General features: G+C 33.9%; 5 protein-coding genes across 6 annotated transcripts; 3 read left to right on the top strand and 2 right to left on the bottom strand.

Moving 5' to 3' along the window:
* The first annotated feature begins 10,771 nt into the window (after positions 1-10,771).
* LOC110942404 (transport inhibitor response 1-like protein) lies at positions 10,772-14,274 on the top strand. The gene is made up of 3 exons (XM_022184157.2): positions 10,772-11,631; positions 11,760-12,270; positions 12,971-14,274. Exons 1-3 carry the CDS (start codon positions 11,102-11,104, stop codon positions 13,733-13,735), a joined length of 1,806 nt encoding a protein of 601 aa, XP_022039849.1. The 5' UTR covers positions 10,772-11,101; the 3' UTR covers positions 13,736-14,274.
* Positions 14,275-24,724: 10,450 nt separating this feature from the next.
* LOC110944233 lies at positions 24,725-25,417 on the top strand. Its single transcript, XM_022185946.2, has 3 exons — positions 24,725-24,841; positions 25,063-25,152; positions 25,265-25,417. Exons 1-3 carry the CDS (start codon positions 24,779-24,781, stop codon positions 25,415-25,417), a joined length of 306 nt encoding a protein of 101 aa, XP_022041638.1. The 5' UTR covers positions 24,725-24,778.
* A 4,107-nt stretch (positions 25,418-29,524) lies between these two features.
* On the bottom strand, positions 29,525-34,100 carry LOC110944232 (basic proline-rich protein-like). Its single transcript, XM_022185945.1, has 2 exons — positions 33,980-34,100; positions 29,525-30,153 (listed from the first exon to the last, which is right to left on the bottom strand). Exons 1-2 carry the CDS (start codon positions 34,098-34,100, stop codon positions 29,525-29,527), a joined length of 750 nt encoding a protein of 249 aa, XP_022041637.1.
* Positions 34,101-46,303: 12,203 nt separating this feature from the next.
* LOC110942403 (protein DETOXIFICATION 27) lies at positions 46,304-49,971 on the top strand. Of its 2 annotated transcripts, XM_022184156.2 has the most exons (8): positions 46,304-46,667; positions 47,504-48,045; positions 48,363-48,449; positions 48,522-48,578; positions 48,745-48,983; positions 49,059-49,177; positions 49,271-49,357; positions 49,690-49,971. In XM_022184156.2, the coding sequence occupies exons 1-8, from the start codon at positions 46,398-46,400 to the stop codon at positions 49,735-49,737; spliced, it is 1,449 nt and encodes a 482-aa protein (XP_022039848.1). In that variant the 5' UTR covers positions 46,304-46,397; the 3' UTR covers positions 49,738-49,971. The 2 variants fall into 2 exon arrangements, with proteins under 2 accessions (XP_022039848.1, XP_035846344.1); XM_035990451.1 differs by lacking the exon at positions 48,363-48,449 and having other exon boundaries at positions 46,313-46,667.
* Positions 49,972-52,023: 2,052 nt separating this feature from the next.
* On the bottom strand, positions 52,024-53,192 carry LOC110942402 (putative clathrin assembly protein At4g40080). The gene has a single exon (XM_022184155.2). It carries the CDS (start codon positions 53,186-53,188, stop codon positions 52,187-52,189), a length of 1,002 nt encoding a protein of 333 aa, XP_022039847.1. The 5' UTR covers positions 53,189-53,192; the 3' UTR covers positions 52,024-52,186.
* Between the last annotated feature and the right edge of the window lie 18,897 nt (positions 53,193-72,089).

Below are 72,089 nucleotides of genomic sequence, written 5' to 3'. Positions count from 1 at the left end.
TATAATGAAACTCATCCACCACACCGCACAAAGATGGGACTTCTAAAAAGTTTGAGAATATGTTGGGTATAAATATTCGTCTATGATTAAATACTTAAAGCCATTAGTAAGAAATTCGTTTATGGCTCATTAGTTTTCACTTTAGTGAATGAATGTTCCCAACATTAGGGGGAGATAACAAGCAGTTGGAAAGTGAAAAATAAAATGAATTATCATGTCATCATCTTGATCCTCAGACTATAAACTATGAACTAGAAGTTTAAAGTACAATTCATTTACCAATACTGAAGAACAAATTACCAGACAAGTTCACTGACCTAAATATAGTGACTAAGTAAGTCACATAATCAACTGCTTATGCTCCAGTTATATTTTTGTCCCAAGAGGACAACCACATATTTTTGTAATGAGTCTATTTGACGCCTAAAGCGTGGTAGACTAGTTGATTCCAATAATAAAATTCCTCGAAAATTGGAGCAAGTAATTAAGATGGTCAAGTCGAGGTTATAGTAATAGGATCTCCTGCAGAGACATTAGACATGACGGTTCAAGAAGAACCTCAGGTACCTGAAAATAAAGAGATCTCAATAAGTTGTATCATGTCTAAGATATGTATGGAATCAAAATAAAAATCGACGTCGTTATACTTTTGTATATAATGTAGCGCTTAAAATAATTAAATGACGAGGATCAAGATTTAAGATCTGCCTATGAATGAATATTAAGAAATGACTGGCCAAAATAGAAAGACGCAAGTAAGGCAGAGTTTAGTTCTCTAATGAAATGGAAAGTTTCTGGACCAACAGTCCATACAACTGAAGTTGTAAAATACGTTGAATACAAAAGTGTCTTTTACGTGAATCATGTGAAAATCAAATTAAGTGATATAAGTCAAAATTGGTGGCACAAGAATTTTCACAAAGACCTATGATTGATTATTCTCGAGTGGTGGATGCATTGACTTTCCAATATCTTATTAGTCTGATAATATATAAAAGAGAATTGACATGCGTCTTATGAAAGTTATGTGTCACTTGATAATAAATCATATAAAATAAGTTCTCGAGAATATTATGATTATTATATAAATTCAGATCTGAATACATATACATGTTGTATATGTTATTGAATTGAATACAATTTGAACTCCCCATGAGTATCCTAAAGCATTTAAGTGCTTATAAGGTTAGTTGAAACATCTTAATGATGTAATTCTTGTGCACCAATAACTATACATAGGAAACTTATGCCTGGTTATTATGGCATCTTAATGTAGAATGTATAAGCATGGTACAATATGGATTAAATATTCAAGAGATCCCTGCATATGATATAGAAATCAATGAGGAGGAATATGTAATAGAACTCCTAAATAGTGAATGCACAAACATTGTTTTCCAAGTTGAAAGAAGTATGTATATGATTGCCAATGCCTGAAACATTGATTTCAAGTCCCCAAGAATGTATCTTTATAAAGTTAAAGATAGTATGAACTAAAATAGTCAAGTTGAGTGTTGTACAACTCATGATATATTCTGATAAAGAGCAATATAAGTTTGATAATATTATCCATCTTTATCAAATGTTTTTTCTTAAAAGTTCAATATAATCGCAATTTACAGTGATGATGCTTGAGCATCATCAAGAGAAACTGGCGAGCTTTTAGAATGGGAATTTTTTTAATGACCCTAGCACAGTCTAATTATTACTCGACTTGCAGTTCGAATATATTTGTAATCATACTTTATTCATCTATCAAACTACATCTAGAAGATGTTGGTGGGACATTTTAGTATGTAGAGAGCTCAACCTTATAGTATGTTAAAGGTTGTTGAGACATTTTTTATAAGAAATGATTATTATCATCTCATACCAAAGTAGAGATTCTCATTTCAAAAGTACCATGGCTAAAGTGCAATTGTACATTAACTTAACTTTCGTGCTATGCATGATAATATATATTTTTATTTGAATTTATCAACATGATATAGCACATGTCCAATGAGGAGACATTTGAATGGTAAAGCAGATATGTCGATACCCTAAAGGTAAGAATGATACGTGTCTATATTTTACTAACCCATGAAAGCTAGTTTTGTTAGTCTTGTAGATATAAAGAATGTAACACAAATAGTCTTGGATCTTATGATATTTGTTCGCAAGAGGAAGAACTAGAAGTCTCACAAGAAGATTTTAAAACATTACTCAACATAAAGGATTGCACTTCAAGGCATCAAACGACAAATCATTCTACAAAAGTTTTGAGCAACTTTCGGGGATGATGGACACACTTTACTTAAAGGATACATATTATAATGAGGGGGAGATTTATTCAAGTTGCACTCTTTTTCCCTTAACTAAGTTTTATCCCAATGGGTTTTCTTAGTAAGGTTTTTAATGAGGCAACATACCTGATCCAGAAGTATCAGGGGGAGACAATACGCGCTGCACTCTTTTTCCCTTAGCTGAGGTTTTGTCCCACTGGGTTTTCCTGGCAATGTTTTTAACGAGGCATCATATCCAAGCATATTAAAAGGATAATGTACCCCTTGCTTTTATCATATGTGGATAGTCAAGGGGGAGTGTTATGAATATATTATTTATTAATGACCATCCACATTACCAACTCCCATATCATTTATGTATGTATTAATGTCATAGTGCCTATATATATTGGCATTTGTAAATGATGTACCTCTCAATGAATAATAGTTCTTTATTCTATCTTTCTCTATGTGTTTCTTTGATTATGTTTATATACTAGTCGCTAATAGGCCGTTATTTTACAACAGTAACTAATTAGACAAATGTCATAAATTTATACATTAATGTTTTTTTTTTTTTTGCTTTTCGTATTTCATCTCTTCATATTCTTATTCATATTATTAATTAAAAAACTAATTTCAATTATATATTATCTGAAAAATTGTTTTATAATTAATAAATCCTTTTTACTGACTATTTAATATTTTTTTTATTAAATTTGTGTAATACACCGTTTTCTAGTGAGAAAATGTTGCAACTAAGTGGAAAGCAATGCTCCAATAAAGAGTGATACATTGTTATAACTTTAAGGTAAATAAATATAAATATAAAAATATATGACAGTGGCTTATTGCTATAATATAAACCGAATCTAAAGGCACTCGTATTTAAAGGGCCCAAATATTTGTAGGAATTGACTATACACGATTCTCATTTGTTTTTTCTCTCTGATCACAACCCACTCAGCTCATCATATATGGATAAATATTTATGTTGGAATGGCCATTTGTTTTAGTGTTTTTTTTTCTTCATATATTGGATATGCTGATTTAGGTTTTAACTTGTTTAAATTTCGAGTTTTGACATGAAGAATAAAGAGTTAGCATACTTCAAAGGTTTATTTTTTAAAGCTAAAATCCACTCTTAATTTTAATCTGTGTGAATTGTGCCTCTTCTAAGACCATGTGTAGTGGTAGCAATTTATAATGCCCCCACCATAAGGCATTATATGACATGTGGCATCCTAGTCACACTTGGGCATTATAACAAAAGTGGTGTAGTGGGCATAATGCCCTATAATGCCCTACCAATCATTAAACCAAAAAAAAAAAAAAAAAAAAACTATTTTCTCATTGGCTAGTCAAACCCATTTAAACCTTCCACAATTCATTTAGGCGTTTTCATTAAAACGCCAAACCCATTTTTCTTTGCCCTATAATGCCCTATAATGCCCTATGTAATGGAGAAGGGGGCGTTTTTTTTGCCCTATAATGCCCCATAATGCCCCACTACACATGGTCTAAGAACGTATAAAAAGATACGTATTATTATATTGAGTTATAAAAAAGACCTTGTGATGTTATAATATGTTTTAGGCTCTGAAAAAGGTTGAGCCGACTTTTCAATATATGATTAATATAGCTTAATTTTTATTTGGGACGTAAAAACTAAAAAGGGAAATCGGCCAACATCAGTATTAAAATGATTGAGTTAATTACATAGTTAGTCCCTGTGGTTTGCACAAAATAACATACTTAGGTACTAATAGTTTAAAATCACCTTTTAGGGTATTAATTTTTCATTTTGTAACGTTTGGAGATATTAACTTCTTGGGTATTAACATAGTTAGTCCTTGTGGTTTGCACAAAAATAACATACTTAGATACTAATAGAATGTGATTTTAAACCTACAAATAACGTTAATACCTCCAAACGTTACAAAATGAAAAGTTAATACCCTAGAATGTGATTTTAAACTATTAGTATCTAAGTATATTATTTAGTCAAACCACAGGGACTAACTATGTAATTAACTCTAAAATGATTGGTTTAGGATGGTATTCCAGGTTATAGAAATAAAGAATATACAAATAGAAATTGGTATCTTTACTAGTTCTTTCAACATTAAATATTTAGACCTAAACATCATCTAACATTATTTTTGTGAGGATTTGAACTCACACTATATATATATATGAGAGACAACTACCATACTATTAAACCACTAGGTGTTTTAGATTATAAGTATATATGTACTAAACTACTAATTCAATACAAAGAAAAGAATATCTATTTTAAAGAACGTTCATAAAGAATCTAAATGTCACCAACCAATAAAATACAGTCACTTCATTTTTAATTAAATCCATAGAAAAGTACCCAAATTAATAGGGGTATTCACAGAGAAGTGCACTAATGGCACCAACCAATGAGGGACAACCACCTCCACATTCACAATCAGTTTCCACTAGCCGATATCTAAAACCGAACCACCTGCCACGGTGTTACCAAAGTACTCGAACAAACCGAATGAGATACCTGAGTACCCTAACAAATTACTAATAGTTACTGGTTTTTAAATGCATAATAAATCTGTAGTTAAATTTATTTATTAATTGGGTGGGGGATTTGGGTTGGTAGGTACCAAAAATCTCAGAAAGGCCGAAACAATAATTCAATATGGTACAATAGAACAATGTTTGGGTCAAGCCAGCCCTAGGCCCCTTGCCCTTGGCTGAAGAACTCCAGTCCTAAACGGTCTATAGTAGCCTAGTCTAATATAATACAAAGCCCTAACCTAAATATTCGGCCTTTTGGGCTAGAATGGTCCGGACCGGGGGCTGTATCTATATGGGTTTCTTCTTTATACTTTTTTCATCTTTGTGATTAGATCATTTAGTATATAATTTTTTGAATGAAAAGTATATCATATTAATATAAAAGAAATAGAATTCTTCTTTATATAATTTATAAACGCGTTTAAGTCTTTTTGAGTTAGGTAATCAATCTATACAACCCACCACTATTTATAGTTGATTATTAGGGCAAAAATCGTTTTTCACCACTAAATTTTTTTTTTTGAGTTGGGTAATCAACATATACAGCCTAATCAACCTATACAACCCACCACCATATAGCCATTCGGAACGGTTAGAATATGTTCATGCCTTTTTGCAACGGTAGGAACCGGGCATTATCCGGGTCGAGTAGGAACCGGGTAGGACTTGATTTTAAAAAAATATGTGAAACCAGCTACGACCTATCGGGTATAAAAAAGTAGGGACTGGTTCCTCCTACCGGGTAGAAATGAGAACCGGTTTCAAATCGGATACACCCTCTTGGATACGGAATCGGTTATTTTGTGCACCTCTACCAAAAAAGTGGACCACTACTCTTTATGGGTTTAAAAATTTTCATGTTTGGCCGCGCCTTTATGGAGTTCGATCTAGAACTGGGCTCATCTTTAGCCCCCGTAGCTTCTTTTTTATTTTTCATTATATTTAGAGGAAAAATGTGCTAACATTTACCAGTGAGGGCTTTTTACATAAAATCATGAAAGTTTTGAGTTTTAACATGTTATTTTTCATGTTATTCTTTTTATTTTACAGTTAAATATCTAATAATTTAAAGCTTAAGAAATTATATAAATAAAAGGTTTATATAAAAGCTTAGCATGCTACAAAGAGGGTTTGTTTTCATCTATATAATACTAGGTTATAACTCATTGTATACACGGGGTTGAATAAATAAATTTTATATACTAAATAATAAAACAATATATCTTTAAAACCTCATTTATTGTACGGGTTGAATAAATATAATTTTATATATTAAATAATAAAAAATTATATCTATAAGAACCATATTGTACAGGTTGAATAAATGTAATTTTATATACAAAATAAAAAAGTTATATCTTTAAAACCACGTGTATTACACGGGTTAAATAAATGTAATATTGTTTATCAAATAATAAAATAATACATTTTTAAAAAACCCCATTTATTACACGGGTTGAATAAATGTAATTTTATATACCGAACAATAAAAAAATCTACATCTTTAAAAATATGCGCATTACACGGTTTGAATAAATGTAATTTTCTGTACTAAATAATAAAAAATATATATCCTTAAAAAAACCTCGTGTATTGTACGAATTGAGTAAATCTAATTTTATATATCAAATAATAAAAAGATATATCTTAAAAAACCTCATGTGTTACATGGGACGAGTAAATGTAATTTTATACAGTGAAAATAAAAATATTTAATATATTAATACAAAGTTTGGTTTTCGTGATAAAAATAGATTATTCTGTTGTTGCAAAATTTGTTAACGAAGTCTCAATAAATATAACCCTTTATTAAAACTCCGTAAATGTATAAATGATAAATAATATTAGTTAATTTTATTTTAAATTTCGTAAGATTTATTTTATACCAAACTAAACAAAACGTTCAAATATAATTAATTCAAATAAATAATATTATAAATGAGAAGATTAAACTAAATAATAATTATTCATAAGATATTAAACTATTAATATTTAGTAGGAGAGTTATCTGTAATATAAGATATTAAATAAAATAATATTTTGTAAGAGAATTATCTATATTTAATAAGAAGAGATTAAATTAAAATAATAATTATCTATAAGAGATGCCCTAATATGATAACAAGTGTCCTTAAAGTGGTTTCTTTTATTATAGTAGTTAGATACTCATCAGCAACTATGTGAAACATTTAACCAACACCCATTAGACTAGAGGGTATGGGGGCCGGCTGAGGCCCGGCTTGGCCCGGCGCCGGTCCCCCACACCGCCCCCACTCCTCCCTAGGCAACTTCGGCTCCCACAAGACGGAGAGGACGGGCCTCTCTCCTCTCTCCTCACACACACAACTATACATACATACATACATATATATATATATATATATATATATATATATATATATATATATATATATATAAAGGGGTTCATCCCCCACCCCCTAGGTCCATCACCTTCAAGCCCCTCCTACGTGGCGGTGATGTGACGGCCCATCCCCTTGGGGATGAGGCTCTCCATACCCTCCAGTCTTAGAGAAGGATATTGGGTTAAGGTTTTGTTAGAAAAAGGCAAAACCCGAACCATAACCCATTTTGGTCTCTTGTGGCCATCACTCAAGAAAAGTACCGCATTGTATGGGTAGACGACGATATGTAACTCGTAGACTTTACTTTCTGCCATATATAACAACGAGGTTGGTGATGAGTAGCGGGCATCACATGAGAATAAATGATTGAATGAGAAATAGGAGTGTTTCAGTGGACTAATTTTGTTCCTTGTTAAGAAGAATTGTACAATTGTTTTAATTAATACTCATTTTAAGGGAGACGGAGAATAAACTTAACTAGTCAAATAGAAAAAGAAACATATTTAACATGTAACTTAAATTAAATAAATATTACATTATTAATAAAAAAAACTAGTGGGGAACAGGCACGGGAGCGACAATTTGCTTATTTTTTAGTTGAAATGATAGACAATTCCGATATTTACTACCAGTGTGGGACTTATATAAAACTAATAAGAAGTAAAAATATCATGAAAACTTTCAAAAAGATCAATCTATTCTAACAAATTTGTTGTTGTGACATGCGTGACAACATGATCTCAATTGATGCATCATCTGTGGCAGAGACATATTTTTCCTGGGTTTTACCCCTTTCAAACAAAACAAAACAAATGGAATTAAAAAGGGTGTGCAATTCGGATCCTTACCTTTTAGGATTTGGCCAATTTTCTTTTTTCAAGATAAGAAACGACAAATTGATTTTAAAGTTTGAAAGTCTCAAAAGACAAACCCCAAAGTCATTTTTAGTTTGTTGTTTGTTTTTTTGAGCAAATTCTAATCTAGTTCATGTAAACTAAAGAATTAGAAATGTCCATTTTAAACTAAACACAACCCAACCCAACCTAACCCAACCCGAATCCAAAGCCACCCAAACCCGACCAACCCGAACATTATATGCGTCGGTTCTGGGTCACTTTTCCTAGCCAAAACCCCAAACAACCTGCCCCGAATAACCCAAAACACGAAAAAAAAACCCGAACTTTTATTGTTTTTTATAGATGTGAATTACCATTGATTTGATAATACCATTCGATAGTAGATGAGATTCATTAAGACGACCCAAAACTATCTCCTTCTGCTGCAACCTATTAAAAAAGGTTCCCAGCATTTAATTTAATGTTCAAAGTATTTGGAATGCACAATCCATATTATGATAGGAAAAATTGCAAAGCCAGATTCCACATATCTACAAAAGTAAGAAGATAAGTTACTACAAGAAACAAATTTCTAAAATACCTAGGCCTACCGATGGCGTTTCAGAGTTGCATTGCATGACATTTGCTCGCAAAATCCATTCAATTATTCTTCATGGTTTTTATCCAAAACTCATTTTTATTTGTACTTAATTCCTCAAGAAATTCATAATCTTTATTTGTATTTAGTCTAGCAATTTCACTTTTCAATGACTTAAAGAGTAATGGTATCGCAAAAGCAACCAAAAACAAATAATTAACTCAATTTAATTATAGATCGAAGAGAATGACAAACCTCATAATATTGGGTGTAAACTTTAAGACTGTTTCTTTCCCAATTGGTAGCATAACTAGTTGCAAAAACTCTTGGTTTCCTACTTTCCTCTTGATATTAGGTAGCAAAACATCAGATGCCACGTCAGCAAAAACTAACTATGTTAGGGTTCAGTTAGTTAAGGAGTATTATCGGCCAATAAGTTGAAAGTTGGGAGTGCTGGTGTACAAATCGAAAGTTGGGAGTGTTATCGGCCAATTGATAAAAGTTCGGGTTATTTAAATTCAATATCCCTTAATTTAATTCAATTAGTGAATTCAATTGAATGCATTACTTACAAGAACTTAAAAGTTCCTTATAATTAATTTATGAAGATAACTAATGTCATTCTTAACACTTTTATTTAATTCCTTAATTTAATTCAATTAATGGAAGACATAAGAGAGCATGGATTCCATGGATCAAATGTGTAGATTGCCCTCAAAGTGTCTTAAAACTTTAGACAATGTCCAAGTTTATCCCCTCTAAAATGGCTTGCTTTATTTATATACGTGGCTTCAAAACTTGTACATATGGTAAAATTACCAAAAGGGTAAAAAAAACTCTGTTTCTTAATAAGGTAAATATAGATGATGTTGACCATAGCCTTTCAAATTTGTAACTTAGTAAACGACCCTCAATTAACTTATGCATATTTGGCTAAAAATTCTTCAAAAATTGTCTCATCATTTTGATCGTCTCTTAAATTGTCCATCCATTTATGGTAGGACCTGTGAAATCTTTCAAGCACTATTGATATACTTGTCGCTTTTGAAAATATTTGATCACTTATTCGTGTGGTTGCAAAACCCATTTCCTCGTCAAATTTATCCTTATTATAATTCCAAATATCAGGACCAAATACTAGGGATGAGCAATTTGGTACAAGTATCGAAAAATACCGGTACCGAATAAATTTCGAAGTGGTACTTTCAGTTCGGTACGGTACGGTATTTTACCGACTTTTTACTTTGGAATATTGTACCGAGCACTTTCGGTACCAATACAATTCTTTGCCAAATTTCGTGATTGGTATCAATCTCATCCCACCAAATACATCACATGTACCCTCCTCGTTTAAGTCTAAGATCTAACGTCTACAAAAGCAAGGCCCAAGGCCTAATTACCGTCTTCAGTCCAAACAAGAATACTTGAAAGCATTTCGAAAGTATGGTGAAGTTAAACGTTTGCAAGACAATAGTGTTTTTGAGTTTTTCATAAGTGTGTGTGTGTGTTTTATAAGTTGTACTCAACCAAATATTTATACCAACATGGAATGACAAAATGGTGATTGGGGGGGGGGGGGGGCTAGAATTCAACTGCAAACAGTCAAATGACCGTTTCTAACAACTAGAATGAGCCCAATGGTCGAAAACGGTTCAGGTTGGGGACCGCTTCAGGGGTAAAACCGATTTGGTTCTTGTGTCCAAGTGTGAAACCGGTGCAGAACTGTTGGTTCCAAATGGTTTAGGACTAGTTTTAGGTGAAACCCAGGGGGGGTGTGAATGCTCTAACACACTTAATCACTTATCCTCTAAAAACAAGTTTTAAATCTAAACAAATGACATGGTCCATTAGAAAAGACAAAAACTTATGAACACTCGGGTTTGGAAGCGAAGGTCTTGGATTCAGGTCTCGCAACAATAATAGATAATTAGATATTAAAAGAAATTTGTTGTTAAAAAGTTCAAAACAATAACAAATGACCAATGATGTGAAAATCTTTTTTACTACAAATAGGTTAAAAATCCATTTGATGTAGAATCAGAAATAAATTACCAAAAATAATAACATTGGTCATTTGTGTATACTCCTGCAAACTTACCAAAAAGGAAAGTTGAAAAATAGCATCAAGATAAGAGAGAGAAAACACTGAAGAGTAAGAGTGTGTGTATGTAGAAGATAAAAGACAAAACCTTTGCATAAAGAAAACCCAAAGCCTTCACAATAATAGAGTGAGTGATCCAGCCAGCCAGCCCCCCATCCTCTCTTGTGCACTTTCAGATCAACAAACCACCAACAATAATATAATCCCAATACAATACCTGTTGTTGATGAGAGAGAAAACCCAAACCCAAACCCAAACCCATATCATATTATTATTTTATTATAATTATAATATAATTTAATCTCCCTGATCTACCCCCAAAGATTCCATCTTTTTTATACCCCATTTCCCATACTCCCACAGTTATCAATCTGGATCACATGAACAACAACCAAATGTGTGAATCCGACGGCAAATCAAGAACCGGTTCCGGCACCGGAGAGTATTTCATCACATACCCAGATCAAGTTCTCGAAAACGTACTCGAAAACGTTTTACTTTTCTTGAAATCACGATACGACCGTAACGCGGTTTCACTGGTCTGCAAATCATGGTACCGTGCGGAAGCCTACACCAGATCGGACCTCTTCATCGGAAACTGCTACTCGGTAGCTCCTCGTCGGGTCACCCAACGCTTCACCCGGGTCCGGTCGGTTACCATAAAGGGTAAGCCCCGGTTTGCTGATTTTAGCTTGCTGCCTCAAGATTGGGGTGCGCATTTCACCCCTTGGGTTCTTACCATGGCCTCTGCTTATCGTGCGCTTGAAAAGATCCACCTTAAACGGATGTCTGTTACTGATGATGATCTTGCTGTGGTGGCCCACTCGTTTCCCAATTTTAAAGAGCTTGTTTTGGTCTGTTGTGATGGGTTTGGTACCTCTGGACTTGCTGTTGTTGTTAGTGAGTGCAGGTAATGATTTTATCCCCAATTTGTTAACTTTATGTTATATAAGGGTTAGATCTGTTGTTTAGCTATCTGGGTATTTGTTTAAATTGTGTTTTAGATGAAAAAGTTATCTACTTGATGAATGTTTTTAGGTGTTTGAGAGTTCTTGAATTGATTGAAGATGAGGTTACTGATGATGAAGTTGACTGGATTTCGTGTTTTCCGGGTGACGGTGTGACAAATTTGGAATCTTTAGCTTTTGATTGTGTTGAATCTGCTATAAATCTTGAGTCTTTAGAGAAGCTAGTGGCTAGATCACCTATGTTAAAGAAACTTAGATTGAATCGGCATGTTAGTATATCGCAGCTTTATCGGTTGCTTATCAGGGCGCCGCGGTTGACTCATTTAGGAACTGGATCTTTTAGTCCTTCCGAGGAACAACCGCAAAATGACAACAGTCGAGAATCGGATTATCTTTCTGCATTTGCTGCTTGCAGATCGATTGTTTGTCTTTCGGGGTTTAGAGAAATCGCACCTGAGTATCTTCCTGCGATTGTTCCGATTTGCGCTAATCTTACGTCGTTAAATCTTAGCTATGCCAACATTGATGCTGAGCAGTTGAAACCTGTTATCCGTCTCTGCCATAAGCTTCAGGTTTTCTGGGTAAGTCGTATTCGTTTATTTTTCTTTTATGTAATGTTTATGATCAGCGTTACGCCTAAAATGATTATAATTATTGAAAGTTCCAAGTCTTTATCGTAAATTATGCGTAAGTAGATCCTTGTTATTGTCTATTTGTCAAACATTACACTAAAAAGATGGTAATTTTTCGGAAATTTTGAATCTTTGTTTAAATTTTGCATAATTAGATCCTTATTTCAAGTGTATTATAAAATTACATCTAGAAGATCATTATGGATTTTTTCAATTTCTAATCTTTATTTAAAAGAGTAAATTACGTTTTTGGCCCCTGTGGTTATATCACTTTTACTATATTAGCCCAAAATAAGATTTTTTAACATAACTGCCCCCATGGTTTCTATAACTAACCATTTTGGCCCCTAAGTCTAGAGATCATGGGGGCCAAAATGGTTAGTTATAGAGACCATGGGGGCTAAAATGGTTAGACTTAGGGGCCAAAATGGTTAGTTATAGAGACTATGGGGGCAGATATGTTAAAAATTATTATTTTGGGCTAATATAGTAAAAGTGATATAACCACAGGGGCCAAAAATGTAATTTACTCTATTTAAAATTAACGCATATTTAGATGTTTGTTAATGTCTATGATCAACATTGCACCAAAAAGAAGCCCGAATAGTTCTAACGATGCAGATCCTATTGCTTTTAATCGTTGTTTCAGGTTCTTGATTCAATCTGCGATGAAGGGCTTCAAGCAGTGGCAGAAACATGCAAAGATCTCCGTGAGCTTCGGGTTTTCCCGATTGACGCATCAGAAAATGCTGAGGGGCCCGTTTCAGAAGTTGGTCTACTCGCGATTGCATTAGGCTGTAGAAAACTACAGTCAATTCTTTACTTTTGTCAACAGATGACTAATGCTGCGGTTGTAGCCATGTCTAAAAACTGCCCGGATCTCGTAGTCTTCCGGCTCTGTATAATCGGTCGGTACAGACCCGACCGTGTAACCGGTGAACCAATGGACGAAGGTTTCGGAGCAATTGTCAAGAACTGTAAGAAGCTGACCCGGCTCGCGGTTTCTGGTTTGCTAACCGATAAGGCATTTTGTTACATAGGGCAATACGGTAAATTGGTGAGAACTCTATCAGTGGCGTTTGCGGGAGATAGTGATATGGGGCTGAAATACGTGTTGGAAGGGTGCGCCAATTTGCAAAAACTCGAAATTAGAGATAGCCCGTTTGGTGATTCGGCTTTGTTGTCAGGTTTGCACCATTTCTATAACATGAGATTCGTTTGGATGTCATCGTGTCGAGTGACCCGAGAAGGGTGTTTGAATGTGGCCCGTCATTTGCCAAGATTAGTGGTGGAAGTGTTTCGAAGAGATGAGGAGGAAGGTGGGGAGAGGGGTGATTTTGTCGATACATTATATATGTATCGATCTTTAGATGGCCCACGGGCCGATGCTCCACGGTTTGTCAGGATCTTATGATGGCCCAACCCAATCGGAAAGTCTTTTTCTTTGTGGTAAAGATTCAGTTTTTCTTTCTCACCTCGGGTTTATGTCGAAAATGGAAGGCCCTACATGGTTTATGTTTTTTTTTTCTCTTTCACTTTTTTCGCTTAATATTCATTAAGTTTCGGATCAAGATGCGGGAATTAGGGTAATTTTCTTATCGAATCAGAGATTGATCCTGAAAACAGCCAGCAGACTACATTTGAAACTTGCTTTATGTTTGGATCAATCTTCTATCCGGGGCTATAACGGTCAATCCGCATTTGTGCTAAAGAATTTTGTACCTTGTGCATCTAATGTTGTACATTGAGATGAGGATTTGATAATCTTGTAGCTCTAGACAGATGAGGGGGTAGGTTATTGTTATAGTGTATTCTTTTATGTTTTCTGTATGTTTTGACAACTCCTGTAATAGTTAAAAATTAGAAACTATGCTATAGGGACTTGTACCTTGTCCATTGAGAGTTGTACATTTGATTTAAGTTTTGATAATTTGTAGCTTGAGGAATTAATTAGCTTTGTTGGGTTGTGATATTTTTCAATTTGAGTTAATTACTGTTTTCGTCCCTGTGGTTTGTTAAAAATCACTATTTCAGTTCATTAGTTAAAAAATTGCGATTTCAGTCCCTGTGGTTTCACTTTCGTAACCATTTCAGTTCACCTCGTAACCATTTCAGTCCCTGAACTTAACAGAATAATGGATTAAAATGGTTACGAAAGTGAAACCACAGGGACTGAAATGATTACGAAAGTGAAACAACAGGGACTGAAATCGCAATTTTTAAACTAATGGACTGAAATAGTGATTTTTGACAAATCACAGGGATGAAAACAGTAATTACCTCTTTCAATTTTCATCATGGCTACGGTTGTTAAATTTGCATCTATGGTATGCTGACTTGTACCCTATGCTTGGAGAGTTGTAAATGATCCATGATGACAATGGACAAATGTTGGGGGCCTCCTTATTGGATGAAAAAAGATGGTACAAGTAGTTGTTGTACTTTGTGCTTGAGGGGAGGTACATAAAGTTTGGAGGAGATGTGATCTGATCTCAAATAGGGTGGGGTGGGTTTAACCCACATTGGTTGATTTGACAATTGTGGGGTCAAGTTTTCTTTTTTGATGTCACACCACCTGCAATTGCTTTTGGAGCTTCTATCCAAGAGATCTTGTTGTCCATTTTCTTTAGCTGAATCTTTTGTTCTTGCTAGGGTTAAAAGTTATTGTGGTATAGGGATTTGGTACACAACCATTGAAATTTGTACTTTCTAAATGTTAAGGTGATAAAGGCCATTGGGTGTGGCTTGTGTAGTTCTTTTGGGGACTATCCGTCACGTCACGTTCGATAAAAGACCATCCAAAGGGGACTATCCAAGGGTGTGGGGAATACCCAAAGTTAATAAAAAACTAATATATAATAAATAATTAAAAAAACAAAAAAAACTCTCTATCTCTCTCTACGTGGTCCACACCATCAACCATCAGCCAATCAGGACCAATCGTCGCTGCCGTCTTCCTTCCAACCTGGGGACGCGACGAAGCCCAAGGGGGCGGTGTGCGACGCCAGGGACGACCCAAGACGAGGGGACCCGACCCCCACACCGCTTGGTCTAATGGCCTTTTTTTATTCCCCCTCCTCAGATTTTAAACCAATAATCCTAAAATATTCCCCTTTGCTTAGTTTTTAAACCTCGAACCTCCCTCTAAGAGCCATGCGCTTCTACCAAGTGGGCTAGCCCAGGTTTGCGTAGACGGGGCTTCAATTAAGTGATACGTGTATAAAAGACAATACGCGACCATGTTGTCGTGTAACATCTATCTTTTCTTTCTATCTTGGTTATATAGATATATCACACTAACATATCAGTAGTTTTATCATACTTCTTTTCCAAAGTCTTAATCAAAGATGTAACATAAGTATTCAATATTCGGTTACTCAATAATAGTTTAGAATATTAATATTTTCTTTGGGCACTTGGACAAATAATTGTTGGTCACGTATCCTTACCCCGTATCAATCGGTCTTGCTATAGAGTTGGTGATAGATGTTTTATTGCTTTGGTTAGGATTGGTTTAATTTATAACGTTTCATTCTTCAAATAATTGGTTGATTTCGAGAAAAGATAATTTGTATATAGGTTCATATGAATTACATCAACTTAGTTAAAAGGGCCAATTTGGCATCCTTAAATTAGTTAAAGTAGTTAAAATCGAACAACTATTGTAAAAATTTGCTAACTTTAAAAAAGGAAAAAATAGGTTAGCACTACCCAAAAATATTATTTGTCACCACCACCTACTCGTTGCCCGTAGTACTATAACCACCGTACCTCTTCAGTCATCACTAGCCAAATTTGGAGGTAAAGGGGTTAGAAAACGACTTGTTAGGTTAATGTATGTGTAAAGATTTGATGAACATATGGATTTTGAGGCAATGGATTTTGTGATAGTTCTATATAGAATTACGAGTAACACACGTTACGGTTTGTAACTGACATGAAAGCTTTAGTTCGATTCAGGAAGGAGGAAAGAAATGAAAAAGAGTATATTGGAAAAAAAAGATTGAATTTGATTTAATTACCCTTTAAACTAAATAGATGATAAGGAAAAACCAGACAAGATGAATAGTTTAAATTGGTTTTCTTGGTTCTCAAGTTCCAAATTGAGATCAGTTGTTCTAACATGTTCTTGACTCGCAAGTTATTCTTGCCTTTTTGTCAATTCATAAGACTATAAGCCATGATCTCAACTAAAATCTAGTTATAAAGCATTGTCTTTAGAATGACATGAAACTTATTTTAAGGTAAAACATTTCAATAAAGCCTTTAGTAAGTTCTTTTAGACATCTAACTAGATTCTGCATCTAACCTTCTGGCATTTGACTCTAGTCAACTACATTGACTCCATCTAACTATTGTGTACTCCACACGATCACACATTTGCACTATTTATTTGGATTACCAAAATTCTTGTTGCAAACCTTCCAAAACCTGCTATGAAATGAAAGTTACCCCCACATTTAAGTCTTATTGGATAAGCATCATTTAATCATTTGAGACGAGGTAGTGAAAGGTTTTCCCTTTCAACATCGGTTGTGAAAAGTTATCCATTTCCACACAAGGTTTTCTTGATTTGAGAAAACTTCCCAAATAACATTTCTAACACATAAAGGTCGCTTCTTAAAATGGTCCTCTCCCCACGTTGATTGCACTTTGATCAAGTTTGAGTAACGTTACTCATGAAAACTAATAGAAACTGTAATTAGATAACATGAATCTACATCTTGTGTCCATTAGGTCATTCAAGTATTAATCAACCAAATTACACTTGCGCACAAGAATATCTACGCTAACCAAGGCAACATATGCCTTTGTGTGAGATGCCAACGCTTACACACGTATGAGTTCTGCTTATAGAAAAAAACCGAACAAAATCATTATCAATGATACATCTAATCTCTAAAATATTTTTATTTCAAACCATTTTGTGAACCCAAAATCCTTATAAATAAGATTTTAAGATTGTAGCAACAATCTCAAAAAATTCCATTTTAAGATTTAGGAAAATGATTCAGTTTTTGTTAGAAGTAAAATAATAACGATACTCTCATTATTAACATAGGAAATAAGTAGTAGTAAATACCATAATACAAAATGAAAAACAAATATGTAAGTTATGAAATGAACATTACATATATGTGAATTGATTCAATACAAGGTGTTAATAGATAAATTCTTCAACTTTGTTTCTCAACAATGTATTCAATAGGTAGAGTCTTCCACTTTGTTTCTCAAGAGTGTATTCAACAAGTAGAGACATTGTTCTTCAACAAGGTATTTTTGTAGTCTCCCTAGATACATGTGAACTGATTCAAACAATTGTCTTTAATAGGTAGAGTTTTCAACTTTGTTCCTTTCAAAAAGGTCTTCATCTAGTCTCCTTGGTTGCAAGAATGAACAAACTAATGTTCCAATTGTGACTGAGGATTCGTGTTTAACATGGGTCCCTCAAAACAGGTTTCGCTTCTCTACTTATACAACGTGTCTGTCTCCTAGGGTATAACAACCGAAGCAGTCTGTACTGTCGGAGAAGGCCAGCCACTCGAGGTTACATTGGGTAAATTATTGTGTTCGAAGTTGGTAAAGATGAAGATGAAGTTTAAAGAGTACTACTCTCCGTTTTGGACACGATACATAATATATAATAATTAAATGAATCACAATTATATTTTATTATTTGTGTTCAAAAGTTAAAAAAAAAACATTTTCATTCAATTTTCCTAACACTTTTTCTGCGTATGGAAAATATAATTTATGTTAAATGTGTATTAAGTTGTAGTCAGGTTTTAAAATGATAAAAATGCGTAGGGAAATATATTTATGTTAAATTTGTATCAAGTTTTAGTCAGATTTTGAAATGATAAAAATCGAATAATGTTGTATTTAGTTGTAGTAAGGTTTTAAAATGATAAAAAATGTGTAGGGAAAATATAATTTATGTTAAATTTGTATTAAGTTTTAGTCAAGTTTTAAAATGATAAAAATTAAATAATGAGTTAAGGAAACGATACGGTGACAATATATTTAGTATTAATTATTAAAACTTTATTTTACAACACAATGTTAAGCTTATTTACTAAATGAATTATTAAAACTTTATTTTACAAGACAATGTTAAGCTTATTTACAAAAGTACATAATTTTGAGTGCTAATACATCATAGCTCATCTATGACTATATCACCCCACACCACTTGAGATAAGTAAAAGCTTGCAAAAAAAGAAAAGAAAATATATATGTTTTAAAAACTTGTGTGTTTGTGACAAGTGCAACATACCTCCACATCTCCATATATGTCTTGAAAAAAATAGGAAGAAAGAAGATATATATGAAAAAGCAATGAAAGTGACAACACAAATGTCATTGTCTAGTGATCCTTCGAGTTACTCAATTTTAAATCACCATATAATGATTTTTATAATAATTGTTATATGTAATATTCTTTTTTCTTTTTAATAAAATCTTATCCTAACAATTGTGTTCTAGATTATTGTGTTATAAATCACCATATAACGATTTTTATAATAATTGTTATATGTAATATTGTTTTTCCTTTTGATAAAATCTTATCCTAGCCATTGTGATTCTAGATTATTGTGTTAAGTTGGGTTTATAGCTTTTAAAAGTTATATGATTAAACATAAGGGTTACGTTATCGGTATACTATCCTCATTAATGTATATCAAGCGTTTCGTATGACTCATATGGTTCATATCGCTGATACGCGCCGTATAATGTCTAATCAAATAATTTTTTCACCGCCCTATCCCATCAGTCATGTCGCTTGACTCACACGACATGTATAACGTAAAATTATCGTTCATTTTTACCTTTAAGTGAGCTATAATCGGTAAAAGTGTGATTTTATCAAGGAGAGTATCACAAGGTAGGTTGGGTGGTGGTAGCGGTTGTTGTATTACCAAAATTCTTCGTACATTGCTCTCATGTGACCAAAATTTAACTATAAGTTAGATGGAATTAATTGATTGACCAAAACTGCAATAAAAATAAAAAAAATCTTGGTATGTAAATTACAAAACATTTGAATAATCATTAAACAACTGGGATTGAAACCGCAATTTACTCTTAATTTTTTTTTTGAACGGCTAACTACTTTCCACGTGTAAACCCACCCTTTCGGAGCTATGTTCAAAGGCCGACCACTCGACCACCGCTAGAAAGCGTAGCACACCCCTGATGCGCAGAAACCCCGTGGAATAGGTAAAACTGCGCCCCCCTGGACTCGAACCCGGGTAAAACCCCGGACCAAGCCTTCACCGAGATGGGCTGCAGTGGAGGACCCAATTTACTCTTAATTAAATGTTTGGATTTTGCAAAGGACAATGTTAGTAAAATATTGAATTATAGAAACTTAATGACATACCAAGGTCCTCTTTGACTTGCCTTACAAAAAAAACAGGTCCCCTTTGACTTGACCCCTTCAACCAATTCTCAGTAAATCCGGTCTTGGACTCCTGGTCACAATCCTGATGTAGACCAGTATAGAGCCAGTGCTAATCTTGGGTCCCTTTTGGCTAGCTCTAGCCAATTAACTTCCAATTATTTGACCATACCTAACACACTAAATAGTCTTCAAAATGATTGAATATTTAATTCTTTTATGTTTATATTCGATTTTAATTTTAATTTTCTTTCTTTGTTTCTTTTAATTTGACTATACTTGATTTCAAAAAAATACTTTTAGTTTAAACAAAAAATTAGAATATTAAATTTAAATAGATGAAATTTATAAGGATGCATCTTTTATATTCATAATAAATAACATGTTAAAAACTCAAGTGATAGAAAATCAAACTAAAATTTAAGAAAATAAAAAAATTGAGATGCAATGAAATAAATGTATGAACAAAAAAATCAATATTCTTAGATATAATCATTTGGGACCATTGAATAACATTCAATTCTTGTCATCACTATTTGGTGTCACTAAAGGTTTTGTTAGTTGCAGCCACTTCATTGGGTTATGATAAAGCAAAGATGAAAGCAATCACTCACACCTACTGTTCAATATCGTAGATATATCATATATATTTTATTTATAACGGTTATATAATAGACTTATATCATATTATAATAACACTCCTTCAAAGTTTCTAAACCTTTTTCATGCAAAGCCAAGTTATCATGCAAGAAGATTGATGGAACAAAAAAGTCTACATTTGATCAAATCCATTTTGACCCTTAAACCAAAGGTTCTATACATAATCAAATCCGTTTTGACACTTAAAGCAGCTCACTTATATCAGTTGATTATTTTCGGACACTTCGGATAAAAATCATGCATCCGACACACATTCACCTAACGTTCTAGTAAAAATACGAACACTCAAAATTTTATAAAAAAAATATTTATTCTCATATCAACAAACTATTTGGTCGCAAAACCACAAAGGTTCTACAAGACCATTGATGGTGAAATAAATGATAATATGTAAATGCATTTACTAACACGATTATCAAGAGATAGTAGCATATGTGTGTGGGGGGGGGGGTTAACGTACAATATTCCTTGACGTACGAGTGTACGGTATGAAATTACACACATTATAAACCATAATCACGCATGTTGAAAAAACATAATCACGAATAGTTATTGTTTTTGAACATGCGTGATTGGGTTTTGAGTTTTATAACGTGCGTAATTTTATATTGTACGCTTGTACGTCAAGGAATACTTATATGTTGACTTATGTTATATAAGATGAAACTGTTAGAAAACTAAGCCAAAAGCATCCATGGATCATATTTTGTGCAAATGGACCAAAATATAGGAAAGGATAAGAGATGGATGGATGGTGGTGAACAATTATGCTATTTACTGTGTAACTGCTTTTTGTCTTGGCACTATTTCAACATGTCAACCCTAACCTTTCGGTTGGTCAAAAGCTCAAAACTAATTCGGGTCTGAATAAGAAAATGTAACACGTTATTATGTTTCTACGTACTTTGTAACACGACAAGACAAGACTACGCCTTTTCAACATCACAACGAAGGGAAAACCGTCTTATAACAATACTAGAAGATACCGTATCTTAGGAGATATGATTCATTAATTTGTATACGGTTGTAAGTTGTAACTAATTTGTGACACCATTTCTCTTAATGTTACTCAAAATTATTTATATCTCTATTCTTGTTTTAGATATATATATATTGATATTTGTTTAGATTGAAATTGGTGTTGTCACATTCTACTTAGACTTGGCCTTTCAAATAAGAAAGAGGTCACGGTTCCAGTGGTCAAAAGAAGTTTCTGAAAAAGAAATTTGCAGGCAGCTTTTCTCATTGGTGGACCCCAATTCAGTAAGAACCAACCTTCTATTTTTAACGTACAAATAAAGGATTGAAATATAAATTATGTACTTCAAATTATTTGAAGAATTAATGAGACTGTAATTTGCTTCATCAATTCGGACCCGAAACGCTAAACAAAACCAAGCCCTGTTCAAGACGCGGTGTTAGATAGGTTAGGTTTGAGCATGAGAATAGTTATAAGAGGTTGTAAAGTCATATTCATAGGTAAGTCGCGTACAAGCATGAAGCCTTTAGGATCGGGCCTAATGTTGATTTACGACTTAACTTAGATGCGAAACGAGATGTTTTAAGAAATGTATTTTTGCTTAGTTATTTTGTATTGTATAATAAAATACTACATAGTGACCGGAGGTTGGACATTTGCGATTCTCGTAGATAGTTCTCATTCTCGACAATGCAACTTTTCTTTATAACTAAATAAAAGGTGTAATGTATGATGATGTCATCCAGTTTGAATAGATAGTTAATGTTTTTGAGTTTTTTTTATTATTTTATTTGTACTGTAATTTTAAAGTTCTTATGATTTATAGTAATACAGAAGTTTTTAAGGTTTGTAAATAACAAAAGTATTATTGTTGCTTTGATTTATCATATAGAATAAAAATAAAATGTTTTAGTAAAAAAATGATCATACTATATATTGGCCATCGGGCTCCCTAAGACATGCCTTCGTCAAATACCTTGGCCTGGGCCTAGGCCTGGGTCGTCTCCAAATAAAGGCTTCATGTTGGGCTTGAAAGATTATAAAAGGGCTTTACATGTGTAAGAGGGCTCTCAAAAAGAGTGTGGCTCTATATAATTTGGGTTGTTATTGTTAGTGGCTTGAGGAGCATATATTACATAGCAGCATTGGTAAAGATTTTAGATGCTTTTGCAATCCAAAATTTTTGGTTTTGAACAATGATTCTAAATTATCTTTTGTAGCTAACAAAATGGGTAATGGTTTTGGATATCTCAATGAATCGTATAAAGATCATTGTGAGATTATGATAGCCTAGAAAATCCCAATGAGTAATTTAAACAAAAAACAAGAACGAACATGCCCCCTTGGAACCTTCTTGTCACTAAGGGGCTTAAACCATTGAGTTCAAAGATTTTGAAAATGAGAATGTGTATTCCGTATCTTTTAACTTGTAAGAATGCTAATTGGCGACGGAATAATCCGTTGCATTAATTTGTTGAAGAATTATTTTTCTATCGCAAATAGTGTTTAAATGTCATTTTCTTTCATTGGAAAAACCGTTGCAATGGTCCGTTGCTAATTGGCCGTTCACGCGATACCACAAAGAACATAAAACACCAACGCATACACTAGTAAAGAGCCAATTAACTGGTGAAGTACTATATGGATTTGAAGATTTAACAATGTTGTAAAACAAGGTCTATAAGGAGAGGCGGGATGGTTGGATTTTTTTCCGGTGATGAAGTTTTCCACGCGTGGTGGTTTCCATTTTTCCACCGCCACCAAATTGTTCAACACGTGAGAATATGGTTTCCGTGAAAAACTTCACGTGTGACAAGGTTTGAGTGATGGAACATGTGAGGGGGTGTGAGGGTTTATTGTTGGGTGTTGTGAGTGATGACCATTGCCACTAAAAAAGGTTGTGAGTGATGGAAAAATGGTTGATGACATGGCGGAACTTAATTGGATGTTGTGAGTGATGAGTGATGACCACCCGCACCCCCTAAGGCCGAGTACTCGCTATAAGGTAGGTTTCCGAGGAGATTTTTTTCAACTCCACCTAATTACTCTGAATCAATGTTTTTAAAAAAAATGGTTTTTAAATCATACCAGGTTGAGCTCTAAAATGGTTTAACCGGTTGAACCAGGTTGTACCGGACGGTTTAACCGAGTTACTAGTTAACCCTATACTTCCATAGAATACAAAATCATCTAAAAAGCAATCCAATCTCAATTAGGTTTTGTGTAATTGATCATGGTTTAATGAAAAAAAAACAACTATTTTCTTGTAAAATATTAAGCATTTTATTACTTATAAATAATATTACATTGGACGAGGTGGGTAACAACTTCAACAATTTAGGAATGGCAATGGGCCGGTTTTGGGCCGGGTATTGGTAATCCCAGGCCCGTACCCGGTTGTAATTCTTTGTCCCATACCCGGCCCGTTACCCGTCGGGTATCAGGCATACCTGCGGGTATCGGGTATACCCGTTAATTTCTTAAAAATACCCGTTCGGACAAATGTGCACTTTTTACTTTGATGTTTATATAGGTTACAATTTTAATAACTATAACAAATGAAAATATGATTAAATACTTCCATATCATATTCATACCACATATACCAAACTAAATCAAAACGATTAAATACTTCCATTTCGAATATACATGCTCAAAAATATGTTATCTATACTATATTATAATACATGAGGGAAGGATTCCCAAAAGTTAAGAATTTCTTCCCCCATTATTTATAAATAAACCCCTAAAATGAGGGTAAAGTGGTCTTTTAAACCATAATTATTTTTTAGTCCCTCAATCTATTACATTTAAATCCTTGACATTTAACATAATTATGGGTAATTAGTTACACTCCACCCCTCTTTAATTCTTTAATATATTCCTGCGATATCTTACAACCCGTAATGTTTTAAAAAAATCCGAAGGTACCATGACGATCGGCACATTTTTTTAAACGTTTTGATAGTTGTCTTTTTTAGTTTCGCCGTGCGTTCATAAAGTACAAATAGCCGATGCGTAAATGTACAATTGATTAAAGCCAACATTTGTTTTTTACCCAAGCCAGCTTTGACCATTACCTAGCTACCGTACATTAACTTTTGTTTTTTACCCAAGTTTTTTTATTTTGAACGGCATTAATAAACTAAAATATTCCCTAATTTTACTTGTACAGAGTCAGTTTGTTGTGACATGTTTAATATAGTAAGTATAGATAAAACTCACAACAAACTTCCTATTAAACATGCCACAACAAACTAAACAGGATATGTGCATCTTATTTTAAAAACTTAAAACTCATAACAAACTTCCTAAATAAATGGATAACCAATCTAAAACTAAACCCTAATGGACTACTATAAATACATAGCAAACACTCACAATTCTACATTTCTATTGCTAAACAGATTTAAAATATGGAGCCAGTTCTGAATTCACTTGATGCGAAAAAACAAGCATGCGATATTGAAAAATCTAAGGTCGGTTCTATGATAAGTTTTGTTATATCGCAATAATGAATAATTGTTTTCTTTTATTTACTTTTATGTGAATACTAACTTATTTGATTTTTCAGATTCAACACACCAATTTAAACACCCCAGTTGTCGAACAAGCTTTTGTTAGTTTTTAAGTAATATTTTCGCTTATAATCTTTCATATTAACAAGTTCGTTATGTTATTATTTGGTGTTTTATTGTAGGATGATGGTGATAATAGTGTTGAAATTATTTCTTATGGTGCAATGTTCAGTCCATACAAGTCTAAGCTTCAACGTCAATTTAGTGAAGAGGTAATTTTAAAATTTATTTAATCTTTTTTAAATTTTTTTATTCAATATTTGTTCTTTTTTTAACTTTATTTAATCATTTTTTAACTTTTTTATTAAATTTTTGTTTTTTAAGGATCGGAAGTATGAGAATCAAAAGAAAAGATCTAAGAGACTCTCTGAATGGAAATGGGTCGAGGTTATAAATTTAGATGATTCTGAGGACGATGAGAAAGAAGATGAATTAGATGATACTGCTGATTCGAGCACAAACAAGAAAAACAGATAAAAAAAGTAGAGATTTTAGATGAAATATACCAAGTGTTTTTATGTTTTTTTCATTTCCAGTTGTTTTTGTTTGATATAGACTATCCCATGAATAATAAAGTTTATTTTATATTTGAAGTTTATGTTTTGTGTTATTTTATTGCACTTATAATTTATATCTCGATTGAACTAATATACTTTAGTACTTAATCATGTTCGTATTATATAATTTACATGTTCGTACTTGATCATTTCCAAATAGATAAATTCGATTACCAAGAATGGCCAAAACATGAAAACTACCTCTTGGTTTGTAGTAAATTCAAGATTGTATTTACAAAGCACACTAAACTTATTCAATTTAACAGTCATGTTTCACGAGGATTTCGTATATATCCATTAGTGCCTTCTATAAAAAAAAAACTGTTGGACGACACGAGATATGAAAAAATAATTATATAATATAATAGATTTTTCGAATAATTTATATTTCTTAAATAAAAAGATAAAGTTAATAAAGATATAAACTTCTACATCCTATTTTTTTATAAAAACTGTTTTATAAAAATATGATTTTTTAAATATTTATAAAAATTAAATTTAACATTAGTTAAAGGTGTTTAAAACCTACCTACAAGTCACCTACTATTTTTTACTTTTTACTTTTTCAAAAACGAAAATTTTAAAATTAAAGTTTATTGGATGAGTATGATGTGGATATTTAAAAAAGTTATGGACTTTAAACAATAAAATTATAAACTTTATCATTTCACCAACAAAATAAACTTACTTTATAACGATAGCAACTTATTTTTTATTTTTGTCATTTGTTTAGTATTTTTTATTAACAAACGAATCTATACATGTTTAAAACAGTTTTTCTATACTTTATTTATTATTAATTTTTATAACAAAACAAAACTTTGATATTTAGTAGATAGAAGATAAACTATGTTCCAAAATTTTAGGAATTATTTAATACTAATTTACGGATTAGTAGATAGATAGTAAACTATATCCCAAAATTTTAGGAATTATTTAATACTAATTTACGATATTTAGTAGATAAATAGTAAACTATGTCCCAAAATTTTAGGAATTATAAGTCAACTAATAAAAAAATAATTAATGCAGTTATTCTTGGATATTAATCTAATAATTTGCATTTTTTAATTAAAAAGTAATAAAGTAATAAACTTTAAAGCTAAACTAAAAAAGTGAACTTACTATGATATAAAGTTAATAAAAAAATAATTATTTTATAAACATTTTTATAACAAGTAATATAAATAAAATACTCCAGAAATTTACAATCTTTACTAGATAAATTCTAAACTGGGTTCCAAACTTTTAGGAATTATAAGTTCAACTATATTGTTATAGATAATATTAGTCAGTTCTAAAATAATTATTTACCAACTTGACTAGATACATAGTAGTAGATTGTGTTGCATATTTTTAGGGATTATTAGTTAAAAGTAGACTCATATAGATAAGATTAGTTAGGAACTAAAAATGTGAACTTAGTATGATATAAACTCTTATCATCCTATTTTTTATAAAAACAGTTTATGAAATATTATAAAAATATAAATTTTAATATTTGTAAAAACCCGAAATTTAACAATTTAAGTTAAAGCTCTAAAACGTACTTACGAGTCAAATACTATTTTTTATTTTTATAAAAACGAAAATTTTAAACTTAAAGTTTATTGGATGAGTACTAAGTGGATATTTATAAAAAGTTATGAACTTTAAAGAATAAAATTATACTTTATAATTTAACCAATAAAATAAACAAATTTTACAATTATAACAACTTATCTTTTATTTTTTGTCTTTTGATTATTAATTTTTATACAAAAAAAAAACAATATTTTTTGTCTTTTGGTTATTATTTTTTATAAAAGAACAAAATTTTTACATATGTGTAAACTTATGACATATATCCACCACAATAATGTTATCATAAAAATTATACGAATAAGAAAACTACCAGAAACGAGTTTTGCAATGCAAAGTGTCGCCCCCGCCGCATCGCGCGGGCACCCTACTAGTTTGTTCAATAAGCAGTTGCCAAATACATATCCACATATGAAATACTAGTTGTCTTCATCTCCAAATATGTATTCAAAAAGATAAGTTCACTTGTGATAGCCATATGTAGTCAAAAAGGTAAGTGCCCTTGTGATTGCTATTTTAAGTACCGACATATGCTGAGTTTTTTCCCAAACTAGTGTAGATACAAAAACTATTTACCTATTTGGGTAGTTTAAAAAATATTTACCTATCCGGGTATTTTTCTATATCTTTTTAATTTTTAACCTAACTTATACATTTTTTTTATTTTTCTAGCCAAATTAAAATTGGATTACTCAAAGAATTAGAATCAGCAAAAATATGAGTAATTACTTTTTGTAAAAAATAAAAAATTCTGCAAATATTTAAAAAAATCTGCAAAAATACTACAAAAAAATCTGCGAAAAATCTACAAAAAATCTGCAAAAATATATTAAAAAATTCTACAATAATTCTGCAAGGTTAAAAAATCTGCAAAAAATATTATAAAAAACCATATAATCTATAGGGTAATAGTTGGTGGATTTGATGGTCCACGTTGTGTAGTTCGTTTTAGGTTAATATCTATAAAAAAACTATTTATACATACAAAATACTGAAGAAATAATCACTATTAATAAAATTGAAATAATTAAAATAGGTAAAAAATGTATAAATTAGGTAAAAAATTAAAGGGATATACAAAAGTGCCCAAATAGGTAAATATTTTTCAAAGTGCCCAAATAGGTAAATAATTTTTGTATCTACACTAGTTTGGGAAAAAAACTCGCCATATGCTTGCTTTCCAAAAGTGAAGCTAAACTAGCATTTCATCACTCATCCCCTCCCCTGAAACCTCTTTCCTACAGTTAATGAGAATAAGAGAAAAATACACTATTAAATAACTCATCACTAAGGTAGTCAAATATAGTTATATGTATGGAAATTTATAATATGATTATTTCGGGTATTATTCGGGTAAATGGGCCGGGTATCACTAAATCCCATACCCGTACCCGTACCCGAATTTTTTCCATTTTTAAGCCCATACCCGGCCCATACCCATCGGGCTTCGGGTATACCCGGCCCGTATGTTTCGGGTTTCGGGTATACCCGTCGGGCTTGGGCTTTTTTGCCATCCCTATTCAACATTGATGGAATATTGGAATGGAAGACACTATGTTACTTATCGTAACATAGAAAGTCACTATAACCTTAAATTCGTATATTATTAAAATTAAAAAAATCAAATTTTAAGATAATGCCAACCGGTTCAACGATTTGAATCGGTAGAACCAGATATACCGTCGGTACATAAGACATATTGTATTTGGGTTTTACCGGCCTTTATCGTACCAAGCTCGTGTCAAGTATCTGGTTTAAAAGGTATAATCGGCCGGTTTGTACCGGTATTTAAAACATTGCTCTGAATCAATCAAATGCGGTCAACCTAGACTAGAATCGGATCTAGTTGGTCAACTTAGTCCAAATTTGACTTAAAAAAACATTATTTCTATGTCTATCATATTAAAAAATTAATATCATTTTCAAGAAACGAATATCAATTTTGAAATACCTTACTATTTAAACATGTATTTTATTTATATTGATATTCACGTAAACTAAAACTAAAGATATTTTTTAATGGCTAAACATTACACCCCTTGGTATTAAAACCATGACCTTCTCCTTTTAAACAAATATAGAGTTTTCCCTCTACCACCAGAAAAGTTTTTAAAAAGATTACATATTCAATCAAGTTAATTAAGAATTAATAATGTAGACAATCCACAACTCTTATTGAATAAATTAAGTACAAATCTTGAATTCATGAACTCTACCTAAAAAAGCAAACCCTTTTCACATGTAACTTACAACACTCAGATACGTAGAATACAAAGTTGATAAAACAGAAAAGTGTTCGAACTCCACACAGCTATCATAGATAATTTATAAAGAAAAAGAGTTTAATATTATTTTTAAAAAGGATTAAGCGCCACTCGTCTCCACCAATGGTAACTTTTTGATGCATTTCTTACGGTAACATATAGCCCTAGTGTTGGCCATAGCTTTAGTGTTCGCCACCACCTTCATGACCGTGTCCTCCGCCGCTGCCGTGACCATATGGAGCTGCTGCTGGGACTAAGATTGGCTTCTTCTTTCTCTTGGCTAAGCAGAAGAGTCCGGCGGCTAAGAATGCTAGGAAAAACACACCACCTAGTGATGCACACACCGCAATAACGACGGTGTGGTCATTGCCGCCGCCACCAGACGGTGGTGGTGTTAGGATGTTACCGGATGGCGGGACAGCATTGTATGGTTGTGGAGGTGGGACGGTGGGTCCATATGATGGTAGTGGAGGTTGTGCTTTAGGAGGCCAAGTACTTGGCTTTGGTGGATAAGAGGGCCCACCAGGTGTTGGTGGTTTTGGGCCTTTAGGTGGATAAGCGGGCCCACCAGGAGTTGGTGGTTTCGGGCCCTTAGGTGGATAAGCGGGCCCACCAGGTGTTGGTGGCTTAGGGCCCTTTGGTGGATAAGCATGTCCACCAGGGGTAGGTGGTTTTGCTTCTTTAGGTGGACTAGCTGGCGTAGGAGGCTTCGGACCCTTAGGAGGGTAAGCCGGACCATGTGGTGGATGTGATGGCTTCGGCGGGTGTGACCGTTTAGGTGGAGAGGCTTTAGGAGGGTACGCTGGTGTCTCTGGGGTAGGAGATGGCGGTGGCTTCCAATGTTCCGGTTTTGGTGGAGGAGGAGGACATGCAACCGGGGGTGGTGGAGGTGGAGGACATGGAACTGGTGGTGGTGGAGGCGGAGGGGGTGGTGGTGGTGGTGGTGGTGGTGGTGGAGGGCATGCAGGTGTTGGTGGTGGTGGTGGAGGAGAATGGTAAGGATAATTCGAAGTTAATTTCCTTGAACCCTCCATGTTCAAAAAATGTGTAGTGATACAATATGATGAATTAAGCAATGACTTATATATATGGACTCATGATTATTTTTGTATTGAATATACGTTATGTTCAAAACATGCATGTGTTTTATATATGTTAATCTATAGTGAATTATTGATTACACACTTATGTAATAGTTTAACACCAATTAGTTGTTTATGTAAATGGAAGATTACTTTAGCTAACTACTACCCTCTCATGATCAACAAAATACAAGTCAATAATTATTGAATTCATGAACTTCCCATGAAAAAAAAAAAAAAGGTTTGTTGAATTCCGGGCCATGTGACCCGACCCGCATTATTTTAACGCATTATTATATTTAGAATAATGGAAAGGCAATGTTAACAAGTTGCTTGACAGCAGTCACATTTCTATTTTTTATTTATTTTATTTAAAGGTTGTGGAGTAAGTAGAGCAGACATGTATTTTTTAAATAAGAAAAATATATGTTTGATTTTATGTCGTGTTTCAAAATTTTGATAACAGAATCAACATGATATATCATTATCATTAAGTAGATTTCTTTTACCTAATTCATATATCTCGTATCGAAGTATCGATTCGTAAATAATTGTTTTTGTCTCTAGTTCTTTATATAAAAAGTATTGGATTGGGCTCAGAAACGTTTTAACCGATTCTATTAAGACATTGGATGAGATTACAATGTAATGTATACAAAGGAAATGTGTAACTTAAGAAAGCAAGCTACTAAATCTTAAAGCTTATAATATATGCATTCACACGTCATTGTATTTTCATAATTGTATTTTAAGCATTGTGTTTTTTATTATATCTATTATGGTCTTTTTAAATAACCTTAATTTCCAAGAACAAACCAGGACAATATATTTTGTCTTGTAATTAACTTTACATTTTTCTTATTAGGTAACACTTTTTAGACATCACAATTTATTATTTATTTTAAAAAAATATATGTACCTTTTAGTACGATAGTAAATAAATATGAACAATACAAAATATAACATAAATACTGACAATTAACTGTTAGTTTTAGATATAATAATAGAAATGAATATAGTTAACTATTAATAATTCGACAAGGATCTAATAAATTATTATATAACACTACTAGGTTAGAACCCCGTATATTACACGTTTGAATAAATTCAATTTTATATACCAGATAATATAAATATATATATATATATATATATATATATCTTTAAAAATCTCGCTTATTACACAGGTTGAATAAATGTACTTTTATATATCAAATAATAAAACAATATATATTTAAAATTCTCATTTATTACATGGGTTGAATAAATCAATACTATATATACTCGATATACAATGGATGGGGTGATTGCGGTGATGGTTCTTATAAATGTCACGTAAACATAGCGATTATCATATTTGAGTTGAGAGTTGAACACGAAAATAAAAGTATAGAACCAATAAACATTGATTAATATTTGTGTTTACTCCTTATAAACATTTTTTAAATAGGTTCTACCCTAAACTACTTTAGTTTAATAAAATAAATAAATCATTTACTTTATATTAATTTATATTTAGCGTACATCTTTTGTTAATTTCAGGATAAATAATTTTGAAATTTGATAAATATTTTAAAATATTAAATTAGATTTAGATTGATATAAATAGATTATTCTATTGTAGTAAAATTTGTTAACGAAGTCTCAATAAATTTAACACTTTATTTAAAACTTGTAAATGTAACGAAGTCTCAATAAATTTAACCCTTTATTTAAAACTTGTAAATGTAGAAATGATAAATAATATTAGTTAATTTTATTTTAAGTTTCATAAAATCTATTTGATACCAAACTAAACAAAACGTTCAAATATATAGTTAATATCAAGACTAAATTACGATTTTCGCCCCTGTGGTTATATCACTTTTACCCTTTTAGCCTAAAAATGAATATTTTAAAAGGATAAAAGTGATATAACCACAGGGGCCAAAATCATAATTTACTCCAATATCAAATTAGATAACTAAGTTAGAATTTGAAGTAAATAGATAAATATAAAAGTAATAATTAAACTAAATAATATTTACTATGAGGGTTATCTATAATTAATTAGAATAAATTAAATTAAAATAATAATTATCTATAAAACATGGCCTAATATGATGACAAGTGTCCTCAAAATGGTTTCTTTTATTATAGACTAGGTTAAAACTCCGTGTATTACACGGGTTGAGTAAATATAATTTTATATAATTATAATAAAAAGATATATTAAAAAAACTCGTATGTTGCACGTGTTGAATAAAATATAATGTCATATGTTAATACGGGTTAGGATCAAGTACAAAGGATAAAATAAATAAGAAGGGTAAGAAAGATTCTAGTTCATTGATCTTAGATTTGGAGGGTTAAGATTAGTTGTAGGGAAAAGAAGATAATAGAATGACATAAAGGGAATCCTATATTTATGGATTTTCTCTCTCCACATGCAAGGCACATGCCAATTTCTCCCATCGTTTAAAACGTCCATAACTTTTTCATACGACATTTTAAAAAAATCACTATAATAACGAGCGTTTTTTTATCTTTAATATGAGTACCATATTATCATATAAAAATAAAATAAAAAATTTCATTTTTACTAAGTTTTTTTTTGCATTGTGTTAAAGGTTAAGGTCATTGTGTCTTTTAACTGGGTTTTGGTCAGTAGAGTTTCTATACATTGTGTTATTATCAAAACATATAACACAATGTTAATTTGAGTTCTATCCATTGCGTTTTTATAAGAACCTATAACACAATAAATGACACAATGAAGATGGTGTTATATCTGGGTTTTCTATAAATTGTGTTATTAGTTCAGGTCATTGTGTTTAATATGTTATTCATTGTGTTTTAATATGTTGTCCATTGTGTTTTAATAATTTGTTCAATTTTTTTACTATCTTTGTTCATTGTGTTTTAGTTTGTTGTGTATTGTGTTTTTAGTTTGTTTTCCATTGTGTCTTCATCTGCTCTCCATTGTGTCTTTTATCTGTTGTCATTAATTGTGTCTTTTATCTGTTGTCATCAATTGTGTTTTTATTTAGTCTGATACTTATTGTGTTATATGTAATCGTCATTGTTATACGTTATGGTCATTGTGTTTTAGTATGTTGTCCATTGTGTCTTTATCTGTTGTCATTGATTGTGTTCTTGATTTACTTTACATTGTGTTTTACATCATGTCCATTGTGTAATCTGCAACTGGGTTTTCGAATTTTTTTTTTGAAAAATATAACAATATGGTACTCATATTAAAGACAAAAAAATGCTCGATTTTATGGTATAATTTTTTTTAAAAACAAATGATGTATAAAAAAGTTACGGACGTTTAAAAATTGGGGGGGAAATAACATGTGACTTGCATGTGCATATTCTCTTTCCTCTTGTAGACAAAATTAACCTTTCAATTTAATTCCTCCTGAGACACTTGTCACTCTTTGGTGGCTTCTTACCCTTCTTATTTTTAAATACTTGTATTATAACTTAACCCATGTTAATACAAACAATCATCAAGATTTATCTCTCTCAACACCCCCTTTCTCTCTCTTCTCTCTCTCTCCCCCTTCTCACCTCCGCCATCTCCTCCCTCCTCCATTAACACCACTACTGCACCACCACCACCCCCACCGGACCACCACTGCACCACATCATCTTCCCCCCTCCATGTTAGACGGTGGTTACCATGGCCCATGGCGACGACATCGTTAAGGAATTTAAAGGTCGTGACGGCTAGGGTTTCAAAGAGGATGTTGACTGCGAGCTACGGTTCAGGCACTCGGCGGCGACGTAGGGTGTTTAGATGACGGAGAAGAGAGTTCAACAGTGAATAGACGACGACGGTCGGATTCGTAGCTGCGATTCCGACTCGAGGTTCCAGTCACGGCCTGTGAACCACCGGTAAAGCAAAATAGAAAGGCGATAGTGGTTGCCGGTGAACCTCCGATCAAGACCGGTGAACCTCCCTCTTTTTCTCTCTCTTTTGGATTCTCTGTGTAACTCGTTTCTCTCTCTCTTTCTGAGTAACAATGGTGGTGGTGCGACGATAGTGAAGGCTGTGGTGGTTTGGTTATGGTGGTTGAAGATTGAAGATAAAGGGGTGGTGGGGGTGAAGAGGGTGAGGGTTGTGGCAGTTTGGTTATGGTGGTTTAAGGTTGAAGATGAAGTGGTGGCCGTTTAAGGTTAAAAAAGAACAAAAAGGATGTTGACTGGATCGGGCGTCGGAGCTAGAGTTCTTGGCTCAAAAACCTAGGCGCCGTCACTGTTTGAAATTTGGGGATTTTGAAATTTAGGGGTTTTGATGGGTGGTGGCGGTCTGAGAAGGTATTGAGAGAAAGATAATGTCTGAATGAGGTTGGCTAGTTTACTCTTGGATTAGGGTTTTTTATGTGATGGGGAAGAAGATGGAATGAGGAAGAAGAATAGAAGATAGAATGGGTTGTTAGGGTTTAAATGTAATTCATTAATATGGGTTGGAAAAATACATAATTGCCCATCAGGTGTTTTGCACGTGACAGGTTTTAACGGCTAAAATGGATGACGTTTAGCGCGGGGAGTAAAATCATGAAGGGCTTCATAGATCAGGGAGTAAAATGTCCGTTTTTAAAGGTTTGGGGCAAAACCGTTAAAGTGGCCAAACCACAGGGAGCAAAACGGAAGTTTAATCTAAAAATTATTATTCTTATTTAATATAATCATATTAAAAACAAATGTTTATCCTTATCTAAATATTTATTTTTATCTAATATTTTTGTTTAAAATTATTATTTAATATGAGAGATAAATAAGAAAATAACATGAGAAAACACCAGAAAATGACATGTGTCCAAAAAAGAGTTTCATTTATTAGTATAGGAAGATATAGATAAACCTTTTTAACTAAAAAAATTTATAAATACATTAATATAGATTATTTTTAATTGTTCTGAAAATACCTTTTTGAATAGTTGCCTCCGTTAGCACATGCTTGTAAAGGATGATAATTCATACTCGTTAAGTTAATCCGTATGCATTGAACAATCTCTAAGACTATCCACATCAAGGATGTTTGTAGGTGATTCTTGGCCTATGTGGAGGGTATTTGTGAGAGGGATGGATTAGTGGGTGTTGTAGAGGATGACATGGAGGGTGTTCATTCTTAAGGATTCTTGGGGAAGAATGGTGAAGAATGGGGGAATGGTGGGTCCTTTCTTTTTTTTTATTTAGTTTAAATTAAATAAAATAATTATAATAAGGTTGTTTGTGGGAAGGATATACATGTTATTGTTGTGGGTAAAAAGTGTTTGTGGGAAGAATAAGTGAAAAGCTGATGTGGCATGCTGATTAGGCTGTTTGTAGAAAGGATAGCCTTTCACTGATGCGGATAGTCTAATGAATGTTCGACCTACACCTAGATTACAATGTGTTCTAAGTGTAAAATGTATAAAAGACTACTAGTTTTTCCTCTGCCCGCGTTGCGAGCACTAAGCCGAATATTTCTCTCATAATATGTACGTCTTTGTTTCAGTTACTTATACATACTACTCATAACACGATCTCAAAAAAAATTACATTGAGTCAACCAATTAAAACAAAGTACAACCATACTTTTGCTAAAAAAAACAATGGAAAAACTATAATTTTAAGCTGGGCAAAATTGTAATTTTTCAGAACAAATGAGCGTGTGCCAGGCAGCCGCGTGGCACGAATAAAAATTACACCAAGTCAACCAACTAAAACAAAACACTATCATAGTTTTGTAAAAAAAACACTAAAACAATAGTATGTCTCTAATTTTACACTGGGGTAAAATCGTAATTTTACAGGAAAAGAAAAAAAAGAACAAAGGCAAAATTATATATTTGAGCTAAGGGCAAAATCATAATTTGACTAAAAGAGGAAAAAATTAATAACAAAACTGTAAATTTAAACGGAATAAATTCGTAATTCAGCTGAAATAATGGAGAAATGAAAAAGAACTTGGCTTTCAAGTTGTCATAGTCATGGGATTTGTAGATGTAGAAAATATTATCACATGGATAAAATATTAGTCAAAGTTTCTTAGAATTATTTGTTTTGCAATTTGTGCCACGCCCACTTGTAGAACAGTAATATATTTTTATTTAAACTGTAAAAAATCTAAGTATCTTATTTTATTTGAATCAAATAAAGAGTCTTTATACATACGTTGCTAATTTTGACTAGTTCTGCCAAATATATAAACTTAGTAGTTAAACTAAATATCGCTTTTAAAAACTAGTTAATTATATTTTTCAAATCAATTATTATTCTTTAAGAATTGTGCGTGAAGATTTTTTTCTTTTTTTTTTCAATTTCTAGCTATTTTTTCTCATTGCCAATGGTGATGAAGTTACCTGATGATCCAGCCACGCCATGTGCAAACTGCAAAATAAAGCGGGTTTGGCGCTTAATCTTTTTCTACAATTATTTATTAAAAAAAGTTGACTTACACATTCAATATATTTTATTTAGTTTTATTGAAAGCCATCAGCATTTTTAAGAAGGTTTCCATCATTATATTTTATTTTCATAAGAGCATTCATAATGGAGAGTAGGATGAGCGTGATAGCGGTACCGGTATCAAAAATACCGGTATTGAAATTCGTCAAAATTAGGTATCGGTATCGGTATCAAAATATTCGGTACGGGACCGGTACGGGACCGGTATTTGAAGGTAAAATTCGGTATTTTCCCGGTACCGTACAGAACTGGTACCAATACCGAAAGTACCCATACCGAAAATGCCAAAAAGTGGGTATCAGTACATTCGGTACGGAAAATTGTATTATAAGAAATGATTGTGAGTGGAAGAGAGAGAAAATGATACTTTTCATCTGTGAATACATAGGAACACTGTCCACACGCTATAAATATTTTAATATTTTTGAAAGTAGTTGTGAGTGGAAGAGAGAAAAACTGTAATGATAAAGATATAAAAGGTATTATTTATTTGGAAAAGATATAGGAAAAGTAGTGATTTTTAAGTTAATTATACAGATAGAGATAGGAAAAAGGAATGCTCTTACACTATATCTCTCTCTATATATCTATGTATATATAGAAAAAAATAGAGGCGAGTGATTTTTAAAATTTTTTACAAGTATAAAGTATTCAAGTCTTTGTTAATATATCTTGAATTTCTACGGCCAAATTAACTGTTTCTACATAACGTGTATATGTAGTTGTTATGTCAACATTACATTCGATTTTGAACTTTTTAACCCATATCGTAATCGACTAAGCGTGTGAAGAAACACCAAGTTAATTCGGTGATTAGTTTGTGGTTTGTGTCTCGTCCAAATAAGATTAATCTTCTTCTGAACTCGATGAACAACTATGTCGATCCTGCAAAACAATTAACACACCGTGAAGCTCGTTAAACAAGGAGGAGAATAGGGTGGTTCTCCTTGTAACCACCCTCCGGCGTAAGAATAAAAATTTGCTTTGAGGATAAAAGTGTGTGTATTAAGTGAGAGAGCAAGAGAGTGATACTTAAACCTGGAGGTGAAGTTCTCTACTTATAGCCGAGGTGAATTGTGAACGAGATGGGCTGATGGGCATTGGGCCCGAGGTCAACAACAAAGAATATCCATTTGCCTCTCTGTCACGACCGTAAGTGGTTCCAGGCGGGAGGGAAGCTGGCGCATGTTGAGTGTATCCACGTGTCCTGACGGTTGTCCTTATTGTCTAGTCTGGCATCAGCAATTAGGTGAAGATCGTGAAGCAGTGGTCGGTGCAAGCTGATTGGTGCCACGTATGGAAAACAACATGTTGAGCGCCTATTGGCCAACTGCTCTGCCACTCGTACATTCTGTACTTGTCCAATATTGCCCCACGCTTCTTGCTTCCGCGTGACTTGGGTACACCCATGGGAAGGTAAAGGAAGCTAGGTCTTTTGCCAAAGGCACCAAGTGTTAGAATTGCTTTTAGAGTAAATTACAAGTTTTGTCCTTTATGTTTACATCAAATTTCAGACGCTGTCCTTTAAGCCAAAAGTTGACAGGTGGTATCCTTTACCTTTCAAAATATTGCACATTTGGTCCTTTAGACCAAACCTGGTTAGAAATCTTAGTTAAAATATGTCATGTGCAAGGCACATGAGGGTAAAATGGTCATTCCCTCTCAAGTCATTTATTCCCCATTATATCTCAAAATCAAAACCACCTGCTTCAAACACTCATCCCTAACAACAACTTCACAAACCCTAGATTCAACCCTAAACTGCCATGGATCTCATAAAACAAGAGATTCTAAAGAAACGGCAAGCACTCTCGGAGGAAACCGGCGGCCGGAAAGTCTTCAAACGGATCCAAAAGCTTCGGGAAGAAGAAAAACGAACCAGAAGCCAAACGCCTCTGTCAAAATCAAATCCAAAACGACTCAAATATGTTAGATCCGAACATATCAAACCTTAACTCAAACATCGATTCATCAAAATCAAAACCTGAATCCGCTGTTTCGTCTTCAAAAGCTCTAATAACCGATGAACAGAAAATAGATTCATTGAAATTACTGAAACAAGAGGTTATTCGCCGATTACGGTTTCTGAAACAACTGGTTACGTTGTTTGGAGAGAGTGATGATGACCGGTTACGGTTTCTGAAACAACCGGTTAGTTCTTGGGTTTATTTTTCATATTTCCCTTGAATTTTGGTTAAATTGATGAGAAATTGAAGTGGGTGTTGTTCAAGTTTTGAATTTTCGTTGTAGGATTTTGTGTTTTTGTTTGTTTTTATAGAATGAAAAGGTGTTGGGTGTGAAAATTTATTGTTTGTGTTTGGTTTAATGGTGTCACTGAAGATAATCAATAATAATATTTATGTTCTGCCTCTGTACTCTGTTATCCCCTGTTTTATGTATTTGCCATTACCTATATATTCAATAATAATCCATTTCTTTAGTAACATGTTGAATCTGATAATACGGTTGCACCAATATGGGTGTTTGGTATGAACTCATATGAGATTATTAAGGAGCAAAATAACCTAATTGGTTGCACTTACAGGTTATGTGTTGTTTTACATTCATAATTTTATTTTTAAAACCTTCCCGTTCCATTTCAGTTTATTAAAATTGGTCATATCTCGCAATTGTTTTGGGGTTTTTTAGGTAGGGGAGTTGATTTAGAGAATGTGGTGATTGTGGTTGTAGATGACGAAGGGTGGTGGCGGTGGTGATGACGACGGTTGTTGGTTTGGAGATGGTGGTGGTGGTGGAATGGTGGGTTGAGAGAGATTGGGTTGTGGTGGTCTTAGATTACAGAGAAGGAGAGAGTTTAGAATTTTTTTTTTTCAGTTTTGTAGATATAGTCCCTCAATAATAAGTGTTTACAAAATAACCCCTGTGAAGGTGAAATGACAAGTAAGCCCTCATGTGCAAGGCACATGACCATACTTAACAAAAAATCTAACTGAGTTAGGCTCAAAGGACAAACCGTGCAAGATTTTGAAACATAAAGTACAAAACTTGTCAACTTTTGCGCTAAAGGACAGCGCCTGCAATTTGATGTAAACATAAAGGACAAAACTTGCAATTTACTCTTGCTTTTATTTTGGTCCTAGCCCGCACGTGACTTGGGGTACACCTTTGTAGTCGGCGCAAGGTCAGGGAACTCAACATTTTGGAATACTTTGGGTATGGTCACGCGCGCGAACTAAAGTTAACTCACATGATCTACGCAAGATTTAGGACCATATCCCTTCAGCATGCAAGTTGTTTTTCTGTATCAAAATTTTTTGCGTTTTGTCGTTTTCTTCTTTTTATACCAAACATATTCATTGTGCAAGAATTAAAAATAATACTGTTACATAATGACATATACGATTACGGAGAAAGTATAATGTACTTCAAGGCTTAACCTACATTAACATACATGACAAAAAATATAACGTGCGTTATTATCATAGAACGTGCGTGATTATAGTCCCATGCGTGATTATGTGGTCCCATGCGTGATTATGTGGTCCCATGCGTAATTATGTGGTCCCATGCGTGATTATACCCCTGATCCAACGGTTACCATTGTCTCCTACGTAATGTATGATAAGGCTTTTTGTATGTTAACCTTACTCTACGATTACGTATACTAAATTAATTAAATATGTGTGTGAAATCATGCATACTCAACTTGTACGTTATAAAATATACAAAAAGACAAAAGCATACACCGGCGGCTATTGGTTTAATTTTATGTTTATCTTATAACTTTTTTAACGGCCCAACAAATCTTACAAATGAGTTACTGACGGAAATTCATCATATCGGGATACACTCACCTCCTAACCGGGGAAAACCCTCACCTAGGTCCGAAGCCCTGAACACTCACCCGAAGGCACGACAGTGCGATGAGGTACAACCCGTTCAGTTTAAGGATCGAACTAGCGATCTTCACCTGTTCGCCTAGTCTTCTATCATCACCAGGTGCCGCAGAAAATAATGAGAGGACGTGAATCGAACTTAGGTCCTTACACTAAGTCTCTCCCTTACTACTCTATGTTATTATGTTTAACTTATAATAAGATAAACATATATAAGCTCACTTGTTTTATTTAATTGGACACTTGTGCAGGTACATAATGGCACCACATGAGTGGAGAGATACTTAACTATCTTCTAAGTTCTATCCTATTATTTATACTTAAAACGTATTTTAGTTTTCTTGCTTATCGTATGACCTATCTTGATATATCAATAATATATTGGTTATCGGTTCCTGTCGAGATATTTGTTAGAATATCTGTACTGATAATATCTGCGATAATTAACCGGTTTTCCCGATATTATTATCTTTCCTCTTAGTTTTACCATTCGTCTTTCTTCTTATTTTTGTTGTTAGTGTTTTAAGTCTTAATTGTTAGTTGTTAGTGTTAAATGCTAATGTTAAATGTTAGTGTTTTAAGTCTTAGTCATTTCCAACTTCCTACAATTGTTAGTGTTTTGCAAGTTGTAAAAGGTTAATTTGTTGATGGTAGGAGAGTGTACTGAATTGTTAGTGTTAAATTGCTATATATATAAATTTAGCATGATATTATAATTATAGATATCCCACCGCGATAATCGATATCTCAAATATCGTTCCTTGACCAATATCTAATATTTACCGCATTAACTACTTAGCAGATAAGTATGTAGATTATATCTTCTTTCTTGATGACAATGCTAATAAGTAGTAACATGAGAGTGACAAACATTATTTGAATATCTTAAATCTAATGTGATTGACATAAAACTTTGTGATTGATATTCCTAACACTTCGATAATGTTCATGGTCTGTTGTATCATACAAATACAAAAGGTTGGATTATAAAATGTTGTGGAGTACTAGTACATGATGGTGAGAAGAGGGTGACATATTCGTGACAATGTGGAATTAACTATAATGTTTGATGCCTACAAGATAATACAAAAAGTCAACTAAAAAATATGATGATTTCGTGTAAATATTCATATTGGATTATACACTCTATATCATTGCCAGGCTGGTAATACCGTAATCTTCATGAATATAAGTTATATAGTAGTTTGTAAAAGTGTCAAGAATGTTGATATTGGCTATGTAGGAAAAGACTCGGTCAAGTACACATTGCCAATGAAGTAAAAAAGAATCAACTTATTGGTATTTCGTAATTGGGTTAATTAAACATCAGATCTATAGGATTTCCTTTAAACAAAAAGTTTTCGTGAAAAAAAAAATACTAGTGTATGCAATTATTTATCACCAGTGAAGACTTTATAATTGCCCATGCTTGTTTCCCCTGTAGGCTTGACAGGCACTGCCTTCACCAAGGGGAAACCGAAGAATTTGTTTGTCGATGAAAGTCTTTTAATTTGTGGTGATTTAAAAGTTTACTAGTGTATACGCAATGTTAGATTGGTTAAGGACGATTAAGGAGTCAAGTCTTCTAAAGGATCAATCTAATTAGTCCATAATAATTTCAAGTAGTTTTAGTGCGTTGTAGTGATATAAAAAGTACTCCCGCATACTCAATTACATTGTCACAAGTCAAAACCTACATTGTCACAACTCAAAACCAGGGTGTGTGACCTATGTTGGTTCTAAATATTAGTGGAAGCCTTACAATACTTGACCGAACTTATAATCCATGTTTGTAGAATACAAAATCAAAGTTTATTTATCCTAAGATATCTTACGTTGTCCTTTCTTTTGTAAGAAACCTAAGAATAACCTATAGAAGCCACAAACACTTGTCCAGTAAACCTTAATTTTCCTTTCTTTTGTAAGAAAACTAAGAACAACCTATAGAAGCCAAAAACACTTGTCCAATAAAGCTTAATTTTCGCTGGTGATACTATAGTTTAAAAAGCTTTCGATAACCATCTTATCTTATCATAGCATAAGACATATCATAACATGTTCACAAGTAATCTCCGTTTAAATCTTTCTTATTAGACATTTACATCTTTATATCATATCACTTACAACATTCCATTTAAAACCATACAAATATTAATAAAACCGTTATGTTCATAAATATTTGTCACATTCTTTACCCCAGTGCATATTTAATAGTTAAACCATCACATGAACGCTGCCTTCTACATACACTTAACATTTATAATCACATAATAAACATTCAATTGCATGACTATGGTTAATCACCTTATGAAAGCATGCATTCCAGCCCAAAAACATTAACAAGGGGGTACAGTACTCACCTAAGTTGTTTCCAAGCAAACCTTTACGAACTCATGGGTCGTTTACTCGCACTTAGATTGACCCGTCAATCGAAACTGTCCTGAAAATGTTTTCTTGTTCTGTCACCACCCTTTCGATTGGCTATCCCGGGTCTACCCATACAACAAATTAGTAATTAGGCCATAGTAATTGTTTGTGCGCATCAAAAGAGATCTGGACGACCATCACAATTCAGTGGGCCCAATCAACATATACTTGGACTTCTTAGACCATGTGTAGTGGTAGAACCTTATAATGCCCCCACCATGGGGCATTATACGACACGTGGCGTCCTAGTCAGCAAGGGGGCATTATAGCAAAAGTGGTGTAGTGGGCATAATGCCCCATAATGCCCATTCAATCATAAAAAAAAAAAAAAAAAAAAAAAGGAAATCAAATGTCAGCCCCACTTGGTCCCTTTCTATTGGTCTAGCCCATGTACATGTCAGCCCATGCAAGAGTTTTGGGCGTTTTCTTCAAAACGCCGGCACCTTTTATTTTTCAAAAATTTTGCCTTATAACGCCCCATGTAATGGGGGGTGGGGCGTTATAGGGCGTTTTCGGGCAAAAAAATTTACAAAAAACGCCCCATTACGCATGGTCTTATACATAGTCTAGTATACTTCTATGGTATTGGTTGGTTGGTTGGTGCAACCAATTCTTTTTTTCTTTTGCATTTCATTTTCTGTTTTGATCATGTAAGACAAATAAAATGAAGTCAAAATATCTGAAATAAAAAAGTTGCAAATAAACCAACTATTCAATTAAGCAAACCATTTTTTTGTATTTATTTGGTATCTGGATTTGAAAACTATTTCCTTTTTATGTTATTTTTTTTATAGATATACAAATTTAGAAAAAAGATTTTTAGCGTAGACAAATTAAATTTCCGACGTAGGTTGGAAGTGCCAACTTTTTCTACTTCTTTTATTGGCATCGTTTGTCTAACAATATAATGGGTTTTCACCAATATTTCGTATGTTTTATCTATAACTAGCTTAACTGACTCATGTGTTGTGACGAGCGGAAACTCAATTCGTTTTAAGCAAAGGAGATAGTAAACTAAAAAGTTATAATCGTAACACGCCCAAAACATGTTTAGTTCATTGTGTTTTTTTTATTATTGATTCTTAGTTATAGATATTAAAAAGGAAGAAACATTTTAAAAGTTATTTAGTCAAGTTTAATTTAAGTTAAATAGTTAAAAACACATTAACATATCAACAACCTAAACCCAAACACATTATTGGTTTTTTATGTTTGCTTTTTGTGTTAAACATAGGGTGGAGGGTATGATTAATCACTACAGGGTGATTGAGTGAAATTCTACCCAATAATATTATGCCATGTCAACTCCCCGTTCCACTCCTTATTTTGCACTCAATCAGGGGGTATGGTTAATCACTCTAGGGTGTTTGAGTAGGTTAAAAAATAAAAAATTTTGATTGGTTAATTCTCTCCTCTCTCCTCCATCACTCCATCAATCAATTCGGTGAACTATCACCGATTATCATTCCCTCTCTCCAACTCACCGCACATCTTCATCAAGAAGGTATAATCACCGATCGGTGACTATAAGTCCCGCTCAAGTCCCCGCATATTATACCCTGTACCCTAAGACATAAAAACGAAAAGGAATAGGCCAGTAACCTTTGAGTCTTTGACCCACTAATTGCTTGGTCAGTGACTCAGTGGAGGGGAACATCTTCTACAGCTCATTTCACTGCCATATTCACCTCAAGATTTAATATTTATTTTTTTATTGCTAGAGAAAAGGAAGTAGACCTGTAGAAGGCAAGGCGATAACATGTGAATATGTGACGTATCTTATCAGTACAACTACAACTCCTAAAAACTAAAACTAGTTTTTTCTTATCTTATAAAAATCCATAAACAACTTTTTTCCGTAAAAAAAAATCCCCTCAAATGTTAAATTTGAGCAAAATTGTGAATTATTATTTTTTACTTATTAATTAATATCCTGTTAGAAAAGAATTTAGATGAATTATTGATTTAAATTGGATATATGGTCAACCAAAGTATATTTAATCTTTGTCTTTTCTTTTACTTTCTAAATTCAATAAACTAATAACAATAAATATTATTTGAAAAACAATACAATAAAATTCACGAGTGTGGATGACATAACTCGAAGTAAAATAACAAACATATAAAATGGTATGTATAAATTCAAAATAGTTAAAAGTATAACATAATTTGTCAAATAATGTTTTCTTGATTTCATCCGATCATAACTAAGAGATTTTTTTTTTTTTTTTGTTAAAGTTTAACATTTTAAGGGACGTGTATGATACTTCAAATTCATTTATGTTCGTGAACGCTCGGTAACGTATTCGATAGTTAATTAGTGTTTATAGCTTTTATATTTTATTTAAATATTTCAAATTCCGACAAATAATATATTTAGTAAGTGTCACTGTATTATATATTTTGTTCGTTTGTGTTTGTTTGTTACTATTTGTGTTCATGGACATTAGTTTGCGTTCATCTGTGTTCATCATTGTTCGTTTTCATTCGTTGCCTAAGAATAACAAACACAAACGAACACGAACAAGTTTATATCCTTAACAAACAAACACGAACATAAAATCTCGTTTTGTAAGTATTCATGAACAGTTCGTGAACACATATATTTCTTAACAAACGAACACAAACAAGGACTTGTTCGTGTTTGTTCGGTTCGTTTGCAGCTCTCCTTAATTTATATACTTAATTTTCTTTCCATTGTTTTACTTATTTGATTTTTCAAAGACGTTAAATTTGATTTTTGAGTAAACTTCTGTTTTGCTCCCGTGGTTTGGTCATTTCAATGGTTTTGCCTTAATCATTTAAAAACGTTCATTTTCCTCCAATTGTTTACTATGTTTTTCCCATTTTGCTCCCAGCCTCTAACTCCATCCAAATTTTTTGTTAACTTAAAGGGTATTTTGGTAACATAATACCACCAGTTTTATACTTTTATACTTAAAGCTACCAAAATACTTTTTTTTTAACAAACAATTTGGATGAGTTAGAGGCGGGGAGTAAAATGGGAAAAACATAGTAAACTATTGGAGGAAAACGACTGTTTTTAAATAATTGGGACAAAACCGCTAAAATAATCAAACCACAGGGAGCAAAACGGAAGTTTAGTCTTGATTTTTATTCCATGCAGGTGATCATTGAATCTTCCTCAAATGTTGTCATGATTTTTAAAAGAAGCCCCACCATGCGATCAATACTAGCCATAAATTATCGTTAAACAATATCATATCCTTTATTCCTGGAGAATTGAAATGGAAGAACACAACCACCACCAGCCTCTCTTACCACCAACCTCCGACCACCACCAAGAACAACAACAAGAAGAAGTTTCAATAATCAAACTAACATGGGTAGAATCAAACAAGATTTGGAAAATCGCAGGTCCTTCCATCTTCTCTCGTCTTTCTTTATACTCCCTTGCTGTCATTACACAATCATTCGCCGGCCACCTTAGCGACACCGACCTCGCCGCCATCTCCATCGCCACTACCGTCATCACCTCTATCACATTCGGCTTTTTGGTAATCTCTCTATCTTCCAGAATAGAACTAGTTTTGCCTTCATCCTACCCTCCCTAGACCTTGGTTTTAAAAAGCGTGCCCTGATGCGATGCACATTTTGAGGCAAGGGTCCATGCTTTTTGCTTTTTGTTATATAAGGCGCGGGTTGTGCACGATGCATAACTTTTTCACAGAAAAGTTGCGTGAGGCGCGCCTCTGTTGTACATGGCGCGTTTTTGTGCATCACTTGTACATATAACTTTTTAAGTTATACATGTAGGAAAATTATATATTAAATCATATATAAAATTTTTGGGGAAGGTTCAATTAAAAATTCCTTTTATCGCGAGAACTCGAAAACTAACTGAAAAAACCTAAAAAGCATACCAATTTTTTTTTACCAATTTTCGCTAGTTTTTGTGTATAAAAACACTTTTTTTCAAAAAAAAAAAAAAAAAATTGTAGTGCACATGTGCATCATGTTTATTATTACACATGTGCATTACAATTTTTTTTTTGAAAAAAAGTTTTTTTTATACATAAAAGATAGCGATTTTTAATAAAAAAATTGTAAAAAAAAATTGGTATGTTTTTTAGGCTTTTTTAGTTAGTTTTCGAGTTCTCGCGATAAAAGGAGTTTTCAATTGAACCCTCCCCTAAAGTTTATTTATAACTAAATTTTAGGTACGAGATGTCTAAAACCTATGAGATATGTAAAAAAATTATATAAGATATTTGTGCGTCTTGGTTTTAGACCTAACGTCTCTTGATTTTTAAAACCAAGTGCTAGACTCTATTGATAGCTTTTAGATGTAACTAGAATTTCACTGGGTACGTTTGTTTGTTTGTTTATGTAGCTTGGAATGGCAAGCGCACTAGAAACTCTTTGCGGCCAAGCTTACGGTGCAAAACAATATCATATGTTGGGAATTTACTTGCAACGGTCTTGGGTTGTTTTACTCATAGGTTCAATATTATTGCTACCCCTCTTCATATTCGCGACTCCGATACTTAAACTAACGGGACAACCAGAGGAGGTGGCCGAGTTGGCAGGAAAAGTGGCGATGTGGCTGATTCCGATGCATATGAGCTTTGTTTTTCAATTTTCTTTAGTGAGATTCTTGCAGTGTCAGCTGAAGACGGCGGTTATTGGTTGGGTGTCTGGTTTAGCTCTCGTACTTCACCTTGTTGTGAACTGTTTTTTTGTGTACAAGTACGAGTTTGGTGTTGTGGGGGCTGCGATCATGCTTGATGTGTCTTGGTGGGTGTCTGTTTTGGGGCTTTTTGTGTACGCCGTGTTTGGTGGGTGTCGCGAATCTTGGAATGGTTTGTCTATGCAAGCGTTTTCAGGGTTATGGGAGTTCTTTAAACTCTCCGCGGCTTCGAGTGTTATGCTTGCGTAAGTTATATAGATTTATCACTTTTCTTAATCCCTGGTCGCATCTGACTATGTGACCAAAAGGCTTGTAGTTTAACGATATCAAAGTGTGTTGTAAATGGTTCTAGTCCATGATGGACATTGTATATTTAGGAGTTGGATAGTTTAGTGGGTGCGTGAGTTACGCTTTAAAGAAAATAAATAACAAAAATAAACTAGAAACTTTTTCCACCTAACATTTTTGCGACAAAATTGAAACAAAATTAGCGACAGGGTTTGCGACAGATCCATTTTTTAATTGTTATGGACCGAATGAGTAATGTTGGTACGGTTTTTAGGCTGGAGAGTTTTTACTATCGGGTATTGGTGATAGTAGCTGGAAGCTTGGGGAACACCGAGATCGACATAGATGCGCTTTCGATATGGTTTGCTTCTGTTTTCATGTTTATAATGAACTTTCTCTTTCTTGGTTTGATCTTTGGTTCACCTTTCTGTAGCATCACTTCTTATGGTTGGGAGATCATGATTCCATACGGATTCTTGGCCGCAACTGGGTGCGTTTATGGTCCCTAACTACTGTTGTCATAATTGTTACACAATTGTTATCTACAAAATTGATTATATCTATCTGAAAGGGGTGCTTGGGAGTTTATTAACATGAATTTATTCTATTAATTTTATTTAAATCAAATTGGAAATTTAAACTTTTTATGAGAACAGTGTTCGTGTCGCAAACGAGCTTGGAGCAGGCAATGCAAAAGGCGCGATATTTGCCACCAAAATATCTTTACTAATATCTATCCTTATCGGCCTGTTTTTTTGTGCAATAATCGTTGCATTTCCCGACAAACTAGCAATGATCTTTACATCAAACACCACTGTGATTAGCATGGTAAATGAGCTTTCGGTGTTGTTATCACTCACAGTTCTTTTTAGTTGCATTCAACCAGTTTTTACAGGTGAGCAAGGCATTCATAGAGTGTCCAATTTGGCAAACTTACGCGTCATTTCTTGAGATTTTTTTAATATTGCAGGAGTAGCACTTGGCTGTGGTTGGCAGTCTCAGGTTGCCATAGTTAATCTTGGAAGTTATTATGCTATTGGAGTTCCACTTGGTGTGGTACTAGAAAGGTTTCTTGGTTTTGGCATTAAGGTTTGGACATTTAGACATTTGTCTTCACATATGGTTAATTAAGGTAATTATGAGACTAAATTTTAACATCCAACTTCTTGTTGGTTTGAGCAGGGTCTTTGGGCCGGAATGTTGGGTGGGACGGTAGTCCAGACGTTGATACTAGCAATAATAACTATCAGATGCGACTGGAATAAACAGGTATCGTAAAAATAAGTTATGTTATTTTATTAAATTATAAAACAATTAAATTTGCTTTTAAAAAAAAGAACAAGAAATGTTAGTTGAACAACCTATGTTGCTCAAAAGAGAATAAAGTTTACAAAGTTACTATTCTCATCGATAAACCTACTTAGAAGTTAGAATGATAGCTAATAACCCAAGTTTACAAAAAAAAGATATTAATTTTATCATGAAATTATTGAAGCTGTCTAAATGTATATAAAAAATTATGCCTTCTTTAAAATTTTACACATGCTTGATATAAAAAAAAACTATAATAAATCGTTGATATCTATGAAACTTGTTTTCAGGCGAAAGAAGCGTACTCCCGTGTTGTAAATCGAGCAATATCAAGTTAAAGTTCGTGTACAGCATTTGAGAATATGATACGAGCTAAACAACATTAGGCTTGATTTCATGTGGCTTGTGGTTTTCTTCTTTTGTTTGACCAATGTGAGAAAATTAGTTAACGATTTAAACAAAAAAAAACTTATGTAATTATGGTTGTTCAAAGACTATTCTTGATTTTTTGTATTCAAGTTTCATATAATTTCAATGAAAGCAAGACAATATATTACAAGACATCATACATATATACATTATATACATCTTATTACACTTGTACGCCCTTCATCTTTACATTTTTAGCCTGAATATTAATAGAGTTATTATAAGGTCTCTAAAGTTTAATATTTTTCGATCTCTAGCCAATATATGTTTCTACCCATCAACATTAACAAAGTTGTCATACAATGAGGTTTATTTTGTTTAGCCGTCACAACGTGCTTATTTTAATCCACGTCAAACTATAAACTTACTTGAAACCATATTATGAATTCCACTTTAGTTTTCATTTATTTATTTATTTTGTAAAGTAACACTGTTTACCTTATTTCTCGAATATACCGTTAGGACGTGCTTATTTCATTTATGATTGAACAAAACTTTGATTCGAAAGGGTCAAATACAGTCGATCTTTTTTTACTGCAAGGAGCCGAACGACCACCATCTACACAACATCGATACTAATAACGTATTCGTTTTTATGGTTTTCTTGACGTGAAGGTATGATATTCGCAATAGAGTATTTCTTGATATTGTAAGCTATAGCGAGTGTCGTATGGTAACGGACCATGATGAACCGAACCGATACTGGCTAAACAACATAGCTATCAGTATTCGTTTGTAAAATACATGCCGATATCCTCTTAGACATAGTTTTTTTGTTTGCTATATCGAATGTCAGTAACGTACCGTACCGTACCAAACAAAACCGATACTACTTGAAGGACCGCTACGGAGCGTGTGTACTCACACTAGTTAGTAATTTACTAACAGAAGCTTTATCATGATCTAAGGTTCAGATTTTGGTGACATTTTTTTTTTGTTTTGAAACAAATCAATGACTATATTAATAAATACCAATAAACATATTTGTTATAATACAACGACCTACCTAACAACCAATATATGAAGTATATGAACATAAGAACAAGTATCAAAGGAACACATGAGAAAGACTGAATAAAGAATTCTTGTTCATTAAGAGATGTATACATGTAATACAAAGAAGCCTCTATATATAGCGCTCTTATATTAATATAACATTCCCTCTTGACTATCCACGTGATAAAAGAAAAACTGTATAATACGCTTGGTGGTGTTGTCTCTTTAAAAACCTTGCTAAGAAAACCCAGTGGAACAAAACCTTAGCTAAGGGAAAAAGATTGAAACGGGTATTTTCTCCCCCTAATACTTTTGGATCAAGCATTTGCCCCATTAAAAACCTTACTAAGAAAACCGAATGAGATAAAACTTAGTTAAGAAAAAAAAAAGTACAACTTGTATAACGTTACCCTTTATTTTCATGTATCCTAGCTATAAGTGACTCGTGCCCCGGTGTTCTTTGAAAGTTTCTTACAACTTTATAATCAATGATATGTCGCTTCATCCATTGATGTGCAATTTCTAAAGCTGACTAATGTTATATGATCTTTATTTAATACTTTTATTGCCTCCTCTTGTAAACCGATTAATGCTACATGGTTTAGAATTGTATTGTGCTACACTCCCTCTTGTAAACATTAAAATTGATTGTAACTTATTTGTTTAGCTTATGGGGAAAAATTGTTAGATTATTATTTGATTTTTATTAGATAAAAGTTAAAGTAGAATATAATTAAGTTTCTTGAAATAACTAAATAGATAAAGGAAAATGTGTAGGATTATAGAGTTATAATAAAACTATAACAAAATTTACTTTATAGTTTTACAAAACAAATCTTTAAGTACTCTTCGGATCATTAGTGTGAGTTGTTCATGATGCTTAAGATTGATTATTGTGGTTTTTAACCTATTTTGACCTAGCACATTTTTTACATCATTCATTTTTGCCTCCCCTAATAGAAATTTCTGGATTCGCCACCAAACACAATTACTATATTACTATATGCATACACGATTTGGGTTTCTTCTCAAACAACCAACCATCCAAACCACGAACTCTCCACCTGTAATTGGCTTTAAATTATATAATAAAGATAATGATAACTCATCCAAGAAGCCCAAACCCAAACATAATTGATGAAAATTATATGAATTAGCGTAGGATTAGTTTTAATGACGAGTTGTTCACATTTTAGCAATGGGGTCAAACATCAAGTTTGAAAAGCGAAGGACAAAAAAGTCAAAAGTTATCTAGAGAATCATCACAAAATAACCAAACTACTAAAAAACGTAAGAAAAGACTATACAACATATCACGCGGTACACATAGAAATAGTCATGTTAACCGGGCTATTTTTTTTATTAATCATGGCTTTCTAACGTGAGTTGTTTATTCAATTGAGTTGACATGGGTTCGTATTCGATCATCTTTCGACTCACTAATTTCACCTCCTTGTCTTCTTTCAACCTCATGAGTTTAGCCATCAACTCGGTCTCCAAGTCCCAAAAGGACTCATTCCGTCTCCTGTTCAAAAACAACTCGGTCAATCTCGCTTTACATCTCTCCAATCTCTCCAAACACCGAGTCAACAAGTTCAACTCGTTGGTACTAAAATTGTGGATCCTGTCACTCAACTCGGTGAGTCTAATCATAGTATGATATTGGATCATACGGTAATCTTCTCCCACTAATCTTGTTACCTCATAAATGATGTCGTTTTTTCGACAATGTAACGATTTTGGTGCTCTACATATCTCTTCAACCGTTGAAACTAATGCTTCAATTTCTTTGAATAAATCAATGTATAAAGAGAATTTTATCTTTTCTTTCTTTTTTTCGATTTCGGATTTTGATAATGATAGGGAACAACCTAGGATAGTGGATGTTGACAAATTACTTTCCAAAAAACGCGCGTACCATTGAGCCCATAGAGAAAATTCGTGTGACTGCATGTCAGTATTGTCCACGAATCTCGAGAGGTTTAGAAAACCAAGGCTTGTGGTTGACATAGGGTGGAACGAGATTTGCTCGTTGAGAACAAAAGAACCACCAATGATCATGTGGTGTAGTGTTATGAGAGACTTGAGCGCTACATAAGCGTTTGGTTGGTGGTGATGGTGGAGACGGTTGATGATTGTGGATATACACGCCAAAGCAGAGTGACGTGCCGTGTGGCTGAAAGATACGAGGGCGGAGATAAGGTGCTCTTGAGGTGGGGATCGGGCAGAGCGTGTGGTGGCGCGGAGGACAACGATTTGGATGGAGGAGGTTGTGTGATTGGTGAATGTGAACCTTGCTTTGATGATCTTGGCTTTGTCTTTGAAAATTGAATGTAAGTTTTTGAGTTTTTGTGATCGCCCCATTGAATTGATTCAATTAAAGAATTATATGTGGATGTATATATCTCTTGATTATATATTGAAGAAAACTTTGATTAATTCAACACGTATATAAAGTAATAGTAATAAAATATTTGTCAATAGTGTGACAATTAGTTGAAGATTCGACGTATGAAAGTGACATTTGTCCAAGCGCTATCAATATTATTACACGGATAATTAAGATAGAAAAAGACAATTTATGAAAGAAGAATGCGTGTTTTTCAATAATGGCCCCAAAACTATAAGTTAATAAACTGATTCACTTTTTTGACTTTTAAAATTTTAGATTTAATCAGGAATGTAACTATTTTATTTGTTGTTTTTCTGTTTTCGTGTATCCTCACTGGGCGTTTTTTTTTTTTGGTTCTGTACTAGTGTCTTACTAGTCAAAGCTTGATGTACTTAGTTTGGGTGAAATGAAGTTTGTTGTTTGCTGATCAAAAAAAAAAAAAAAAAAAAAAAACATTTTCGTCCCGTTTAGGTGGCTTCATTTAATTAGGGATCACTAATAATTTTTACTTAGAAAATACAACCCTTCCATTGGCGGAAGGGCTATCGTTAGTCCTTTCATAGTCGAGCATTACCCGAATAACCGGAGCCACCCATCCCCATTACGCCCAGACACACCGTCCCCGGGGCGATACGGCTTTGAAAAAAGTTCCCTGCGACGGCCATAACGGGTCGATGTTGATATGTTCAAGATATTGGATCGTTGAACAACGATAAAAAACAATAAAAAAATTTATAACCAAATAAGCTTCACACGAAACCCATTCTACACCAAATCAACTCACCAAAAACACTCTTTACAAAAACTCTCCTTATCACAATGTCTTTGCTTTCGTTTGAATCATCGATCTATACCAAAGATTTTTTTTCTTACTACGAAGTCGCGGAGGAGGAAGAAGCGGTTACGAGTGCGTGTGCCCTCGCGATTAACGCCATGCAACATGTTAATCGTTCTCCCCCGCGCCCGATCTTGAGGAGGGAATATGTTGTGTGAGACCATGAAGCGACAAATAAACTTTTAATGAAAGATTATTTCAATCCAACACCGGTTCATGGCCCCGATATTTTTAGGCGCCGATTTCAAATGAGCAAAAGGTTATTTTTGCGCATTAACGAAGATTTGGAGGATAAGTATAACTACTTTAAGCAAAAAAAAAAAGACACGAGATGATGTCTAGAATTCACCTCAATTCAAAAGTTAACTTCTGCGTTACGTGTATTCGTCTACGGAAAAACCTACGGCATCAACGACGAGTATTTGAAGATGGCGGAGAAAACAACATGCGATACCTTGAAACATTTCTGCTACGGTATATTTACTTACGCTTATATATGTAATTTTAATTTATAGTACAATACATTTAAAAAATTTACATACGGTTATAGATATAAATTTTAATTTTTAGGTATATGCCAATTATATGGAAAATCTTACCTGAGAAACCCGACTTGGAACGACTTTCAACAGATTTACGAAGTGCATTTAGAAAAACATGGAATACCCGACATTATGGGGAGTTTAGACTGTCGTCGGCGGTGGTATAATTGTCCAACCGCATAGCGGGGTCAACATACACGTGGTGACCAGAAACGACCAACGTTGGTTTTACAAGCGATTCCCTCATACGATATTTGGGTTTGGTCAGCCTTCTTTGGTCTCGCCAGGTATATGAACGCCATAAATACTTTCGAGTTTTCACCAATGCTAGAGGATTACATTTTGAGTGGTGGTGTGAATTTCTAACACGACCAAAAAACCCAACACGAACCTAACACGAAATTTGCAGGTTTAGGTTCAGTCTAAAGGAGTTCGGGTCAGTTTCAGGCTGAACCAGCAAACCCATTTAGCTAAACGACGGGTTCCGGGTCAACCCGGTCGGGTTGGTGGGTTGACCCGTTTAACCCATTTATATTATAGTTTATTTTTTTACAATATGTTTTATGTTATAAATTAATTTGGGTGTGTATTTTATGCATAATTATAACTTAAAAAGAGAGATTGACATTAATTTTTATAATTAAAATTTAATTGTATATATACATTTGTGTTTTTTGTAGTAAAATTTTAATTTCAACACCTTAATTTACGAAAAAAAAGTTAAAAAAATCAAAATTCGGGTTGAATGGGTCAGGTTCGTGTCAACCCGCTAATATTTGGCCGTGTTCGGGTTCATATGTATGACAAGATTTTTGGGTTCGGGTCGGGTTGAACGCGCCAATCCACGAACAGACCTATTTAGCACCCCTAATTTTGGGTACGATACCGAAAGCCGGGTTTCATGCAAATGGAAATGACTACACACATGGATACTATTTGGTTGACGGTATATACCCGAAGTATTCAAATATCATGAAAACGTTTTCTTAAACGCTCGATATAAAAAGATAATATTTTTAGGAAAACTGCAAGAGTCTTCACGAAAGGACATCAAGACAGTGGCGAAGCTTGAGATTTCCGACCAAAGGATCGAAAACGTACATACCTAATAAAATTATAAAACCAGGAGATGGAAAAGACCTCCCAAAAACTTGCTGAGATTAGCGAATGGCAACATTGTCAAAGCATCATTTTGTAGGTTTCTTTCTTAGGGTCCCCAGATCGATGGCATTGGTCCGAAGACTCCCGAAGACTCAAACAGGATGTTTCGAGTTTCTTCTATAAAGTCTGCTCTCTTCAAAGACTTTGCTATGAACGTGCCTTTCGTTATGAATTGGAATAATTGGATCCCCAAAAAGGCTAATATCTTCATGTGGAAAACTTAAATGGATTCCCTACCCACCCTCGCTAACCTTGCTAAACGGAATGTGCATGTGGGCTTAGTAGCCCGCCCTTTATGCGGAGAAAAGGATTAATCGTCATGCCATTTATTCATGCATCATAACATCTTTGGTGTGGTATACTCCAAATCTTTGTATTCAAATTCAAGGATCTTCTCTTAATTCACAAAATATCTCCTCTTAGTCAGTCGAAAAGGAAAGCGCTTCTTGGGATTATCATGGTTGCTTGCTGGTGTATTTGGAAGTCTAGGAACAAGCTCACCTTCTCCCATTAACAGATTCTCATATCCAAGATATTGGAAGATGTAAATTCGTTAGGCTTTTCATAGATTAATGTGAGAAATTCACTGAAGAAATTTATTAAAAAAGATCAACCAAATGGTTGTGATAAGATTAAAGACAGAATCAAAAGGTTCTGATACAAAAGAAATCAGACAATGCTTCAATTGATAACAAAACTTGAACAGACTAATGCTTGATACTTGCTGAGAGATAATTAGCAAAAAGGGACTTTCTCCTTTATATAGATGAACCCTTCAAGAAGAAATAGGCAAGAGCAAGAGACGAGAAGATGATAGCGAAGAAGGGGGGATTACTGAGCTGGAACATGGCTGGAGAATGGCTCAAGAATTAGAAAAGATGAGCGTAAAATCTGGAATATATTATCTCAAATACACCTTCCATCAATAGGCCTCCAAGTTTGTAACTTTGTCATATGCAACCAAAACTGAAAAATAAACAAATACATTAAATTAAGTAAGGTTTACTGCTAAATTATTAAGAACTAGAGGGAAGGCCCGTGCGATGCATGGCATGACCAACAGTTAGTGTCCTTCATTTTGTTGTGTGTTCGGGGAAAATGTTTATGTATGGATAAAAGATAATTAGACAAAAGACAATGTAAGAGAAGCCATACAAAACGTGATAAGAGCTTGTACCATAAGCCGGACACACAAAATGTAAGGCGTGCATAGCACATGAAACTTTGTTTGCGGAATCTGTTTAAGAAGAAACATGTATGCCAAGTCTAGAAACATACATTACAGGAAAAAAACTTAAAGGAGTTCACAAAGCTTCCGGTTTTATTTAATAATTCACGAAATCTTCTGCTGCTAATGCATGGCCATGTAGTCGACGTTCCCCTTAGTAGTTACCCACAGAATCATCCGAATCAGAACCTTCATAAGTAGGGCTGTGAAAGAAAGAAAGGAAATGTTAGGCAAAACTTTAACTTGGATGATGTATATGTTAGTAGTTCATATTCCATTATTTTGTAATTAAAACTTGATAGAATGTAACTCCGTTCAAGTATCCCATTTATGAAGTGCAGTTCAAGCTCGTTGAAGTTCAATTCATTCCATTTAGCTATTTGGCATGTATAAATAGGGGAAAAAAGTATAAACTAATGATTTAACTTAAATATCCAAATGAACAAAAAAGCATAAACAAATTCACTACAAATTTCATCATAATTGACATAAAGAAAGGTAACCTTACGGAATGTGGGAATCTAGTGGTAATGCCCGCGCATTGTCTTTTAGAATCCGGTATTGATCGGTGCCCTGGACTATAAAACCCTTGAGTAAATATATCCCGCCCTCTTTGAGCTTGTCAAAGAAGTAGTGTGCAATGTTATTCCGGGCGGTACAATGCACACCTCTCTGTGCAAACCAAACAGCAGACTTTCAATAACGATGAAACTCGTAAAAAGGAAAGGGTACGGGGGTTAAAAGGGTGAGAGTTACCTTTATATCACCGATGACATAGTCGGTGCTCATGTAGCGTCCATTAACACTTGTGACGTCCCACTTTCTGCAAACCATAACCGTGATGGGGCCGGTACTCCCTTCACGGAGGTCAGCAAGGACCATTTGGTTGCCAACACCAATTCCCGATGTATTCACACTAAGAGAGCTAGCCATGATAGTAGAGTAGCAAGTCTGAATATGGGCCTACAACAATAGCGAAGGTGGAGCTCATATAATAGAAACTCAGACCATTCACCTTCCCAGTAAGAAAACAGTTTTTAAACTTAATATCCAATTGTTGTATATTAGACTGTTAATATCCAAGTAATTAAGCTGTAATTAAGACCAGAAATCAACAATAGGGAAGGTGGAGCTCATATAATAGAAATTCAGACCATTCACCTTCCCAGAAAGAAAATAGTTTTTAAACTTAATGTCCAATATTCATTATTAGTTGTTTAATAATCCCATGTACTGTACTAAAAAGTTGCAGGAGACATATTCACATTCACCCGTTAGCCATTTACTTATTTTACATTATTACTCGTTAACAATTATATATAACACAACTTAACTATCTATGTCTTAATAAGTGAAATCTCATTTTAATACTATATATTTCCTTTTTACCAAGGATATTAAAGATTAAAAGTCAGTGAGTCAAACATAGACAAACATAGACAGTAAGAAAAAAGAACCTTTATGCTGTAAAACTCAAATGACTTCAACTTATTAAAACACTTGAATATGAACACTCACCATGCACTGCAGTCAGCTGATCATAAGATATCAAAATTCTCACTTTAAAATTGGATCTTGATTAATGACTCACTTTGGACTTTTTGGTTTGTAGTTAAAAATAATCCAACTTTCATATTTTGGCAAAATTTAATATTACAACACAAACCACTACATAAACATCCAAAATAAATCTTTTTTTCATATATGAGGTGGTATATATTTAACTTCTACAATCCAGATACATATATTAGCCAAAAAAAAAAAAAAAACAGACCAGAAATTAACAGTTTTTCGGACAATAGAAATTCGTTCAATTTAGAATAATGACCAACTAATTAAACTGTTAATATCCAAGTAATTAAGCTGTAATTAAGCCAAGTAATTAAGCTATTAATCTAACCTTTGGATTTATCGAGGAAGAACAGGGGATCGCTCGGAACTTCGGTGAGCATATCTTTGGAGCTAAAAAAGAACAAAAAGGGCTTACACCATTCCTGTTTCAATATCCAATTTCAACGTAATTTATATAAAATCCTTGTGTAAAAAAAAAAAAAAGAACAAAAGATAGTGGATGCCCCCACCCACCATAACATTGTAGAACCCTCCCTTCTTAGGGGATAATTTGCCAAAATATTAATAACTTTTTTTCTATTTTAATTATCAATTTATCTTGTTACATGCTTTCATCTTTCAAAGTGAAATTCTTGCATGACAAACTAATACGAAATTCGTAAATTTTGGTTAGTCTACATATGTTCAGGTCAGTTTTGTATAAAACTTACCAAAATGTTTTGCTAAATGAGTCGTGGTCAGTTGATTTATCGTGCCCGCATATTAACATGTTAACTCATTTATTTTTTAATAGGTTTTTCTAAAAATATGGTTTGTCATACTGGGTATAGATGAAGATAACTAAACATCCAGCTTTATAGTCTATACATAATTATTTTATAAAAAATCATATATTTTTTTTTCATTTGTAAATTTGTAACTTTCAAGTGCTAATATTCTGAAAAAAAAAATTAATAAAAGGAAATTTTTTGATTAAGCGGGTCGTATTCATGTCATGCATTGCTCATGTTCACATGCGCCATGATTTTTTGGTTCATGTTGTTTTGACCACCTACATACGATGTGACCCATTTAACGCCCCACTGCCAAGATTGTTCGCATTTGAAAAAATTCACACAGATTACGACCACTTTTGCGCCTATAGCACAAATTTCTCTAAGTTTTGTGCCGGTGGCTGTACACCAAAAGATAAAGGCACCTTGCGCCAACAGACGCAAATATGCCAATACGGTCCATGTGTTCCTGATGGTTTCCATGCCATAGGTAAAAAGGAAAAAACAATATGATATGAAACATTTGAACCATGTAATATATAAAATTATTAATTCAGGAACCTTGACTTCAGTATTCAAATGTACATCAATAGGTTCGACATGATACTAACACGAATATGTTTAGACTAAACCTAAAACCCACGAATTAAATGTTAGGCTAAGTCTCTCATAGTAATTGTTGTAAAGTCTCTCAGAAGTATATGTATAGAAGTATATGTATACCTGACACTTGGAGTAGAAACTTGTAAACTTCTCTAATAAAACTCACACATCACATTTGGTAAAAAAATTTGTGCATGCCTCTTCGACAACCTGAAACGGAAAAGGGTGTAAGCAAATTGGCAACTCTAGTATGATTACCCAAGTGTTGTGGCGGAGTGGTTAAATGCATTACAGGTTCAAACCATTCAACTCAGCAACAACTAATACCCATATATAAACTTGTCTTTTTTGACCCGTTATGTGGCCGAGCCATTTTCCTTGCGCTCTATTAGGCCGCCATGAACAACAATCAACAATAAATGTAAACGGGTCAAATGAATCTAGTTAGTATAAAGATATGGTTAAGTATGTAAAGAAAATCTATGAAACATATATTCATTTTTTAGCAATATAAACTAATCAATTTGGTTTAAGAAGTGCATAAACACCATATAAAAACCAATAAAAAAGAAGACAGATTTTGGCGTGGCTTATCCATAATAAGCTAAAACTATACATTATAAATTTATGTGTTTTTTAGAAAGCTAGCTTATGTATTTATACGTTAGTATATTAAAAACGACCAGTGCACAAGCCTATATCATAGGATGAGACATTGAACCTTTGATTGCTGAACCTTATATCACGCGCCTCGGGGGGTTTCGACCCAAATCGGGTCTCGTTCTGTCGTTCTTTCTATTCACCAGACCCGAATTGTTCCACGTCTACTGTATTCTAGTTGGACTTGCCGTTCACCATCCGTCGCGCCTGCTGAAGAAGCGACAGTACACGTCATAGATTTCAACCCTAACCCGCACACATATAAATGCGGGTCAACCCAACTTGACACAAACAACTTATGGCATCGAGTGTGGTGATCGTGGTGTAGGTTTCTTGAACTGCTTTGCATATCCAATCTTTATAATCCTACCCAAAAGTTCCTGAAAGATATGTAACCCACAGTTGCTGAAAATATATTGACAATCTTTATTATGAATGATATTCATACATAAAATAAGTTACTGTATAGTATTAATCAACTTTATATATGAACAAAATGAGATAATTACAAATGAAATCTAAATAAATCATATCCCTTAATTATAGAAAGATAATTATAATAAACTGTATCAATTTGAAGACGAAATTTTGTGAAGATCGAAAGGAGTTCCCCATGTATCAAGACCTCTGTTAGCGAATTTTGTGAAAAATTGAAGACGAAATTTGGGGAGAAATTGGTGATTTTCGTGGAAATTCATCGAGCAGGGGTTTCGAGAAGGGGTTAGTTTGTGGATGATTGATACATGTAAAGCTCTTCAAAACCGGGGCCACTTGCGTTATGATTGTAAATCTCATGAATTGGATGCTCCACTGATCCGAAACCCAATAATGCACATAGATATGTAAAATTAGGGCCAAAAAGTCATCAAATAATGAATGGCCAACAATATACATAAACCGGTAATGTAAATTAACAAAATACATAACAATCGATGCAAAAACCCTTAAAACCTTACTCATATTTGTTACCGGTAGGCGTGAAATCAAACAGTTGACCAAGGATTTCTATAACATCAGCGATTTTGAGAGAAAAAGGCAATCAACCCTTGATGTACCATTCGATAACCCTAGCCCTTAACTCCTTCACTTTTTCCTAAACAGTCAACACCAAAAACAATCAGAGCATCTTCACCTAATTTTAAAACAGAAACACACCATACAAATGCTAAAAAATATAAATCAACATAAGAGCATAAAAATTATACATCTATATCATCCAAAACACAAACACATAATCCAAATATTTTATGAGATCAAACACCTCTGATTAAAGCTATAAAAACCCAAATCAATAAAACTTCAAATCCAAACAAAACAATATAGTTGAAAACGACACAGATAGGGTTCGTTGATTGTTACCTTAGCCGCGGTATTTAACTCAGATCCGTTCGGTAGCAGGACCCTAGTGGTAGCCGCTGCCACTTGAGCTCAAACCATGAGAACCCTTGATCCAATCTAACCGCAATCGTCGGAATCATCATTTGTTAACTTTGATTGAACCAGAGGGATGAACTGTTAAACTTTTGAGTAACAATCTGGTTTCAGCCGTTGCCGGTGATGACGACTGTGTGCGGCAGAAGAGGTGTACAGTGACGATTGGGTACGGTTGTGGGTGACCAGCGACGGAGATGGATCGTCTGAGTGGCGGCGACAGCCGGCGCTTGATGAGGGTGGGTGACCGGCAAAGTGGAGGTGGTGTTTGGAGATGGAGAAGAGTTGTTCTTAAAATTCCTTTAATTCTATTAGTTTAGAGTTAATGGAAGGAGATGAAGAGTTGTTCTTAAAATTCCTTTAATTCTATTCTTTAATTCCATTAATTCAGTTACGTTAATGAAGTTTGTAATATAACTAAATTTCTAAGTATTTATTTTAATCAATATTATTTTAAGTATTGCATTTAAAACTTCATAAATGTTGATTTTAAAATAGAACATGCAACTAAATTTTAGATTATATATAGATAAAGTAATATTTTAACACCCCCCTTAATTTAGGCAGTAAACAAATCAGTTAGGTTTAACTTCTTACATAAAAAGTCATGTTGAGTCGGATTTGAACCTTTTGTAAATCTATCTGCCAATTGTTTTTCGGAGTTAATTTTTTCAGTTTTAAACGTACCAGCCATAATCTTTTCTCTAATAAAGTGTAGGTCTATTTTGAAGTGTTTTGTCCTGTTATGGAAAACCGGATTGGCAGTTATTGAAATAGCTGAGCTGTTATCACAAAACAGTTTGATAGGGGAGCCATAGTTAATTTTTAAATCCTTAAGAATATTTAATATCCATAAAATTTCACATGCAATAGAACAGAGAGCCTGATACTCTGCTTCAACAGAGGATCTAGATAACACATCTTGTTTCTTACTTTTCCAAGAAACAAGGTTGTTACCCAAAAAAATACAATACCCGGTAACCTATCTTCTAGACCGAAGACATTTACCCCAATCTGAATCAACAAAGCCTTTAACATCAAGTGAGTTACCTTTGCTGATTAAAATACCCTTACCCGGAGCCTTCTTTAAATACCTAAGCAGTCTTAAGGCAATTTGAAGATGCGTATTTGAAGGTTTATGCATGAATTGACTCAGATATTGAACAAAATAAGAAATATCAGGTCTTGTATGTGACAAATATATTAATTTTCCAACTAATCTTTGATAACCAGTAATATCAGACAACAACCCGTCATCAGTCTTGATTTAGCAGATATAATATAGTTTTGTTCAATAGGAACATTAACGGGTTTCAACTAAGTAATCCAAAATCAGACAATAATTCCAAACAATATTTTCTCTTTGACAAGCAAATACCTTGCTCAGAGTAAGGAACCTCAATTCCAAGAAAGAACTTTAATTTTCCAAGATATTTAATTAGAAAATTAGAACTAAGAAACTGTTTAACCTTATTTATTTCTTGCTCATTATTTCTGGTTACAATGATATCATCAACATAAACTAATAAAGCAGTAAACACAGAATCAACATCCTTTGTAAACAAGGAATAATCAGTTTTAGATTGCACAAAACCATTTTCTGCCAACACAGAGGTTAACTTCTCATTCCATTTTCTTGGAGCTTGTTTTAGACCATACAATGATTTGACTAGCTTGCATACTTTGGTTTCATTTTCAGAAAAATAACCCCCGGGTAGAGTCATATATACATCTTCATCAATAGTGCCATATAAGAAGGCATTATTAATATCTGATTCATGTAAGGGCCAATTATTTTCAACGGCTAAACTCAACACACTCCTAATGGTAACCATTTTAATCACGGGTGAGAAGGTCTCATCGAAGTCAATACCCTCTCTTTGATTATATCCTTTTGCGACTAACCTAGCTTTGTAGTGTTCAATCTCACCAGTGGACTTATACTTGATTTTATATACCCATTTACAACCTATAGCTTTCCTACCCTTAGGTAAGTCAACTAATACCCAAGTATTATTTCTATTCAAAGCCTCCATTTCACTATGCATGGCATTAATCCAATTTACATCTTTGATAGCTTCTTTATAACTTCTCGGTTCAATACTTTTGTTAAGTGAAGATACAAAGCAATAATTTTCAGAAGACAACTTTGAATAGTTTAAAACCTTTTCCAAACCATATTTAACTTCCCCATCCACTACATAATTTGACAGTTTTTTGGCAAAGAAACAGATCTAGAAGATCTTCTAACCGTGCCCTCAGGAGGATTTTCCTCATCATTAGGTTCAACAATGTTGTCTACCCCACTAGTAGTACCATTTGGACTATTAGGAGGCTGATCCTCATTGTAAACACCTTGAGGCTCCTTCCCATCATCATCATCGGGACTTTCATTTTCAGAAACTTTGGGATCAAAATCATCATCAAAAAAGTCAAACACATTTAGTTGAGTTATATTTTTATCAAAAAATAAGCTTTCGAGATGAAATGATTTATTTTCTTTAAAAGGGAACACATTTTCATAAAATTTAACATCACGTGAAAATATAACTTGTTTTTTTGTCTAAACTCAAAGCTTATAACCTTTTTTGACATTTGAATAGCCAATTAAAACACATTTTTCAGCTTTATAACCAAATTTGTCAGGATCATTTAAAATTGTGACAACTCATATTTCAGAACCTATCTTTGTGTTTAATGTAACGTATGTGAACTTCGTGTGATTATCTGATATGTTGGTTTAATGAATGTTTATGAGATAAATGTTACATGTTATGTGAATATGTGTGATGTTGTATATAATGTAATCACACAACCCCAACCCGATCGCACAAGCTCTTTGGGTCACACTCTTTGCACTCGAACCAAGGACAGCCCATGATGGGTTCGGCCCACTCCCTTTACACACATAACCCATGAGGAGAGTGTATACTCCTCATTATTTGCAAATCACACAACACACATAAACCCTACTCTCTCTTTCTCTCCTCTCGAAGCTGACGGTAAACATCCCCTTTCAATCGAAGATCTTATTGTTCGGATCATCCTCATTATACTCCCTTAACCGGTTAGTGTCATGTCATTGTTGATTTCGTTATGGTTGATGCTTGTTGTATGATTGAATATATGTTATTCGAGATTTGATGCCTAAAAGAGTTATGATGATCAAACTGTCCGATCATCATAGGGTTTGATAAATGCTTGATGTTGATTTAGATGGGTAAGAACCGGATAGAAATAGTGTTCATGCAATCGGCTCATATGTGTAGAATGATTAAATCAATATAGGGTTGGAAATCATATGATGTTAACGATAATCTTGAACCGGATGTATGTATATCGGCTGCGATGTGTTTGAACTCGGATGATATGTGTTGATCCTAGTGTTTAATCCAATTGAATGTTATGATAGGTTGTTGCCATGATTAAAAGTTAATTAGGGTTTATATGAATTAAATGATGATTGCTTGATTTGATCGAGATATGCATGATTTGAAACTGTTAGTATGGTTGATTGAAATTGCATAAATAGAAACCATGTAACTGATTGCCATGATTTCGGGATGATTAAAATTGATCGCACAAGTCAGTCGCACAAGCTCCCAATCACACAAGCTAGGATAATCTAGGGTGCAACTATTAAAGCACTGTGTACAACATTAGATTGCATGATCGCACAAGACGTGTGGATCGCACAAGCCAGTGTCGATCGCACAAGTCTTGGGCCACACACAGTAGTTAGACTTAATATATGTTATTGGGCCGAATGGCCCAACCCAGTCACACAACTTAACTGGATCGCACAAGTCCATCCGGACCGCATAAGATCAATGTCTGTTATTAATTGGGCTGTGTAGATACTATTGGGCTTATTTATATACTGGGCCGGGTGAACTTTGGATCGCACAACATGCTGTGGATCGCACAAGGTTGTGCTGATCGCACAACATGTTGGGCCGGGTGGTTGTGTGGGTTTCAACTACCCAATCGCACAAGATGTTATTGGGCTTACATTGTTACCTCAGCCCAATACATCCTGATTGCACAAGTTCGGGTTTTATGTGTTTGACTGATTTGTTTAACATGTCCAATGTGTATGCCATGATCATTGCGTGTTCTTGATTTACTAAATCTGTGTAAACATACGTGCACTACTTGAACCTAGACCTAACTTGTATGGTAACCATGTTAGGACGTGGTTAGCCTCAACCAGCTCGATTGACCTTCTGTTTATCTACCGAGCAAACAAAGGTGAGTTCACACACTCTCTACAAGGCATGGGATTCCCGGTGGTTTGGGAATGGGTTAATAAACTAAACGGAACCTACATATCCTCCTTGGGTAGGATATGTACCGCGATCCTCCATGGGTAGGATGCCAATGTTAATCCTGCGTATTCTCCTTGGGTAGAATACGTACGTTCGTCCTCCTTGGGTAGGACAACAACCTTAAACTTACCAGACAAAACACTATCATGAAGTCCCTCATTTTTATATCGACTTAATCGCCGGTCCAATGGCGAGCGGGTCATTAGTTGATAGCGCTATTAGGATTGACAAGCCTCACACTGTGTCGTTCGGACGGGCGTGTACTAATGGATCTGGGCACTTAGTCAATGATGATAGACATTAACGTAGGGCACAACTATTGATCGTCAGTTGTCGATATGGTAACAGTCTAGTGGTTCACATGGGGAAGCCCCCACTAATTATGGTTTGGGAAAGAAGGAATTGGTTAATCATACTTCAACTATGGGGTAACCCCCACGACAAGTAAGCCAGCTAAAGAAAAACTATGTTTTTGGAACAACTTAAAACGAACATCCAACTGTGAACTCGCTCAACTTCGTTGTTGACTCGTTGTTACATGCCTTGCAGGTCGTTAAGTGCTTATGGAGCTTGCACAGGGAGGAGTGATCGTTGTGGGACATGGACTGATGAGTTCCATGTTAAACATTTAAACTTATGAACTTATTACTTATGTTTGGGTTTTACTTTATATGCTTCTGTTGTTAACTTAAAGTTGGTTACTTTCTTTTAGACACCAATTATATTGTGGTTGGTTTTATTTATTTAATTACGTTGTTCAATATGATTGGTGGCTTGATCCTGGTCGGTCACACCTCCATGCGGTGATACTCCGCATGTGGATTTTGGGGGTGTGACAAAAATAGTACTAAAGCATAGACACCCAAAGTTTCTTAAATGAGCAAGAGAAGGATAAAAGTCAAACATTAACTCATAGGGACTTTTTCCAGATAATATAGAGGAATGGGTCCTGTTAATAAAATACACAACAGTTAAAATACACTCAGACCAAAAATTAAGAGGAACACCCCCTTGAAACATTAAAGCTCTAGCGACATTTAACAAACGACGATGTTTCCTTTCAACAATTCCATTCTGTTGTGGGGTATGCGTACAAGACGTTTGATGAAGAATACCTTTTGAATTTAAAAAAATTATCATACGATTATTTATAAATTCGGTTCTATTATCGATTCGAAGGATTTTGACTGTTTTACCAAATTGGGTTTTAAGCAAATTTACAAAAGTTTCGATATTTAAGAATGCTTCACCTTTAGATTTCAATAAAAAAACCCAAACAGCTCTGGAATAATCATCAACAACAGTCAAGAAATACTCAAACCCTTCCTTACTTGGAACTTTGTAAGGGCCCCACAAGTCAATGTGAACTAACTCACCAACTTCTTTAGACTTGTGATCACTCAAAGGAAAAGGATTTCTTGATTGTTTTGCCTTGTGACACACGTCACAAGGTAGGCACTCTTTGGACAAATTCAATCTTATTTTTTCTTTTAAAACATACAACACGTGATCAGAAGGATGACCTAACCTAGTATGCCACAAATTACTTTCAATTTGACTACTAAAACATACCTTGGATCAATTTGCATTGTTTTTAAACACATAGAGACCATCACATTAACCACCAGTCACTAGGATTCTCTTTGATTTCAAATTCTGAATATAAAAGTTTTCTTCAGTAAAAGACACCATAAACTTACTATCTTTAGCTAACTTATAAACAGATAAAAGATTAACACAATATTCAGGAACAACAAACACATCTCTTAGGATAATATTATCATTTAATTTATAACTACCAATTTTGGTGACTTTAGCTTTAGTTCCATTTGGGTGACCCACTGTTAAATTGAATTCAGACACATCAGTTTCATCAAAAAGATTTTTATCAGATAAAATCATGTGTTGGGTTGCTCCTGAATCAACAACTCAATTACCATTAGTACCCAACTCATAGACACTAGCACAACTAAATGCGGAACATGAACTAAACAAATTACCTCCCATATTTTGATGTTCTGAAGATGGCTTTTCACTTATCAAACTCATTAACTTTGTGATTTGATTTGTTGTAAAAGGATGATAACTCGAAGAAGATACATTAGACATGTTTTGTTTATTTGAGACAAAATTGTTTGAAGAGCCAGATTTACCAATTGTGCTTGTTGGAAACTTTTTTGACGTAGACGGATAACCAACAAGTTCATAACATCTATCAACAGTGTGACCCAATTTATTACAGTGAGTACATTTTAAGTTAGGATTAGGGCCTCTTCCATTTTTCCTTTTATTTTCAAAGGATTGATTTGGTTTTGAAAAAAAAGGCAACATTTTGTCCTTTTGAAGAAACACTAGTACCCCTATGAGATTCTTCCCTTGATATTATAGAAAATGCAGTTTTAACTTAGGGAAGAGGATCTCTTGTTAAAAGACTGGTTCTAACAGGTTGGTAAATATCATCAGGGCCCATAAGAAATTGCATAAGTTTTATTAGATGATTAAAATCATTCAAGTCTTTTGAAGCTTGACAGGTGCATGAGGGTAATTTAACAATGGCATCAAGTTGTTTCCACATAGTATTTAGCTTGTGATAATATTCAGAGACGGAACTACCACTTTGAGTGAGAGAATTAATTTTTGATGTAAATTGAAAATAACGGAGCCATCAACCTTATCATAGGTTTCTATTAGGTCTTGTCAAACTTCAGAAGCTAGTTTTGAAAAAACCTGTCCCAAGTATAGTTCTTTAGATATAGAGTTTAAAATCCATGAGAGAACAACCGAGTTGCACCTGTCCCATTGTTTAGCAAGAGTTTCATTTTCATTTGATTTTTTACATATGCCATTGATAAACCCAACTTTGTTTTTAACTTCTAGTGCCAATTTCATGGCACTTGACCAAATAGAATAGTTTTCTGTGCCCTTTAGCTTTATGTTTATAATAGGCGCATTACTTGAATCACTTGCATGTAAATACAAAGGATCACCAAAATCCAACTTACTAATCAAGGTTTCTGTAGCAACCACAGAACTACCATTATCTCCCATGATTATTTCAAAAATACCCTAAATTATATTTAAGAAAGAGAAAACTATAATATAAAACACAAGTAAAATGCACCAGAACAGAGATATAACAGTTAGCGTAAAGATGCAGAGTAAGATGCACAATTAGCAAATAACCAAGCACTTAAGTTGTCTAGAATTATTTAGAAAAGAATGGAAGAAAGATGTAAAACCCCTCTTATAGTCCAAGTGTTCTATGACGGGCAGTTTATTCCTGATCCTTTTCAGAAACTCGTCTATAGAAGGTACTTGCTACCAGTAGGGAAGGTTAAGAATACTTACAGCGATAGTAGAAAACACAAAAAAATATACCAGCAGCAGAAACCTTTATGCAGCCCTGTACCTTCACTTTACAGTTTCAAGGTTCTTGAAATCAAAATCAGGTCACGAAGTAGATTTCACCAGTTCTGAACAAAAAATAGCGATAACCCCTTCAAGATTTAGAGTAGTTTCATTATTTTCTCCTTGAAGTCCCAAAATTGTAGAACTTAGAACAGAAACGATGGCAGTGGAATCCGGACAGAACGAGATAGTAGGGTTAGATATCGCAGAGAAAGCCAGTTCAGAATAACCCCAATTGACAGTAACAAGTGAAAAAATTGAGGGTGAAGAAAGATATTAGAGCCCTAGGCTCTGATACCCCGTGAGAAATTCAATGAAGAAATTTTATTAAAAAAGATCAACTAAATGGTTGTGATAAGATTAAAGACAGAATCAAAAGGTTCTGATACAAAAGAAATCAGACAATGCTTCAATTGATAACAAAACTTGAATAGACTAATCCTTGATACTTGCTGAGTGATAATTAGCAAAAAAGGGACTTTCTCCTTTATATAGATGAACCCTTCAAGGAGAAATAGGCAAGAGCAAGAGACGAGAAGATGATAGCAAAGAAGGAGGGATTACTGAGCCGGAGAATGGCTCAAGAATTAGAAAAGACGAGCGTAAAATCTGGAATATATTATCTCAAATACACCATCCATCAATAGGCCTCCAAGTTTGTAACTTTGTCATATGCAACCAAAACTGAAAAATAAACAAATAAATTAAATTCAGTAAAGTTTACTGGTGAATTATTAAGAACAAAGTAATATTTTAATGTTAGGTAGTAACTAGAACCTATTAACAATGTATAGAAGAGAATGAGAGATGAATTTCTTATTGATGTGTATCATACAAAATACATGAGCCACTATATATAGGCTATAACATTAATACAAACATAAATGTGACATGGGAGTTAGAAATGTGGATAGTCACTAATAATGGATGCATTCATAACACTCTGATGTGTGTAAAATGCAACATATAAATTACATCAAATGAGGCATAAAACTAACTATTTTTTAGTACTAATGTTGGAAAAAGTGTACTTTTGTCTTCCTTTTGTATTTTCAGGATTAAATGAGCGTAAATGAACAAAAGAAGCAAATATGCAGCAAAATCTAACATAATTACAAGAAAAGGAATAAACGTGGCATGCCTGACCCCTCGACAGCATCTTCCCAAGCAAAAACAAGTGAACAGAAGGCTGACTACGGCCCCGTGCTGAGCGGACACGGGGGCGTGGCCAGGTGTCTGCAGAAAGGACAAAGCTATAGAAGCTTCTATTCCCGACACGGGGGCGTGCCCAGCTCGACACGGGGCGTGGTCAACGCTAAGATTCACAGAATCCAAGCAAATCTTGATAGTACAGATACGCTTCTGCACACGGGGCCGTGCCCAGCGGACACGGGGGCGTGTGGAGCTAATGCAGACAAATTGCAATTAATGAAGAAAGAGAAAGTGGATGGACACGGGGCCGTGCCCAGCGAACACAGGGCCGTGTCCGGGCTTCTGTGCAGGCTATAAATAGAGGTGCTTGGTTCACTTCAAAGGCATCCCTTGGCAAACCACATCTCTCACACTTCACCCACACTCCACCACCATCACAACCCACATCCACCACCATCATCCATCATAGAGTGTGTGTAGTAGTCTCGGGTTCCAAGATTGATAGTAAGAGTTCTTGACAATCAAAGGCCATGTTTGCCTAAGTCTCTTACATCACTTGGTGAAGACAAGCATTTAGTGTAATACTTTTGTTTTTTAATCTTTTCGCACTTTTTATTTGGTTTTGTATTAATGACTTTAATAACTAGTTTCTTATGTTGAAGGTGAAACTTCCTTATCATTTGTTCATGGTGTCTTGGCGTTATTTTACTGTCTATATAAAATAAAAGATTTACACCATTCATATCTCTACGGTCTATATAAAGATATGTTGGCTACCTAGTCAGGGGTTAAGGGAATGGTTTGCTAAGGTTCTTGCCTTGTTCAGTGTATAGATCCTGCAAGGACCTGGGTCAAGCTTACTAGGACCTCCTTCAATACCCACTGGTATTGGATGGCGAGGGTGCGAATAGCTTGATCCCCTCATATGTAAACTATTATTAATACATTAACCCGGCTACTTGGGATTGTATCCCTGCTGACTCAAACCACTTAGCCGAGGGTAACGTCACCTTTAAAATAGGGGCCTACCACATTACACATTAATAACTTAATTAATTATCTTTCAATATTCCGACCCTTTAGGATTGTATCCTTGCTGACTCAAACTACTGGGTTAAGGGTAACGTCATCTTCAAAAGAGAGGCCTACTACTATAACTAAGATAATCTCTTAAAAAGTG

This window comes from Helianthus annuus, chromosome 5 (genome assembly GCF_002127325.2).
Source record: "Helianthus annuus cultivar XRQ/B chromosome 5, HanXRQr2.0-SUNRISE, whole genome shotgun sequence".
NCBI lineage: Eukaryota > Viridiplantae > Streptophyta > Magnoliopsida > Asterales > Asteraceae > Helianthus > Helianthus annuus.
The sequence above is the reverse complement of the archived record's forward strand: the minus strand, read 5'-3'. Positions and strand labels throughout refer to the sequence as shown.

Excerpts from the sequence above, each read along its gene's own strand:
- LOC110942402 (XM_022184155.2), bottom strand. The coding sequence starts at position 53,188 with ATGGGGCGATCACAAAAACTCAAAAACTTACATTCAATTTTCAAAGAC.
- LOC110944233 (XM_022185946.2), top strand. The coding sequence starts at position 24,779 with ATGGAGCCAGTTCTGAATTCACTTGATGCGAAAAAACAAGCATGCGAT. Across the intron at positions 24,842-25,062 it reads GCGATATTGAAAAATCTAAG|GATGATGGTGATAATAGTGT; the intron begins GTCGGTTCTATG and ends GTTTTATTGTAG. Across the intron at positions 25,153-25,264 it reads AACGTCAATTTAGTGAAGAG|GATCGGAAGTATGAGAATCA; the intron begins GTAATTTTAAAA and ends TTGTTTTTTAAG.
- LOC110942403 (XM_022184156.2), top strand. The coding sequence starts at position 46,398 with ATGGAAGAACACAACCACCACCAGCCTCTCTTACCACCAACCTCCGAC. Across the intron at positions 48,046-48,362 it reads GCTTCGAGTGTTATGCTTGC|GCTGGAGAGTTTTTACTATC; the intron begins GTAAGTTATATA and ends TACGGTTTTTAG. Across the intron at positions 49,358-49,689 it reads GATGCGACTGGAATAAACAG|GCGAAAGAAGCGTACTCCCG; the intron begins GTATCGTAAAAA and ends ACTTGTTTTCAG.
- LOC110944232 (XM_022185945.1), bottom strand. The coding sequence starts at position 34,100 with ATGGGCCATGGTAACCACCGTCTAACATGGAGGGGGGAAGATGATGTG. Across the intron at positions 30,154-33,979 it reads GGAGGGAGGAGATGGCGGAG|AGACACCAGCGTACCCTCCT; the intron begins GTGAGAAGGGGG and ends CTCCTACCCCAG.
- LOC110942404 (XM_022184157.2), top strand. The coding sequence starts at position 11,102 with ATGAACAACAACCAAATGTGTGAATCCGACGGCAAATCAAGAACCGGT. Across the intron at positions 11,632-11,759 it reads GTTGTTGTTAGTGAGTGCAG|GTGTTTGAGAGTTCTTGAAT; the intron begins GTAATGATTTTA and ends GAATGTTTTTAG. Across the intron at positions 12,271-12,970 it reads ATAAGCTTCAGGTTTTCTGG|GTTCTTGATTCAATCTGCGA; the intron begins GTAAGTCGTATT and ends TCGTTGTTTCAG.